We start from the raw sequence: 58,510 nt of genomic DNA on the forward strand, positions 1-58,510 counted from the left end.
AGTTCTCATTACCCTACTCTGCTTTGATTGGCAATAAGTTAAATTTATTTCCCCAAGTCAAGTCTGTTTGGCCCATGACAGTAGTTGGTGACTGATCTCTCCCTGTCCTTACCTCGACCCACGAGCTTCCTGTTACATTTTCTCGCCCCTGCCCAGCTGAGGAGGCGAGTGACAGGGCGGCTTTGGTGGGCACCTGGTGTCCAGCCAGGTCAGCCCACCACGGCTACCATTCCCTTCTCAGACTAAATATTTTGTGAAAAAGCTGTTTCACACTAAGTAACTAAGATCTTGTGTGCATCCTTATTGACAGTTTTGGAAAACTCCATATATTTGATTTCTCTACTCTAAAATAGCCTCACCAAACCCACTCTCTAAAGAGCAGGAAATAGCGTCATAATTTAGAAGGAGTACAGAGAAGATCTTAAATCAAAATAAGACGAAAGTAGTCCCTCTCAACAAAGCATTTGATCTAACTCTAGGATCACGAGAGTAATGTGTTTTGATAGCACAAATTGAACTCCAATTGTCAAGCTGACATTTTCAAGAATAAATACATTCCTAATAGAGGCAGCTGATGCGGCCGTACCTCTGGCAGAAAGCAATCAATCCATCTGGTACTTGGCTTCCTGCCTGATCATAACAACTTATTATAAAGCACAGAATCCATTTACAGAGTTTCTGAGTCAATAGGGCTTGGCCCTGGGATTTCTCCCATAAGCTGCAAAAAATTGGGATGATTTACTATTAGGTTTAATGTTTTCCATATGGCAGAAGGAGCCTTTTACAATCTTTTTCCACCTAAGAAACACAGAAGTTTACTACAATCAGTTTGCTACTGTTTCTAAAAATATGACACCGTTTAGCAGAAAAATACATAACAATCTGAAATCCACTACCTATGTCACCTAATCTATTAGCTACTTAGAAAAAAATTTTCAAAAAGAAGATACATAATTTAGAGGATCAAATGCATTTGTTGGGGCAAATAAGGTCCTTGACTGATGAGGATAAATTAAAATGAATGTTCTGCTTTAAAAAAAATTCAACTATAATTTAAGAATAAATCATAAATAAGAATTTATGTTCTTTGAACAATTTCTAATTTTTCAAAGAAGAAATATTTCAAGACATGAAGAAAGGAATAAGCTGTGAGTTCAGGCAATAACTTAAAATGTACGTAAAAATTTATATTGGGCACTCAGGACATTCTTGTAGCTTCCAGAATATCTTTTTTCTTTTTTTTTTTAGCTTCCTCAGAAAAATTAAAATTTTATATTCTGGGAATATAGAAATGTTTCTTTATGGTGAATGTATTCAAAATATTATAGAAAACACAATCATTATTTTGGGAAGAAAAATTTGAAGGGACTGTTAAGTCCTTGACCAAGAAAAAAAGACCAAACATCATGCTCATACTATTCATGCTAGAACAACAGCAGTTATCGAACCGTTCCCTTGAGGGTATTTTTTTCTTGTTTGGGTTTTTTTTTCTTCATTAGTATTTTCAAAAGTGGAAGAAATGGAAGGAAAACAGTAAATGGTCTTTCTATAACAAAAAAGACAGGCTTTATCTCTAAGTCTTTGAATCATCTGAGAAAAAAAGCACTGTACAAATCAAAACTGAGTTTTGATTATTTATTATTTAAGGATCATGAGTTCATTATCTCAATTACGAGATGCTTTAAAACAACTCCGCTATCAGAAAGCACCTAAAACCAGTTGCTTTAAGGAACCTCAGAGAATCCCAAACCTGAAGCACTTGGAATAATTTCTCAACTTCTGAAAATTATGCCCCTTGTATTTGACATTTTTTCAGACACGGGTTTATCTAGCTAGCCCAAGTCTGGGACGGATTTCAAGGACAATGTGTGTTGATCCTGATACCTCTGACTGTAAGTTTACTGAATTTTTCATGCTTGCTAACTTAATGACTGAATGATTACTCATATTTTATATGTCATCCTAACAGCTGTTGGTCCCAAGCAATTACTGAGAATGCACCTCCAGAGGTGAAGAGCAGACATCCATCCCCAAGACACATGAGACGGGCCCAACAGGATAGGGTGATATTCACCTACACATAAAAATAGAATCAGTTTATTTAATTGCCATCTACCTTTTTTGGTATAAAGTCCAGGTGTTAATTGAGGTTAGAATACTTCTACCCTGCAGAAGGTTATAAATGAGCTCTACATTGTCCAACTCTCATTAGAGTTGTTCCAAAGCCTTTACCATATCAGCATAAATTTAACCAAATCCTTTTCTGAATCATGGAATTTAATTTGATATGAAATAACTTAAAGTGCACTATAACAAAATACTGTAAGGATCATGCAATCTTGCTCTTTTTCTACCTGTTAGCAAAATTACGTGCTAGATCTAAAGAAATCTTTTAAACACTGTCCCAGCAAGATAAAATTAAGTACATAGTACTCTCAAAATCAGCCTTTTGTGCTTGGATGATTTTTTCTGGAGTTTAGCCAGTATCTCTTAAAAAAAAAAAATCACACATTTTTTATGTGAGTCACGATCTAACCAGCAAAAGGCAACATGAGAATGAAGAAAATGTTTCATGAAGTTATTTTTTAATGCAACTTTCTCCTCTAGATTTTTAATTCAATTTTTCAAAGTTTAAATGCTTTTTAAGTGACTTATCAGCTAGACATTTCTAAGTATTCTCTGACCAATATAAGTAGCTTCCAAATGACTGTTTTAACAAAACTTTCTGATCTTTCCATTAAAAAAATTAAAAATTACAAAACCTTAGCTGACTTCTGATTATTTTTACATTAGACCTACTGCCATCTTTAGCTTTTATAACTGTACAGTGAAATAGGAATTATTCTGAAATTATTTTAACATATAATAGCCTCCCACATATTCTATTTAAGTACCTATTAATGAATTCCTTTAATGTGCCAAATATTGAATTAATATTTTTGGGTTCTCTCATTTAAATAGCATAGATACAAGTTTTTCAATGACAGTAACACCATGCCTCAAGGAACTGGTATAATACAATTAATTCATGTATGTCAAAAAGAAATGGGGAAAATATAATCTTTCACATTACTTACACCATTGTAACTGACCTGTTATTTAAAGAAAACCTTTCCTGAAGTGTCATTTCACTACTGTTCTTGACGATTTGTGAGCTTATTACGTTTCATACTTCCGTCCAAAGCTCACAATATTTGACATTTAGACAGGAGGACTAGATACGTTTCCCTAGAACTGTCAGACAACTCTCACTGTTGGAATATGCCCTGAATAGTGATTCACCCGCAAATGAAAGCTCACAATTCAATATAACACCATCTGAGACATGGATTAATTCTTATAAGATCACATAATAAGAAAGGCAATCAGAAATTCACTTCATGTCATTACAATGAGAATTCATCATGCTTTTCAATTCAAAACCATCACAGGCCTCATAAATTTGTTGGAGTTTAAATCTGGTGCCAAAATTCCAGTGCATGAACAGTATTTTCCCTTCACTGGAAGAATCTGACTCCAGGAAATCTCTTCTCTCTCCCTCTCCACCCTGTTCTCCCCTACTTCGTTGAATTATTCAGCTAGTTAAATTTAGCTATGTCAGATAAGAGAATGGACAAAAAAAAGACGATGTCATTTGGACGTCATATTTGGATGCCCCAAATGACATAGTTATGTCAGTAAACACCAGTAAACATCCTAATGGAGATGCAGCTCAAATCCGTTTTCTTGTTACTGTAGCATATTTCGTTTGGGGAACTTGTACAAATTAAATGAGAAAAACAATGTTTCTGATTGGTGTAAGGTGCATCTCTCCCTAGGAAAACATATGACTAAAGCCAACCCAACAAATGCTTTTCTCCATAAATGAGGTCTTAATTTTTTTCATTTCCCTAACAAGAAACCAGAATTATAGCCCTCCTTGATCAACAGCTTGCTTTCTTGCAACACGTTATGGATATTTTTCCTTACCATTAGGCAGACAGGAGCACAAACAATGGAGAACCCCATTCTCCATTGAGCCCAGCCCCCCTCTGCCTTTTCCTAGTCAACCAATAAGTATAGACCGAAAGGCTCAGAAAAAATTCCTATCTCCATGAATATTCAGAGAAAACTAAGAACCAATCCTTCTCATCCAAGTGTTTTATCATTGCAGTATTTTAACTTTTAAATCCCATCTTTCTTTGCATTTCTTCTTTTCTTAAGAATTTCACTGATTGAGCCAAGATGTTCCAATATAGTCTCTGGATCAGTTATAATACACTTATCCTTTTAGATTCTGGACAAAAATATGCCATTCATATTGCTTATCATCTAAATAACCCACTGAAAACAGCTTATGTAAATCTTCATTCCCCTGATCAAGCATGACAGACACTTTTTCTTTTACAAATGACATTACGAAAATTCCTTGTAAAGACACTGTCTCCTTTCTCAGCTCAGAGTTTAAACTGAATTCATTGTTGTTTTTCTATTCCACCTGGCATTCTAGCATTTTCTTTCTTCATTCTCTTTAACTGCAACAAGGTTTACAAAGCAATGAGAAGCACTAATAAATCAGAAGTTGTTTTTAAACAGTAAAAATACAAACCAAGATCACAGCACATTTAATTGTAATCTCAGGAAGATAGATCCTGGAAGATCTGTGAAGCCATGGTGAGATAGAATTACACTTTCAAAACTACATCATCAAAAACAAATAGAAGACTATTTTCTATTGACTATCATATATCAGATGCACCATAAACCCACAGAGAAAGAAATAATGAAAAAATCAAGACTCATCTGCCACAGTATCACAAATAGTTATGATGATAGGATGGATGGGCAGAAGTTGAGATCTATTTTAAACCTCAGTAATTACAAACTATTTTTTAAACATACTGAAAGGAAAGGATCAGCTTTTTTTTTGCAGAAAATTTGCAAGACAAAAATAAATCTTCTAGATTAGTGAGAAGAGTATGGTCTGTTTTCTCACAGTCTGCCTCTTTATACTCAAAATCCCTCCCAAATAACCTATTCCAACCTATTCTAAATGGCTAGCTAGTGGACCAGAGATATTTAATAGGGAGATATTAATGCTGAATATCCACTAAAAGTGGAAAATTGAAAAGTTCATTATGGGTAACTGCAAAAGATTACGCCACCCGAGCAGCATTAAAGAATACAACTGTAGCTGAGGACGTAAGGAAAGCAGAATTTGGAATCTTGCACCTGCAAATCACAAGTTCAAATATAAATTGCATTGAAAGATGGCGAGAGATAAATTGTTTGTCTCAGTTTCAGTCCTAGTGGAAAATGGGCATTTATTAAAAATGTGTATCACTGACTGACAATCTTATTTGAAGCCTCAGGAAGAAGACCTGTGATTGAAAAGGTCTGCGAGAAGAGGAATTAATCTTTAAAAATTATTCCTGTAGAGACAGAGTACAACGGCAGGATAATGCACTGAACCGTACAAGTTTTGTGGGCAATACTAAAAATAATTTAAGAACAACTGCAGCAGAACTGACTTTCCATTATGTATATTTTGATGCTAATCTTATGTAATGCATTTGGTGCTGATCAGCATTACAAAGATCAGTGCTCTAAAAATATCTGTACGTGACAGATAGATGCTCCTCAGCTTGTATCTCCATCCATTACATTCACTATAAATAGAATATTAAATTACAGAAGGGGTTGGTTGCACTGGTACCCAAAAAGGAGTCAGCTGAGTTTTCTCAAAGAAATATCTGGCTACCTGAAGAAAATGTTGAACTCCTGAAAAAAGTTAATATCCAAGATTTTTCTTGCCCCCATCCGGCAGTATTTGGAGTCGCCAACTAGCCACAAATCCAGAGACAGCTGTGTTCTTTTAAAGGACTAAAATTCTGGTAGAAGCACCAAATGTTATTTGAAAATAAGTGAAGTATGGCTGACAAGCATTACAGACAGAAAAACATGTTTAGGAAAGCATATCTTTTGAAGCTCTGGCAATCTAAGACAATCTGAAGACCAAAAGCAATGTTACTATAGAAGAAATCATCATCTAACTTTTGCCTTATTTATTTACATCAGAAGTAAGAAAGTATGAATTCCAGATGCAAGAAAAAAATTACCCCAATCTGTCAGCATTTTAAGCTTCCTCTTGAACAGATTTTGCATGTCGCTCTCGTTCAGTCTCATTCACATATTGGCTACACCCACAGCGGTAAATTAAACAGTGCCAGGAAAGGCTCCTGGATCTGGCACATGATCATCTGTACCGCTAAACTGTGAGGATAGTCATCAGCAAGTTTTTGGCCTGGGCCAACAATTACTCTCCCAAATAACCTCCAGCCACGGCTCAGGAGAGGCAATATTGCAGAGACTATCCCCAAAAGGGCGCGCAGGCAGCCACGTACTGTGGGGAAGAGCAGCCCTTACCAGCCACGAGGCAGGCTGTCCTGCGCCGGCTGGCCGCCGTGCCCAGGAACGTTCCCAGGCACCTTTGGCTGACTACTATAGACGTTACGTTACGTCCCATGTCGGAAACGGAGAGAGTCTGCAGCTAGGGTAGCAAATTACGTCCTGGGTGTCAGTCATAAACGTTTACTGACCTTGTACGCTCAACTGAGAGAGGCAGACATTAACATCAGGGTGACAGTGTGGAGCAATTTAATACACAGCCTTTCTGCACCAAACACAGACACATTTTGCTGATCCTTGAAGTGAGGCCAACGCTAATCAGAAAGAGCCTCATGACATGAATTTGCCTTCAAACAGATGAGACCAAGCTCATTTACTTACTTACATTTACTGTTCTGAGGATAGTTATATGGTTTTGTTTCCACACCCATATTCTGTTTCAAAAGCAACTCCAGACCATTTGGGGACAAGCAGTGAGTGATCAGGATATATATCAGCATTTGACTCTGAAGGGGAGGAGGTACAATGAATTGTTATGTTTTTCTACTTCTTATGCTCTTTTTTGGTATTTATTTTCTTAAACAATAATGCACTAAAAACATCTGTCATCAAGTACATGTTACTCATCATTATGACAGTTAATAATGCTTTCCAATAACGCAGTCCCAGTTACACTATTTAGTACCAGTTAATTGAAAAGTAAATCTCAGTAAACCCTCAGAATAAATAAAGTTTAGAAATAATGTATATTAGTTTTAGACATAAAATTTTTATGTCGGAGTCACTTTACATATAAAAATTAATCCAATTAAATATTCAGAGTTGTTTTACAACATCTGAAATCCAGTTTCACTGTTGCGTTAAAAATCAGTATCAAAGGCTAAATCAAAGCTTCCCAGTTACTTCCCAAGAACTTTTATGTACTTGGCTGAGTACCCACATATTACTGCTCACATTACTGCTCTAGTAGTACTCTGCGACTGGTGCACGTTCTAAAACCATGTGTAACATTACATAACTCAGATATTTACTTAAGTAAATGTAAGTAAGTCTCAATATACTACTGCGATCCAGGATAGTGAGAAAGAGGCTGCCTACTCTCTATCAGAGATATCAGCTGATGCTGACTTTTCCCTCAAAACAACTCAGAATCCAAAAACCTCTTTCACCAAAGAAAATCCATACAAATTTCTTTGTGTCCCAAGCATAAAGTGGTCCATTGCTTTTGGGATCAGAATCATAGAATCATAGAATAGTTTGGGTTGGAAGGGACCTTTAAAGGTCATCTAGTCCAACCCCCACTGCAATGAGCAGGTACATCTTCTAGTAGATCAGGTGTCAAGTTCTCTCTCATTTTGCCTTTTGGCATGTCCGGTACCAGAGGTCTTTAATAATATGTGAATCAATGTCCTGCCCTTTGAGGTTATGGGAAAACTATTTGAACCTTGGTGTGGGGACGTTAATTTTTGAGGCACTTACATCTTCTCTTTAATCTTTAATCTCAAAATTCACTTCTATTACTGGGTCTTCATCATTTTCACTCTGAAATATATAAAATATACCAAGCGTCACCTTATATTTTCTTAAGAGGGTCAGGGAAGAATTCCTCAAAACGCCAGGAAGGACTGTACTCTCTGTACAGCACTTAGAACTTTCCAAGTGGCTTATACTATCAAGTAAACCTGATAATCAGAAATTCCCACAACCATTGCCTAGGGTAAAATCCTGATGAGAAGCCAAGCCTCTACGATGAGCTGTGGGCAAACGATAGATAGTAGCTCTCCCAGAGCACTGCCCACAGCCTGTATTTTGGGCCTCCACCTCATTCATCAACTTTTGTAAGATGTATGATACAAGTCCAACCACATTTACTTAAGGGAATAAAAAAATGGTTCGAATTCTCTATTTCCTTCCTCCTTCATTACACCCACTCTCCTTCTCCATCTTCTGAGTGCCTCCTCTTTATGATTGCTTACAAGTCTGACAGTGGGAAAGATCTCCATTATATCATCTGCCTGCAGCCTCTTCTCTGTTGGAAAGATCCTTTTTTTAGACAAACTTTTCTGAAACGTATTACTCCATAAAATACAATATTCCATATTTAGGAACCTTCTCCAATTACAGGCAATCACAGCTCCCACTGATTTTAGCCTTATCTATCCTAACCTTAGGATAAATCCGCCTGGAGTAATATGGTCATGCAGATTCTTGCTTTGCCTGTACTGGAAGCAGACATGAGCTTGCTCTGCTCGTGCTCCAGGCTGAATGAGAGACGTTGTGCTCAACAAGGTGCCAAACCTGAGCTGGTCACCCTGGCCTGGAGTGGAACTAAAATGTGCCTTGCCATCTGGAAGCACAGCAGAATAAGTTTGTGCTTGCCTAAGTCATGCAATCATACCATTACATACCCACATTTTTAAGATAGTTTGATCTACCAGAAGTTGCCAGCACAATCACCCCCACCTGCTCTGAAAAGCAAGTAGGCAACCTGATTTTTACAATCCTGCCTCTGCAAATTACTCTTTACTTGTTTATTTGCCAAAAGATACAAGGCCACTTTGACAGTAAAGCCTTATGCTGGGAGGAGGCAGCAAGACATAGCCTCCACAAGACAAGACAGGAGGGATTGCTGTGGGACTCTGACTGCAATTAATAAAGATAGTCTGACAGGACGACTGTAACTCTAGGGAGAAAACTAGTAGAGGTCTCCAGGTTCAAAAAGTAGGAGAATATCATCTTCTCTAAACAACTGCATTTTCATGTTCACAGCACAGCACATTTATCTATGTGCACTTGGTGAGTGTGTTAGTGTATTTCAACCCACCCACATGCCAAGCTGAACAGAAATAGCACAAAAGTAAGAGAACATACAGTACTTACATTTCTACTGACAATATATGAGGTAACTGAAATCATCACTTTAAAAGCAGAAAGAATGCAACAAAACCCCAAACAATAAATATTGTTTGAAATAGTCCTGCTCTGAGAAGGGTATAGACTAGATGACCAAAGAGGGCCCTTTCATATTCAATCTCTATAAGGACAATGGATCTTGCAATTTATTTTTCTGCTTGTTGGCAAAACTACACATTTTGCAAACTTTCAGAGCTTTTAACCCTCAGTGTTTCATGACTTCTCTCCACAAGACATCCAGTTCCAAGCACCAGTAAGGGAAATAGTTCTATCAACAGGCAAACCAAAACATAGTGATTGCAAAGTTTCACCAAAGAGATTTTTAATTATGAGAGAAATCACAACATTTCAAGCACATTTAAAATTCAGGTCGGTAAATGACAAAATTACAGCTAATGAATTTTGTCTCACTTCCAATCAACAGGTGGCTTTCATTTTCATTTTTATATACATAAATGGGAAATCTGATTTAAAGTAACATAGGAACAAAAATCAAACATGAATTTAAAATACTTCTGCAATCAGTCGGGCATCTTTTCCAAAAATGGACAGCCAAAATCAGTTCACTTATTATTATCGAAGATTACTGTAGAGTATTACCCTAGAGCAGTGGTGTTCAAAGTGGGGTGCATGCACCACAGGTGTTATGCAAGACAATCCATTGGGGTGCAAGAAGAAAATATCAGAAGTTCTATAGTATATGTATATAATTTATAAATAAATAAATATACGTATAGCAGGGGTGCATGCTCAAAAAAGTTTTTACTGATAGGGATGCACAACCAAAAAACTTCAGAGACCACTGCCCTACAAGATCCTGCCATGCAATTACTGTGGGCACGTCAAAAGCATCTAATGAAGATGTTGTGAGATATAAACTCTCTTTTACAACTCTTTTCAATTATCAGTTATACAAGTGGATGAAAATTTCTCTAGGAGGCAGGTTTGTGAGCTCCTATCTTTTGTTAGGCAGCATGGATTCTCAAAAAAACCCCAAATTACTCAACTTTTTCTTTTTTTTCAGGAAATGCAACTTACTGGTTTCTCATGAATCTCTTCCCTCCACTGTACTTACTGTCAGCATTTGATGAAAAATCTACTTTTCCTTATGTGGCTAGTTAAACAAGAGCGTAACATATTATATGTGTCAATCAAGATGGGTACCTTAAGGTATTTGCAAATGGGAATGCATGACCCCTCTGAAAAACTCTTAAATCAAGGAGATAAGTTAAGTGTTCTTTTTTATCTGGGCTACTGTGTGAAAAAGTGGCTAGTGAACAAAATCTGTCTCGGTAAGCAGCTGTTAGGTTACAAAGTAAGCAACAGATTACAATGTGCAAATGCAGAAGAGGAAAATTTTGCTCTTATCCAAAACATGGTGATGAGATTTGTTAATCTCTCTTCCAGTCTGGAATGAGAAGAATGTAGAAATGGTAACTAAATGGAAATCTCACAGTGTCTGTAATCATTATGAAGATGTTTGAGCTGCGTGATTAGGGAGAATGTGAATAAGAAGAGACGAACTAAAAACGGCACAGAGAAAATATACGAAGCAGTCTTCCACAGCATCACCTGACAAAACACAGGATGGGTGGTGAAGTTGAAAGGTAATACTCTTAAATTAACAGAAATATTTTTTTAAATTTAGTGCAATGTATAATTATCCCTTCAGACTCTGTATAGTAAGAACATCTGCAATTACACTGAGTGAAATTAGGACAATAATTCTGAATGCTGCATGGCATACACCAACCACATGAAGCATCAGCAAGGGGTTAGCTAAGGATTCATCCAACAGCAGATGCTCACAGAGAGTTGTTTATATCTTCTCTGAAATCATTTGAACTGGTTAATAAAAGAAGACGTCTCGGGCACAGCAACAGCTAGTTCTTGGTGTGGAGAAAGCTGAAAACCAAAAGCCAGCAGTGTACGAAGTCACAAATAACACAGAGGTTTTGGATTCACAGGAAGAGGCCATTTTTTCCTACTTTTTTTTTTTGCTTTAGTACTGTATGTACAGATTGCTAGATGCTGCTTTTACTCAAAGGTAAAATGTTTGAATTTTGAATAACATTTTTCTTGTTATGTGTACTATCTAAAGCTAACTGGAGAAACAGTAATGAAATCTTAGAGTTGCAATTAGTTTTTTTGTGAAATTGAATAAATACAAACCCTGACATCAGAATGTCTCAACATTTTTAGGACTGCACATTTCAGTTTTTCACCATTCAAATGTACCTGCAATATTACAACAGCATTAAAAAAAAATAATTTCTAATGACTCTTAAAAGCCCCCCTCCATCTTCCTTCACTGAGAATTCAGAGATTCTTTTGTTTACTTTTAATTTGGAAGAGAACTCAATTGTGAATTCCTCCAGGGAATTACATTTCCATCTTTAGCACTGCTCTCCTATAGCTATCAGAAATGAAGCATCTGAGCGGAAATGTTACATGGTCACCCTTCTCAGCTTTAGAAAGCTATCGCTGGAGGCTGGATTGCAAGACTGAATTAAGATTGCATTCTTGGCTACACCACTAAACATAATGAAACAGTGCTGCCTGACATAGTTCCTCTTCTACACATGGTACACATTTCAGGCTTAATCTGTCTGCCCAAAAATAGGTACAAAAAAAAGTTAAGATGTCCTAGATTATATCCACAGGGCTGGCGAGCATAGCACAGGGCGAGCGGGAGAGCCATGCCCGTCTGGAGAGGCAGCAGGGCGCCGGGCATGGTATTTTAGCACTTCAGAGGTGGCACGATACACCTGGGCCTTGGCAACGGTGTTGAGTCCTTCCAGTTTTTAACTTTGTAACATGTGTATCAGTAAGGAAAGGAAAAAAAAAGTAAAAATGTAGCTGTGCGATACATAGTTGACAGTTTTACAATTTGCACGTATATTCTTGAAGGACATTCACGTTCATTCTGGCAGTTTGACTAATGTTATCACTTTTTCAAAGTTTTAGGTTTTATTTTCAGTTGTCCAATTCAAGAATTTCAAGGGCTCAGACTCCCTCTTTACTCTTACATTCTTTTAGTTTAAGGTCAGCTAATACAAAGCCACAAATCATATACTTGTCAGTTTATTTCTACATATCCTTTCTTTCAGGGTTTCTTAAGAGTTTTCCAGCTGGTTGATCAAAAAAAAGTACGCTTTTGAACAAGCCACTGGCCAGATTCAAATTCTAACAGAGATGATGAGCACAACAGAGCCTGGTGCTTTCACAGTTAGCGTTGATAGGTCTTTCCCCTCCAGACGAGTGCCATGATTTAACACTTCGCTCCATGACAAATAGAGACACACATGTAATGTTTTGTACTCATGATCACTCTCGCAACCTGTTAAACATCCTGACTTCTTCCATAAGCAAATTTCACTCTGAAATTATGAAGCCATGATTCGGTGTCTTTAAAGGAAGACCCAACTTAAAAACTATGCTCTAAATATGCCACAAAATAATGCAAACACATATTTTTATTTAAAAATTTTATATATTCTTTATGGCCTTCATGACTGCTTCCCCTACGTCCCTCTTCCATACACTAGTCTGCAAACTTCCAATACAATTCATCCAACAGACAGGGTAAACAAGGTATATGTTACTGAATTTCTATTTTTTTAAAGCTATTCAGAGACAGCAGGTGTATAAAAGGTAAACAGAATCCATACTAAGGTAATTGCTGCAATGTTTTGTAGCCAATTGTTACAAAACATTGTTAGCAAGTATCTATCTTTAAATGAACCATAGTCTGAGTTTGCTTTCAGAATTAGTGTTGTTTAAGAGAAAATCTTGTTTACAAATACAAGCAATTAGTCATTTCCTGAGGGTCTACATATCGCAAAAATTGATTTTCATCTCTTCATAAGAAAAGCATTAAAATTTCAGCAACAGACTTCACAAGAAAATTGTGGATCTTAAAAATTATTTTTTCATATGATGAAAATGACATTCACAGTACTATCCATTGGCTTTTTGGGGATCCCTAACCAAAGGATAAGGCTCTGGGGATCCTTCCTCTATTCACTTTAACACTAGATAACAGTGTGTGGCAAATGACTGGATGCATTTGATGAACGCAAACAAATCAAGGGTCAGTTAAATATATGACAAATAATAAATATACAGAAAAAATGTCCACATTTTCTTGCAAATAGTGAAAAATTATATTTGAATTGTCCAGACCTTACTACCATAAAGACAATGTAACATGTTAACTGATGGAATATCAAATGTTGGCAAATATTAAACTGAATTGAATTGTCTTAATTTTACTTAAAAACAACTACAATTTTGATTTTTTTAAAATTAATAGGGCAAATTCAATTTTGAGTTATACAGACACATTTTACAGCTATCAATAGACTGTGTTTATCTGAAGGCAGAATTTAACTGAAAATGTTTCAAAATACAATGGAAAACCAATTCAAAGATTTTGTCTATCTAGATTGCTTTACCATTAAATTTTAAATCAACAGAAACCAGAACATTATAAATAGAAAAACATAAGGGTTTAGAAATTTAAAATTACTTACAAGCTGCTCAGACTTGACACCGTAGAGCTGAACGGTCTTTGCCACGTTTTTTGCCACAGCTAAACTCAGGTCTGGATCAACAGCAGCCACATTTAGCTCACTGGAAGCAAAGGTTACAAATCTTAATGAACAACTAAACAGTACTGTATGTATATAGACTACTGGACTAGACAACCTTTAAAGGTCCCTTCCAACCCGAACTATTCTATGATTCTAACTGATAAAGAATTAAGTATAAATACGTAGTAACATGGCACGTCAATTTTGAGAGTCACACATACAACCAAGCCTTTCTAAGCACTGTAATTCAGTTTACAATTTAACAAGTCATTTGGGAATTTTATGTGCAGTGCTCCTAGTCTAGTAAAAATGAGCAAAGTTTAGGAATGACACTTCAGTATGAGATCACTATTAGTAAGCCATTCAAAAATATTGACTGCAATTAACTACATTCAAGCTTTGGCAGCAGCCTTCAAACATTACAGGTGAATACACAGTCATTCAACTCTGGAATTACATGAGCTGTGCAGAAATACCCAGGGGACGCCTCAGCTTGACACAACTAATAAGCTGTGTTTCAGGCAATCCTTTATAGTAATAGACGCCCTAAAGGAATGACAGGGAACAAACGGAAGAAGGGAAAGACTTCTGAATCACTTCCAGTATTTCTTGTTCATGGAACCCACCAAGATCTCCATCAGCTGGGGCTGCATTCATAAATGCTCTACTGAAAACAGACAAGCAAAGGACCATCATGCTGCTAGTGATGAGATTAACCTCTCCCAAGAACTGGAGAGACACTAGGCACCCTGACAGAGGAATAACCTTCTCTGAGAACTCTGCAGGGCCCCAAACATCATTAGCTAAAAGTCACTCTGGAAAAATCAGCTGAAATTTCATAATTTTCATCTTGTTTTCCCTTCTCCTCTGCAAGCAAAATAACATTAATAACGACACCAATAGGCATGTTCTGAGCATCTGTAACTCTCAGTCACAAGTACAGTGTCAGTATTTAATATTACACACACACACACTCACATACACATACTATAAATACTGCCCATCATTTTCAGACTGTATTAAACAGAGCAGTCCTTACCAAAAACCCTACAAGGGAAAATACACCACTGGTAATTTCAGCAACTCATTTTACAAATTCTAGCTGGAATAATTGTCTTTATCCATTATCTTGCTGTTTCACTCTAACAGTGTATTTACATCAGGTATTATCACTTGCAGCCAAGCAACTATCATCTTCTCTTTGACACAGTCAGAATAATGAAGATATCAGACATTTACAATATGTGTAAGTTTTTCTTCCTGATGATTTACAAGCTTAAAAAGTAAAACTTAAATTAAAATTTCAGTTATTCCAGAAAAAAGAAAATACAGAAAATAAATAATAAATAATATTTATAATAAATTATAAATAAAGAGGTGATTATCCCACTGTATTCAGCGTTGGTGTGGCCTCACCTTGAGCACTGTGTGCAGTTCTGGGCCCCACCATTTAAGGAGGATGTGAAGGTCCTTGGATGCATCCAGAGGAGGGCTACAAAGCTGGTGACAGGGCTGGAAGGAGTGTCCTATGAGGAACAGCTAAGGGCTTTGGGCTTGTCTAGTTTGGAGAAACGGAGGCTGAGGGGCAACCTCATTGCTCTCTACAGCTGCCTGAGGAGGGGAAGGAGGGAGGGAGTTGTTGCTCTCCCCTCCTTGTTATCCAGTGATAGTATGTATGGGAATGGTTCAAAACTGCATCAGGGGAGGTTTAGACTGGACGTTAGGAAGCATTTCTTTACTGAGAGGGTGGTCAAAAACTGGAACACGTTTCCTAGAGAGGTGGTCGATGTCCCAAGCCCGTCAGTGTTTAAGAGGCATTTGGACAATGCCCTTAATAACATGCTTTAACTTTTGGTCAGTCCTGCAGTGGTCAGGCAGTTGGACTACATGATGTTGTAGGTCCCTTCCAACTGAAATATTTTATTCTGTTCTGTTTTGTTCCATTCCATTCCATTCCATTCCATTCCATTCCATTCCATTCCATTCCATTCCATTCCATTCCATTCCAAATCCTGACTTAATTTTTACACTAAACAGTTTTACAACTAAAGAGTAATCAACCTTTTACTGCTAAGGAAGTCTCATTTCTAGAATTATAACTTATGAGAAAAAACATGGTGAAGATTATGTTTTGCAATGTATTATAGGTGCATACCTGGCTATAGTTTTAATGATGCTGTCGAGTTCGTCAGAAGAAGGAGGATTCCGACCTCCAGGAGGGAAGACAAGATTGATGGGGTCAAAGAGTCGAGATAAGGATTTTGACAAATAAGCTGCTTCATATTGTTGCAGTGAATCTTTCAAGGCCTTTTCTGGACTGTGAGTATAAGACAAAATTACTACGTTTTAAATCAAAATACACAATAGCATTGAACCTTCCCAGACGATACAAACTTCACGGTATTGAACCTGTTTTTCCTTTCTGCTCTTTAGACATACGCACTTGGAAAGATTTTAATAGTGTATAACACCTTGCTTTTCACTTGAACCATGTAACTAGTCAGTGAGCCATTCTCTGTAGTTCAATACAGCTCTTAGCACTTTCTGAAGACCTATGTGGAATCCCTAATTCAAGATGTTCTTGACACAAACGGTGCTAAAAACATCTGCAAAATATCGGCAAGATATCCAGAACTACAATGAAAGACCTTTATTTCATTAGCAGATAGCTTGTACTCAATGATACATTTAAAAAAAAAAGTATCTCCTGATATATGTATGCATATAAAAAGCTTCAAATAGAAAGACTCTTCTTAAATTTACCTTTAATAAGCGTCAGTCCTCAGTATTTGTGAAAATGAGTAAGCAGTAGCTCTCTCAAACATTTTATGTCATTGTTAGGAGTTTGGTGAACTTTTTACTTTGCTTCCATTGAAGTCAATGATAAGTCTTCTACTGACTGCTCCAGAACATATTTAAGCCAATACAAATCTCTACATAAACTATTCATTTTCTCTTACATAAGTCTAGAAATCCTAACAGACTTAATGAGCCTGTTTCAGTTTGATCTTTCTGATATCTACCACCCAGATCATGTTTATTCTACGATGTATAAACATAAAAACTGTGAATCATAACAAACTGAGCATTTGTCACACTCCAATGACTGCAGTATCATTAAGAGAAAGCTACTGCTGTAATCGCAACACACATAAAACTGAATTTTCATCAATCTGCGTTTTTTTTCACCTAAAGAGAGAAAAAAGTAAAACTAGTTCCAAAGTTAGGGACTTTGTGAAAGACAAGACAATCCAATACTGTTAATTATATAACCTAATGAAAATCTTACAGCTCTAACATAGTATTAAAGCAATAACCACAAGAGGAAAAAAAAAGCCTTTAAAATTTTCCCACTCTGACAATCTGAGTAACTTTAAGTTCTTAACAATATCCTGTTTTCTTGCAGGTTGCAAAGCTTTACACTTTATTGCCTTAGAGTTCACAATACATACTCATAATCTTGGTTTTTTTGCATGAATATGTCCTGTGTATCTTCTTCCATTTGTTGTAGTTCAGCGAAGAGATCCGTAGCTCCACTTGTGTTAAAATTCCTCTGAATATTTTGACTGTATTGTTGCAGGCGCTTCCACAAGTCATTATAAAGCCTCAGTAGTTTAGGGTATTCTCCTTCAAAAGCTTGTTTCAAAAACATAGAGGCTGCAAAATAAAGCAGTAAGCAATACGCATTGCTAAGTTCAAACTAATTTTTTTATTCATATAAACAACCTGTATCCGTGCATTTATATCAATGAATGATAAACAATGTTATCGTATCTTTAATGTTAATAATGTAATATCTTTAATTAATTTCAAAGTGCCATGAGCTATCACATTAAATGCAGTTGACAAAGGTACGTATCTAAAGCACCAGCATAAAATCCAGATTTGGAAGACTGGACATGGAAAACTTATTTTGTACAATAAAGGTACTAATCATGGTCATTAAACATTTGGTATCAAACTTAGTTATTAGTATTATCATTCATTCAAAGTGCGATTAGAACTCTCTAAATCTAGAGATTTTCTAACAATAGCTTGATGAGAGAAATGTGTGGGGATGTGCAACTTTGAAGATATCCACTTGAAACAAAGGTAGCTTCTATGAGCCAAACTCTTAAGAAATCAGATGAGGGAAGTATATGCTCTTACACACACTTCTTAAAACAAGGCACCTAAAATGCAATCCCTAAACTTGTCAAATAAAGAATGACAAAGCCAGCAGAAAAATCAGCATTGTTTTCAGCCTTTAAAAGCTTGCCACAAGTAACAGGAAATGAAACAAAGGTACAACTGTTTTAGCAACTGATGTTTATCTTGATCTAACATCACTAATACTTTATGGATTTCCCATTACATTAGGAGATTAACACTGCTCCATTCATTCATAGGTTTTTCAGGTTCCAGACATCTGCCCCATTTCACCCAGCCTATCCTTTCAACTCAAATATATTCTAATTTCAAATACTGGAGGATTCACATTATCAAACACAGAGTTATTTTAGGTCACAAAGCTAAGTTTATAAAGATTGTCCCAACCTCACAAAAGCAGATCATGACCTATTACCAAACTCTGTAAACTGCCACGAATTCCTATTTTTACACTATTTGTCTGATATTGTCTAGTTTTCTTCTGATCTATATGATCCAGAGGTCTGTGACTGATGTCAGTGGATTCAATGACTTAGAATTTATGTTAAAAAATGAACACTCATACAGATACGTCACTTAAAAAATTAAAAACTCTACTCGCTGTAAGCATTGTTTTCGCAAAACTCAGCTGTAGCAAAGCAAAAACATCATTCACAGTCCAAAATCCAACTGCTCCCTCTAAACATTTATATACAAAACATGATTAAAAATCATAAGTAATAAGATATTTTTAATAGCTGTCAGACAAAGTACTGCTAATGAAATCTAAGAGTTCCCTTACTTCTGAAATGTTGATTGATCTGATTAACTGATGTCACAATTTTACAATTTTAAAACTGAGTGATGAAAACAGGTAGCACATGTTCAGTTTTAAGATACGAGATCCCAAGTATGTCCATACTGCTGTTAAAGTAATGCTTAAGGCAAACAGTAAAATTAATATGTTTTAACGCAAGATTAATACATTTTCTTTTGGGATCATCTAGTTACTTAGCAACCGCTGAACATGAATCAACCAGCTAGTTCATCATAATTATACTGCTGCTATAAAGCCTGGAAGGACCAAATTTTGAAGGGCCAATGCAATAGCTGAGATCACAAAGATAAATGCAAATCTTATGCACTTTATCAGTATGTGTAAAAGATTAACTTTATACACCATACACAAACATGAAAGATGTATTTATGAAAGCATCAAATTCATCTGGGTTTATGATCCAATTCCATGCTGCATTAACATGTACTAGCAATAGTAATGTCTTATGTTTATACATTATTTTTATTTAATATTCCTTGATTGTATCTGCTATTTACTTATAACATATGTACAGAATATTGAGTATAGTCAGAACACCAGCCTTTTATCTATATTTAGACAACAATAATTTTGAAGTAACTCAACATCTATTTATAAAGGTATCAAAAAATGACTAAAATTGGATTTTTACAACTGATCAGCGCTTAACAAGAAAAGACTGTTAAGAACTGCTCTTTAAAATCAAATTACTATTTTTGAATTTGGCAAACCCATTCACTTTCAAAAGCATAACATATCATTCCAAACATTTTTACCTCCACATACATTGCAAAAATACATTTTTGTTATTAGATAATGATGACTTAAGCAGAAAATATTTCTTTTTGAAAATACAACCACAGTTTAGGAGGATCACCCTGTTTGGTTACAAACCTAAGAAGTTTTAAATTCACAAACCCCGCATTGAGTGAACAACTGCTATAGTTCTAGTAGAGGAGATAATGAGCAAAGGGCTTATTGAAATGAGAGATTCAAAATAGCTATAGAACACATTACAAATCATTTATACTGAATACTTACAGTCTGTTGCCGACTGAAACTGAGAGGAAAGTGTCTGAGTTACTGCAGTCCAAAATTTGTACAAAATATCAGACTGGCCATCCTGATAGCAAGGGACAAAAGAAACACAAGTTTCAAAACGTACTCTTTTCAAAGAATCTTAAACAATGCAAAAGCTCCCAGTCAAAGCTGTTCTACTGAGCATCACTGAGAATAAAAAACTAAGTAAATGAAGTCTGAGAAGTTTTCCTGAAGTTTAAAGCTAGAAAAAGTACTGAAGAAAACGAAAATAAAACCTTTGGTCTTCTCTCAAATGGCATGTTTTCCTTCAAGTCAGAGAGAAATGCTCCCAGCTCTCTAGGGGCATGAATGTAGACCAAAGCAGTACACCTCAGGGGCTGTGTTAGAAAATCTCTTGCGTTGCAGTGACCTTCTCACTCCGCGGGGCTTCTCGTGCTGGCTACATCACAGCAATTACTGTTACTGCCATTGCGACACGCTTGCCAACACCCACCAGGGACCAAAACCAGCGCATGCTGCCCCGCTTCACACAGAACAGTTTCCTGTTTCTAAAAACATAAAACACATGAAAATACAGTGAACCTCGCAGTTGACTCTTCACCACCGTGGGTCAGCAGGGCTTGCTGTCAGCAGTGGACACAAGGTAGCATACTCTTGCCAAACCCGCATACAGGAAATAGCAGGCTGTTTCCTTACTCCCCCCAACATCTTGCACTTAGGGTCAAGTGTTAAAAGCATGATTTTGTTTTCTCTCTTTTGCTTTCTTCCTGTCTGTGTGTTTGAGGTAGAAAAAATTACGAGATGATGATGGGTATCCTGTCCCGCCCGCTAGTCAGACACTTGGAAGGCTGTCAGCGTTTTCTTGGGAAGGGGAAGCTCGCTCTGGACAGAATGGTTTTCTTCATTGCATGGTATACATGTCACGTACTGACCCTACTGTATGAATTAACCAGTTTGACCAAATCACTATATTAAGGATAATCAGGAAAAAGTGCTCAGAATGAAAAAACTGAAAGAGCCAGCAGTGGTGACAAACGCTGGAAATTCTAAGAATCTTATGCTGGCACCTGGCTGTTTCTGTCTTGACTCACTCTGAAACATCCAAGGGTTTAAATCAAAGCACAACATTCACAGCTAAAGATGGGTTTAAGCAAAGGGCGCAACACTGAAATAGCTGTCAGAGGGATGCATTTTCTCAGCTTTCCTTTCTGCACTGCCAGTGACTTGACTATGAGAAAAATGAAAAAAAGAAACAAAACCCAACCCAAACAACCCCAGTTCTTGTTAGTAACAGAAGTCCTTTTAAAGTATTGATAAAGTATCAATTTAGTAAAGTAACTTTTGCACTACCCCCCCGCGCCACAAAAAGATCAGCTATCAAATATAAAAGTCCAGCTACTTCAAATTGAATTATTTAAGATGACAAAGGAAGAAGGAATGCACTCTATTCACTTGCATTTGCAATAACATGCAAAGCAATGAAGGTGTTTAGAACGTTATCCATTAACAGGGTATCGTTGTGTCCCGCTTGAAGATCTGGTCATTGAAAGACTGCAAGTTCAAGCTCCAGTTTCAGTTCCAAAACTTTCATCTTAAAGAATTTATATCAAACCTGAAAAGCAGTCAAAGGTACACTGAGACATCTAAAAATTAAAAAAAAAAAAAAAAAAAAAAAAAAAGTTTCTTGGATAGAATGTTATGCTAAATTCTGAGATTAGACGAGGAATTCATCCAACCCTACCCCCTATCTCTAAAGATATTCAAAGAAAGATAAAATTTATGGGTCATGTGTTAAGAATTGAGAGAGAACATCTTTTATGCTGTTGGACTCAGACTTGTAAAATGTATGAGAATTAACACAGAAAACTAAAATGAACTGGGTTTGTGGAATCTCATTTTTGACTGCTTGAGGACGCTGATGGATTTAGAAACTGAAGCAACTTATTTTATAGCTATGACTGTATATCCTGTAAAATTGTACATGATTTTCATAAATGGGCAAAGTAAAATTATAATATTAGACAATGATTCAGAAGGTGCACTGCATAAAATATCTTTGGATTTTTTTATAAATTTATTACTATACCATAAATATGAAATAACCCAGTTCTTCATCTCACAGTTTCACATGGAAAACATGAAAAGTACTACAAAACAAATGGCCTTTTACATCAACTATAGAGTATATTAATTAGTTTTTATATTCTCTATCCCAACCTGGAACAATGTTTGCCTATTCAGCATGGTAACTCAATTCAATTTCTAAATAATCTAATGGAGGTGGAAAAATACTTACAGAGCACATTCAAACAACTTTTTTTTCATTACTGTAATCACCATCTACACTTCTGTTAAAGTCGCAGCAGAAAACGCAATGATTAAAGTCTTGAAAACAAACTTGGATGTAGTCCCTCCACATCCACATTTCTATCTTAATTGTCAGATGCAACATGGTGACAACAGTAACATACATGTGATGACATTTAATGTTTTTGTGAAAATATGTAACTTTTCTATGTACCTATATATACATATATAATATAAAGTCAGACGTATATACATATGTACTCATGTAAACATTTGCATAATAGCCACAGCTGTAACAGTTAAGCCTCTGCCCGTTAGCTTTTGTCTTCTGACCTGGGCAAATGGTGTTCATTAACTGTATCAGAATGTTGTAGTGAAGGAGGCCCTCACGTCTCAGCTAACCAACTGTATTATGTTTGAGGAGAAACAGAGAGGAAAAGCTATGTGGAAAATTCAAACAATATTTCATACTGATTGACTAATCAGTCAAAAATGTTTGGGGGAAAAAATGATTAATGCCCCAGTTTTGGACCAACTGAAAACACTGTCTACAGGGTCATTACTGGTTGCTTCTATAATATAAGATATGATATTTCACTTTGTCCAGTGTTGAGATGCAGTCACTCTAGAGGTGAAATACAGTTGCTGATTAATAGCACACAAAACACCATGTAAGAGTCTGTGGCAGGAACTAGAGAATACTGTTGCCTACGCGTACACCAGGGGGTATTTAAGTGGGTGGACTGTAGCTACCGAAATTGGAATATAGCAAGGCGTTAGCATTAGATACTCCTGCTGGAGTAAAAAGTGCCATATGCAACCATGAGCATCCAGAAATGATTTATTTATTTTGTTTAAACCTGTAATTTCTTTTGCTTACCCATTAACTCAATATATTATTTTCTTAAGTACTTTTAGGTATATCACTGCTTTTTTTTTTAAATAATGTATTCTAATAGAAATTACATCTGTGCCTGTAGATCACAATGGAAATTATAATTTAACTATTTAAATATAATGTGCAATTCCATTTGACAATACTCAATACTAGAAAACAACATAAAAGAGGGTAGCAAAAGGAGTGTTTTTCTCTAGCTTCACAGGAAATGAAAGGATTTTCCCTCTCCTTGTACTGGGCAACTTCTTCAAGGACTTAAGAAGATAGGCAGGTGGAAGAGGAAAGGGCAGTACTGCTTGCTTGGAATGTACACAGCAAATCTACTGGCTCATCTTATTGTAATGGAAATTTCATAAGCCTTCCCCTATGCTTCACATAGCACCATGAGCAACATCCCACAGTATCAGAAAGTAACTGCTCTTTTGGGCCTTTCACTTTCAGAAAATGTCATCTAGCTAAAATTGCATTCTTGTCATCTTCCCATCTGTAGAGTGTAAGTAATGAATTTGGTCCTCCTCTACACTTCCACCAAATATACTCACTGGTAGACAACGTACGGGAGCATTGGATACATCCACATTAGTGATTCAATGTGTAGAAAGGACTCTTTTTGGTGCAAATCTGTCTTGTGCCTATACTTGTTGTCTTGCATTACACACTGAAGTGTCTTAGCAGACTAATTTCCACTATTCAAGGAATACACAACCTCATGATTAGCTTAAAAAGAACAACTTCTGCAATTAAGTAGCTTTTTGCAGCTTTATCATCATATTTTTGTAACAGAACTCACAAGGATGTACTAATATTTTTATCAATTAATATTCAGAGATTTTAAATTGGGAATTTTCCATTTCTCTTGCTTTTGAAAACGAAACAAAATTGAAAGATGTTAAATTACTTACACCCCCTCCAAAATAAAAATGCTTGCTTTGAAATCTAGTCACAAGCAGATTAACATCTTGTGATACAATCCCTTGTAGCAGGAGCAGCTGACAAGATGAGTAATGAACTGCATCCGATTATCTTTTCAGCTCTGTGGAAATAATTTTCCAACAGCTTCCTATTCCATAACCAACAACACCGGAAAAAGGTCACCAATCTGTCATATTTCCCCCCCATCAGTGTATGTGTTTAATAACGCAGAGAACACATAAACCTTTGGAAGTTAAGAGGTCTGGCTGCATTACTGTTATCTGGAGCAAAACTGTTTCAGGTGCATATTGCGTACACAGAAATCCTACATAAAACATCCATACATCATTTAAAGTCTCTCAGAAGGAAATTATTATGCTTTAGCATATAACAGAATGCTGTTTCCTCTTTTCATGCAATATGTTCTTTCTTCGACAAAAATAATCTTAACTGTAATTGGTGGTATCTAAAACTCAGGGCAGGCAAGATTCTGGTTGACATATACATATTTTTCCCATTATAAAATACAACTGAAATAAATCTATGAATGTTAATTGCAAGCAACAAGGACTATAATGGCCAAACAGGAATTTCCCCCAAAAGTGGATGCATTTAACTCAGCATTTTTGAAGTGATGGCACTATCTGTTCGCAGCTTTATTTTGACCTCACAGCAGAGAGAATTTGCACATAAATCATACTTTGCATCAATACAAAATGGTTGGGAGGTTAAGATCAGACAGAGAACTGGCTATTTCTTCATAAAAATCTGCTGTGAAAATGCTCCTAGACTTAAACTACACTTACATAAACTAATAATCTACCAAGCCAAACTGGGAATTAAAAATATTGTCGCTGCTGTTCCTGCACCCAGTGACCACTTTATTCCCCAGAACGGATAGAGCTGAGCAGGCATTCAGAGGATTTAGTAGCCCCTGTGCAACTCCTTGGGCAGTGCAAGACAGGTCTGACTTCCTCTTGTCCATTCTTTGCTGTCAGAAATGAACTGAACATCTTCCCAGTAAAATAAACTAGGGCAACCCTCTGCCGTTCTGACCTGCTGGACTGTACACAGCCGGCCAGAACCGGGGGAAGAGAAAGATGTTTTTGAAACACATATGGACTATAAGCACTTAGCTACTTTTGAAAATGTTATTCCTAAGGAATCCACTTGCATCTGTGTAGAGCAAAATAGAAAAACACAACAATCAGATTCCAGTCTGGCCCATCCATTATAATTTTACCCTTTTTCATACTGTTTAAAAATTCGGTACTCAGTCACACATACTATTCACATAGGAATTACTTGCTCATGGAAATTATACACATAAATCAGTCAAAATATGTCCAGCAGGCTAGATCACAAATGGAAATTAATTTTCTCAATAGTAGGGCTCACTTTATTGTGTACATGAACTGAAGAAAGAGCTAAGTCATAATTCAACAAAGTTTACCCGTATTAGAATAATAGATGCAGGCGGTCTGTTTGACTTCCATGGTATACCTTTATTTATGTGAAATTAAGAATGTGCTTAAGTGCTCTGCTGAATCAGGGCCATAATCAACAACTAGCAAAAAAAGTGTTCATCTCGTACAACTATTTAGTTTCAGCTATTACTATAAAGCTACTATTGTCAATACTCTGTACAGACAGTAATATTGTGCAACTTCCCCACAATAGAGGAGGTTTTAGATAAAACAATCAAGAATGCATGATAATACTGCATAATGACAGTGCCAGGAGACATTTGGACAGTGCTACTTCATCCAGATCTCTGACCCAGCTGAAGAAAGCAAAGTCAAACATAGGCTTGTGCATTCTAGGTGAACATAGACTAGCAAACTGTATTTTAAGATACGGGTCTCTTAAGTAAATCCTTCTGTTGTGAACTAAGAAAATTGAGTCTTTCCCCAATAATACAAGCATAGTAAGTGTGAAAACTCAATATTCTAATGGAAAAAGTTTAACACTAGGACAGAAAAGTCTGCCTTTTAGCAGATGCCAAATTCAAAGCAGCTGACCGGCCTTTTAGGCAGAGATTATAAACTGCAAGTCAACAGAATCATGAACAGCTGAGGTTGGAAAAGACCTCTGGAGGTCATCTGGTCCATCCCCCCTGCCTAAGCAAGGCTACCTAGACCAGGTTGCCCAGGACTGTGTCCAGGTGGGTTCTCCATACCTCCAAGTACAGAGACTCCACAACTTCCCTGAGCAACCAGTGCCAGTGCTCGGTCACCCTCACAATGAAAAAGTGTTTCCCCATGTTCAGAGGGAACCTCCTGTGTTTCAGCTTGTGCCTGTTGCCTCTGCTCCTGTCACTGGGGACTACTGGGGCAAGCCTGGCTCCAGCTTCTTTGCACCCTCCCTTCAGGTATTTATACACATTGACAAGCCCCCCTGAGCCTTCTCTTCTCCAGGCTGAACTGCCCCAGCTCTCTCAGCCTTTCCTCAGAGGAAAGATGCTCCAGTCCATTCATCTTTGTAGCCCTTTGTTGAACTCTCTCCAGTGTGCCCACATCTTTCTTGTACTGGGGAGCCCAGAACCCAGCACAGTACTCAGTATTCACAGTACTGGCCTCACCAGTGGTGAATAAAGGGAAGGATCACCTCCTCAATCTGCTGGCAATACTCTGCCTAATGCAGCCCAGGAGCTTCTCTGGCTTATGTTCAACTTGGTGGCCACCAGGACCCCCAGGTCCTTTTCTGCCAAGCTGCTTTCCAGCTGGGTGGCCCCCAGCATCTACTGGTGCCTGGTGTTGCTCCTCCCCAGGTGCAGGTCTTTGCACTTCTCCTTTTTGAACTTCATGAGGTTCTTATCAGCCCATTTCTCCAGCCTGTTGAGGTCCCTCTGGATGGCAGCACAACCCTCTGGGGCATCAGGCATTCCTCCCAGTTTTGTGCCATCAGCAAACTTGCTGAAGGTACACTCTGCCCCATCATCCAGATCATTAATGAAGGTGTTACACAGGACTGGACCCCACATTGTCCCCTGGGGGTACACCACTAGTTATTGGCCCTCAGTTAGACTTTTTGCCACTGATCATCACCTCCTCTGGGCCTGGCCATTCAGCTGGGCCATTCATGAGCAACCCTATGTTCATAAAAAGCTGAGTTGCAGAACTTCAGAAAAAGGGCTGTTACTACAGAGGGCAACTGAGAGAGACTCCAGATTCAACCATCTATGCAATGACTGGTGGTAAGGAAAGGATTCAGATCAGTATTATTTTATTTATGGAATGAAAAGGCAGAAAAAACCCACTTATACTTGCATATTAAAAACTCTTTTTTCAGTAGTCTTTATATCTTTAGTGCATTTTATTACAGCATGTATGAAGACTTGTTAATAGTGTGAAGTGACATTATTACTCAGCTGTATAGATTGGAAATTTAGATTCACGTTGCCTATTTACAAGACTACAAGATTATCTTTGATGGAGAAAACTACAGACTGACAGAATCCACGTGCTAAAACCCTTCCCATTTACTCACATGAAAGTGACTTGATTTCACAGTTCAAAAAGTATAACCCATTTTCACTAACAGCTACTAGTAAGTTAATAAACCACTGAACAATAGTGGGCTGAGTACCAGTACCATAAAAGCAAACACATTTGAAGATTTGTATTCACTGTGACTCTACAATAATATTAATGCTTCATCCTGAGAAACTGATTGAAAGTCTCCTTTAAACATAAAAAACAGAACAGCTTACCTCATTTTAAAAAACATACCAAACTACTAATTAACTTTGCTATTACCGAAATGAAATCTCTTGAGCTCTGTTCTTAATATAACTATTTAGTATCTGACATTACATCTAAATTCAAGGAATGAGAATGAAAGTACCCCCCTTATTCAGTACTAGACAAGAATGCAAGAAGATGCTGAAAAGACATATATTTATTTTTACAAATATCTCTATTTCCTCTACACTGTAAATTTAGAACTTAATAAGTATAATTTCCCATCTGTGAATTATCATATTTGTGTGTGTCTAAAATAGCTATTCTAACATTCAAATAATAAATCTGACCCACTGATTCTAAACTGGCTCCCATTTCATGACAATCACTTCCAACTTATTTTTCCCTGTAGAAATTTTGATACTTTGAGTAGAATGTGAAAAACATCTTTATTGTGAAGCCTCTTTGAAATGTAAAACAATATAGTGAATATTACCATGCAGCTAGTTGCTGCGGGCTCCTGAAATCAGGCTTTGCATACTAATACATACAGTGTTTTTCATCTGTAATCAAAGGCTCCACCATAAAGAAATACAGGACTTGAGAATATTGATCTAAAAACAGAAGACATTTAAAGGACAGCCTATATTTTTTTTCCACCAGTAAAGCAACAATGCAAATGATTTAACAATTTTGTATGGCAAGATCTATTGGGACAGAAATAAGGAAACCTATTTGTACTATTTCTATAGCAACATAATTGCCAAATGTTAGACTGTGAACAAAAAGTCATCATCCTCTGTAGTGCAATTAATCAGTAACGAAACAGACAAATTCTGATTTTTCAATAAACCTTTTCTATCTTCTCAAAGTAGTTGAGATTAAATTTTTTAAAAGAACAGTGCATTTAAATTTCTAATGTTGTCTACATTACACACTGCAGGTGAACAGATGTCAATAAGTGACACCATGATTTTAAAAATGACCTTGATTTTTTTGTTTTACTGCAGGGCACAGAATTTCATTACACTGGATGATCAGTTTATACCCAAGGTGTAATAGTTTCTAGACTTCCAGCAGTGGTGCAACATTTTAAAAAGGTCTCTTTATGCAGCTGACAAAAGAATCAAAACTTGTTGTTTTTTTTTTAACTACAACCTTCTTAATTAGAAAAAAAAGTTAAGATTGTGCATTTTCCCTATTAGAATATTAGAATTCTTAAGCGATTCCTCAGAAAAACTGATTTGTAAGGAACAAAAATACTTAGGTCTTAAACAGCGTCCTATATCTTCAAAACTACTTAAACCATTAATTAATCCTCCCATATTCCTGCAAGATATGCATCAACTGCAAGTAAATGAATGTGTTTCCAAAAGCCAGTAGCTACCTAAGGGACCTGACAGTTTTCTTCTATCCAGAGAACTGATTTAGTACGTCCAGCAGCAATTCCAGTTACACTTTCACCTTGGCTACTATATCCCCCACCCAAGGATGAAAGGGTGGTTCGTTACCACGTCCGCTCAGCCCGTAGTTGTTCAGCCAAGACTGACAAGAACAATGATAAAAGGCGGCACTTCTGGTGAACGCATTTCTTTTCGAATAGCAAGCTGAATGAAAACCAACTGACTCAATAATTTTCCATCATCACCAAACTGCAATTTGCACAAACCCCACCAAACCAGAAGTGAAAAAGAACAAAGGTCATTATAACCTACTAATCCATGCAATCTCCACACCATCCCCTTTATTTACAGCTGCACATTTCTGTCAGAGAACAGAATTAAAGTTCTAGAGAAAACGCAGTGTCATTAGAAAGCCACTGCACAGGGTCTGACCCTCCAATTTGAATTAGAACCAAATTACTTTTAGCATGGCTGTCTGGACACACTGATCCATCCAAAACAAGAATTAGGAACTTTAGCTGGTAAGACAGTTTTGCTTTTTTAAGACAGGCCTGAAAAATCTTGCAACTGAATTCAGTGGGACAACTTGTAGGTTTGAAATAAAGAGCATCTTCAGTATTTTGGGGATCAAAAACCTGCTCATTCACCTGTGTTTAGATCTCCACAAAGTACCTTGTTATTGCTTAAATAATAAACAGAAACCACAGTAGAAATGATGTTCAAGTAATCCAATTCTGCTTCCACAAAAAAAAAATACTGGAAAATAAATCACATACTTGTAATAATAGGTGAAAACCAGATTATTTTCTGAACTCACATATGGCAGTAATTAGATTATTTTTCAATTTTTTCCACTTGAGATTATTTTTTAATTGGGTCAACTGAATGCGAATATGTGATGTTAGATGTGAATAATTTCAAAGCAGCATCATTTTTTAACAAGTTTGGACAGGAAGGAGAAATAAGAAGGTGAAATGTAAGTACACTTCAGGCAATAAACATTTATATTTTCCATTTATTTTCTTTATCTTATGTAATGATGATGACATTTCCTTCTGCGTCGTTAACACCTCATATTGCCAGTGTTGACAACTCAGGAAAATAGCCTGCTTACTCACCAAACGTTCATCAGGAGACACAAGGATAAGAGCCCTCCACGAAGTACATAATATCACTCCCTACAACTCTCAGCTCACTTTTTTACCCGGAGACTTACGTAAATGACAGGGTTTGCAGCGTGCCTCAGCTGCTAACAAGCGGGACACCAGCAGATCAAAGGCGACCAAGGGCAGATCTGCCCTCTCACAGGGAGTACCCTTCTGCACAGCTGAGAGACCCCAGCTCACCCCTTCTACTGACCACCCCAAACCCCCCCTACAAAATGATTTGCTGCTTTTAAGGCTGCTTCTCACTTTGCAGAACTGTTCTCTGATGCCTATGTAGGAGTGAAGGACCCAAAATAGATGAGGATCAGAGATCATTTTCAACTCTTTTACAAGGGGCTTAGAGGGACTCTTATTTCTAATTAGGAAGCTGGCTGTCACAGAAAGATATATTCTGCTGCGACTTACACTGAAGTCAATTGTACTTTAGGTAGTACAACAGCTGAGGCAGGATTAGTCACTACACATTGAAAGAGAGAAGCAATAAAGCAGAATAAATGGGAGTAACCTATTAGCTCTCTGAAGGTGATTTAAGCAATTGAAAGAAGTGATATAAATAACCAGTCATTAGGTGAACAAAAATATAAATTTTACATTATTTAAAAGTTACTTGTAATTTTAATTTTTACCCTCAACATTATGAAAACAATAACCCTACCTTTTAAAAAGTGTACAAAATTAAATTTCTATTCATTTTCCCCAAAACTAGAAATCAGAATGTAATGAATTCTGAATTCTTTTAGCCTTGCTCCTCAACTAAAATCTAGTCAATAAAGGTCTTTTTTCTTAGATAAAACCACAAAAATGTCCAGTCTTAAAAGAAATATATTTCTCCTTTAAATATCTTGTAGATCTTTTTTGGAAATTAAAGCTGTAATTTTAAGACTTACAGTTTAATAATGAATCTACAGTTCAGCCAGTATGAAACGTAACAGTTTTTACAATGTCCGATGAGTGCATGACTTCTTTTCAAAATTGCATTCATTTCATATTGTGGCAAAGGAAAAATACCAAAATCTAGATCAGCAAAGGGAAGGAGTGGAAAAAAGTGGAGTGTAGATTTAATCTCCAGATTCTTCCATGATACTCATGTAAGCCTGGTTATGTCACTTAACTCTTGGCCGCATCTAATGGTGGAAAAATTTGGAAGTCAATTTTGTAAGAGGAAACCGTAGTGTAAGAAAGATGCGGGAGTTGCCACTGCCCTGCTGCTGAACTCCAGTATTTATAAATTTTACAAGTTCTGCGCCTCAGTTTCTCCATCTGTCAGATTTTTGTTTTGTTTCCTTTTTTCTTTAACAGAGTTTTTGCGAATCCTTTAATTAATTACTTACTGATTTTAAAACTGCATTTTTGGATACAACATGATACAACACTACTAAATATTATTGTGTTAACAGGTAATTAGAAGGCCAGAAAGCACAGGTTTGAGATCATAATACAAAATCAGAAAAAATGCAGGCTGTGCTATCTGTGAAGAGAAAGACACAAAAAATCCCCAACAGAAAAAAAAGAGAATGATTAAAAAAAAAAAAGGCAAGTAGCTTCCTTGCTATTAAAGGACTTGTGCTTTAAAAAGGCTGGGTCCCCTCCTCTCTTATGCTTCCTAGGATGATACTTGCACTGCAGTAATCAAAACAAGGAAGCAGATGGACAGGCAAAGTGGTACTGCAGCTGCTGCAGAAGATGACTATAATAATAATGTTGACATCAGTAACAGTAATTAGTGCACAGACTGTAGAGTGGATGATTCGTTTTTCTATCTTCTGGTGTGGGCATGCTGCCCTAGTGAATGGGTATGTTAGTACCTTTAGTTTGTTTTGTTAATTTGCTCAGTTTATTAATGAAATTGAATACAATAAGGAAAATGCAACTTTTCTCCCGCTCCAGAACACTTGCTGAGGAAAGCATGTTGTCTCAGTTTGGATTAATACAAGATGGAATCTTCATTAGTAAATGGCAAAATACCAATTTCTTTCTTATATCTATTTTCAATGTACAAAACAATTTATACTCTCCCATACAGCCATCTGTACATACACTCTTGAATTTCAACAGCATCTAGTACTTCTCTGGTTTTGTCTAAACAACAGCTTTACTGTTCAGTATGACTTCATCTATTTGCACGCCAGTACCATACTTTTTTCAAGGGACACTAGAACAAACAGTGTAAATGTGAGAAGGGCCAAGAAGAACACTGTGCTACACTGAACCATCTCATCTACGAAGAAAGTAAAGCATCAGTGCTATCTGCAGTACCGTGTCGTGCTGAAAGAGTTCTGGTAGCATCAGACAAAGATATACCACTACTCCTTAGCTGCCTCACTGAGACTGACAACTGTCCAGCTTGGTGTTACACTATGCCAAAAGACCTGCTGAAGAGCAAAATAATTGGAAAAATAGTAACTGTGGAGAAACAAATAGGTGAATTTTATTTGGGAAATACAATTTGTCACTTAAGATGCAATCCTGCAGTATGAAGTCAGGTAATCAGAGATATCATGGAACATGCTTAGCATATGACAACCCAAAAGACTTTTCTTTTATTTTCTAATGAGTTTTTCCTTACTCTGCATCTAGCGTCTATTGAGATTTATTTTTCCCTGTTCATTTATTCTCCAGGATAATAAAAGATATCCTTTGGCTTCCTTCTATTATCATCCTTGTCAACTGGAAAAACTATCCCCTTTCAAGTGCTGTTCTACAAAAGGGAAGAGTGAAAGTGAGAAGCACAGACTCAGGGTGGGAGCCACTCATGAATACTGAAAGCTCATTTACTTAAGCTCCCTTTCCTTCCAAACTCTTCCTGAGCCTTCCAGAGTTCCTCTAGAACCTCTAGTCTCTAGGTTTCTGTGTTTCTCCCTAAACATGCTGACCTACTGAAGGGCTCCACCCAGGAGATATTTTTTGCCAGATCAAACTTTTTAATGAAGAAAGTATGTTAAAAGTTTATAAAATATTTGGGGTGTTTTGTGTTTGTTTTTTTGTTGGTTTTTTTTTTCAACACAGGAAGAGAAGCTTCAAGTGCCTCATAGAAAAGTGATGTTCTGTGCAACATCTTTTGGACATGGGCTTAACCGACAAACTTAAACACTGTATTTAACTTTCATTATTTGCTTTCACTGTTGAGAAGACCAGATTTGCATATGACGAGTTTTCCCAACATATTTCAAAGATTAAATTAATGTAAATTAAAAATCCAGCCATGTTCTTAGAAAAGGTGATGTCTGCATAAACACATCTTTTGTTTTTGTTTCTTCTCATCTACTAAGGTAGATGAGATAGCTTCAGTAATTCTGTTCCTAACACTGAAGGAGACCATTAATCAAATTATTCCAAATATGAATAGAAAACAATGCAATTGAATGGAAAAGAATAGGTATTCAAAAGAACAGCCATGATTTTTTTTCAAGGAAGAAATTGCCAAGAAGTAGAGAAACAGATGGCTGAAAGTGTTAGATGAAGCCACATTTTCCTATGCAAACTAACAGACTTAATTAATTACACAAATCACATGTTATTTTATGGAATGACATTAATGATCAGTAATAAAAACTGACAGTAGTGCCTTATCAGCTCCCATTAAAGAAAACAAAATAAATTATTATAAAAAGAACATGTTTATACCCTACAGATGTAACCCACAGACCATGAATATAGCTTTCAATGTTAGTTTGACTTTCAACACTTCCCCATTAATTTAATTACAAAATTTTTATGGAACTGTAAAATTGCAAACAAGAGCATTCCCTCTTCATATTTTCCTTAACAGAATTACTAAAACACATTCAGCTAAATTAAAACTTTACCTTAACTATTTCCTCTATGAAGCAGACATGTGACACAGGATCTCTTTTCTTTGTCAATACTTTCTGCAAATGCTGCACCTGTAAGAAAGAATTTATTGAGAGGAAAAGTGACATCTAATATCTTATCCGCAAAACTGCATGACTAGACAAACAGGAATTAGCTGCTGAGTACCTGTCCGCAAGCAGCACAGATCTGATCCATGAGTTTCTCCATGTTTGTCCAGAGGGCTGCTCGAAAAGCTGCTGTGTTCCCAGGTGTTGGCATAGCAGCTCTACCAGGGCCACCTAAATGGTTTTTAAAAACACACAGGAGCACATTTCAGCTTTCACATGTGAAAATTAAAATATTAGAAATATAGACCTCTATGCACTCTGACATAAGAATTCTTTTTTTTTTAAATCAAAGCAGCCTAAAATAGCTTCAGAACAGAACTTTGTGAACGGCCTCAGTTATCTCAGCTGAGAAGTCAACTGAGACCCTGAAGTTCAGTGGGGACTTCAGTGTTCATCACTTTTACCTGCTTTACAAATTCAGACATCCACAGAAACACCAAGGTAATGCAAACGAGCACTGTTGTAAATACAATGTGTATTTACACGTATGTATATAATTTTACCTGTATGTAAATTTACCTGTATGTAAAAATACAAGTACTACCAGCTCAGGACTTGTGCATAGGCAAACTGCTAAAAAAAGTGACATTCCAGCTGAAGGGCATGCAGCTTCTAAACTACTATTTTTCTTGAGAGGGGCTGTATTTCTTTGTTATGCTAGTGATTATGGTCTTGGACCTCCAACTTGTTGCAAAAGTGGGTTTTTAAAGTTTTAAATGTTCATATTGCCAAAGTTCAAATTTGCCTGCTAGCCCAATTCCTCAGTATTCTTTAGTATCTAAGCTAACATGTGGGAACTACAGTTTAATAGAGCAACACTCCTTCACATTGAATATACTGCTTTGAAAAGATTTCCATCTGACAAAAGCATCACAATGTAGTTTCAGGCTTGTTCCATTGCTTGCAAGTCATTTCTACCTATGATCCTCCCATCAACACAAAGAAAGCAGAATTTGGATTTATCTTTCCATGACAAACTGCTAAGAAAATGCTGCAGAGTTGTCAACTAATGAGGACATTCTTCTGGGCAAATCAGGAAAAGAGGAAGGGTGGGGAATAAAGGAAAACTTCTGAGCCCAATAACAACAGACAGACACAATTTTGGTTTTGTATAAGATGATTTCTGAAACATGCCGGCTCCCATCCTCTACTAGTTAAAGCAAGCAGGGTAACGTCCCTGTAACAGGCTTGAATGTGAGAGTTTCTTCCATTTGACAACATATTGTACTTCTGTCAAAAACATCAGTTATCATTCTCTGTAAATCAAGTATCATACCTCTTGTAACAGTTTGAGATGGTTGGGTCAATACTTTGATATCCAAAGCATTTTTTATGTTCTCCTCCAGGACTGTGCAGTATCCATCCACCACATTAGCAATGGTATCCTTTAAAGTCCCAAGGTTATGGAAAACCTGAAGAGCTGTTCCCACTTGTGTAGGATTCTAGAGAAGGAATATTTTAAAAAAGAATTCTTATCTTTAACTGTACTGTAGGGTTTTTTTACCCATGATGAGGCATCATTTTACTGGGCAAGTTCATCTTTAAGTTCAGTCTGCTAATTCATTTCATGTAACATTAAATAACTGGCATCCTTACTGTATAACAGAGAACAGAGGATAAAGGAGAGGATTGATTTCCTTTGATTGCTTAGCAATGCTTTACTTAGCTTCCTTTGGCACTATCCTCTCAAGAACAGGAAAAAAGGAAGTCGAAGCACTGCTGGCAGTATCTAACCTGGGGTGGGTTACCAGTGATTGATCTGGTAATTCCGAGGTTAGTTAGAGTACAGCTATATTCAGCTATAGTGTAGCTAGTAATACTGTTTTAACATGCGGTATCTGTTACAGTGCTGTCATTTAAGTGCTAAACAGTTAATTAAATGTGATACAGGCTTTAAAAAACCCCAAAACTAACCAAGGACAAGCAAAGGCAAGCAGGTCAAGCCCCTACTACTGACTAGTGCAGAATTTAAGCTTGTATTTCTACATTTCTATTTCTAATGCTGACAATAATTTCGTTTTCCTCAGAACAGAATTAAGAGTGCAACACAGTGATCATTTCCAAAGGTTTAAAAAAAAAAAAAAAAAAGAAAGCTTAAGTGTCTCTATATTGTTCAGAGCTTTTCCAAAACACAGCAGAGTGAAAACTATCCAAAAACTGTTCAGGTCTGTTGTTTAAGAGACCTTTGATTAAGATTAAATCTGATGATAATTCCACTGAGCAACACTAAACACTGGCATGGGTGCTATTTAGGAAGAGAAAAGCCTTGAATTATTGCCTTTGGAAACTAGACACTGTCATCCATACACTGAATACTGCTTTTTTATTTAGCATTCACAGGCAATTAGTGGAGGGGGCGATCAGTTGATCATTCACACATTAGAGATGCAGTCTTTTGTAATTTTTCTTAGTGACTTCTGCCAGCAGTAAAGAACATGGTCTGGCAGAAATCCTGGCACCCAGGCTGGACAGAAGCATCTGAGACCACAGGCATGTCCCACTAGAAACCCCACTTGTCCTCTCCTCCGGCAGTAAGACCTTATACCATTGCACTCCTCCTGCTGGTGGCTGCAGCAGTAGTAGCCACTAACATTAAAAGGGTCTACTGCAAGACCAATGCAAGTCTGCTTCATCTTCCCTACGGTCACAGTTTTCTTAGCCAGACATTCCTGAGTTGAAGAAAGAAGGTGTGCTCCTCTGCCTCTCAGGTGTGCGGAACTTGCACGGATACCACAGCAGTAAAGCGACGATGCGGCTGCTGTGCTGCAGGTTCACCTGCCGGTACATCCACCTACTGCAATGGGTTTTCTGATCCATTGATGAACGGTGCATTCTCCTCAAACCTAGTGTTTCAGAGATCACAGCACTATAAATACAAGTTCATGTCACTCTTGCTAGGGTTTCTGCAAAGATCAGAACCATAGCTGAAGCAAAAAAGCCAGATCCCATCTCCTTCTCCAACTTGTGAGGAGTTTCTAGGTTTAGTGGAAAGTGAAGGAATATTAGGCATATTCTAATATCTGCAATATGGTTTGCAGACCTTATACTAACTGTACCAGTTTCTTTTTCCAAACAGTGTGGGAGTTAATGTGCATTCCCAGCATAGTATTATGGGTCTGGGACTTGTAGGTTTAGTTTTTTGACAACTGGGTATGCTGTAAAATTTCTAAGCATCCTGTGGGTGTGCTTGTGGAGGTGGGAAAGTAAGCCATAAAGACTGGAAGATTAATGGGATGTCAGAAAATGAAGAGTAGTAAAATGCAAGGAGGGAATTTGGGATAGAGTGAACAAGAGAAAGAAAATATAAATGGGAAGAGGACAGGGAATAGAATGAAAAAAAACTGGAAGGAAGAAAGAGAATAAAACTGAAAAGAAGGAAAGGAAAGACAGAAAAGACTCACCTCATTACCACCTTCCTGTTGAAATTGTTCTAATTCTTATAGAATATTTACACATTACAAAACCAGGCAAAGAGTCAGTAATATAAAACCAATATCTTACTACTATAGTAAGAGCACTCAACCAGGTTTCATTCAGACTCTAATGTTCACATACTAACTAACAAAAAAATAGAACAGCACCAAAAGGGGAGCAGGGCACCAGCCAGCCTTGAATAACCCACCATCAGATACTTACTTCCCTGGCCAACAGGCAGTTATAGGCACAAATAATTTCAGGCAAAAGATGAATCTCAGAGCCCCCGCATCATAGTTTAGCAAACTAACTCTGCAGCTACTCGTCAAGAAAGACACAAAAATGTGCTCCAACAGAGCCAGAGCTATGTTTCAAAAGAACTTGTTTTAGCCAGAAGTTGTCCATTCATTCTGAAGTTAGGAATAGTTAGGGAATAACCAAAACATATCATTATGGAAACCTGCTATACTCAAATTATCTTCTAAATCTAGTACCAAAGTTAAAATCAGAATAGAACAAAGATTATGCAGGTCGTCTGTTTCTTATTCGCTTTAAATTGTGGACATGGCTACTTGACAGAGGGCTTCTAGCTCATGTATCTTGTATAACAGGAATTAGAGAGATATTAAAACCATGACAATGTACAGTAAAATATCTTTTTTGTTTGTTTCACATATAGTATTTTTCTCTCCTCAAAAAAAACTTTGTTTTATATGCCCCAGGCAGTCTATATGAAGTCCATTGTTGGCTTATCACTAATCCTAAGAGAATTGCATTTTTTATGCACAGCTAGTTTCTAGGTTTAGACAATATGTAAAAAAAATGGAGCACCTCTTGGGACAAAAATTATTATGTGGAAAGAAAATGTTGGAAAGCAGGAAGAAAACAAACGATTGTACTTTCAGACTTGCATACACCTCTCAAAATTAGACTTTTTATCATACACACTGGACAAAAATTTGAGAACCAGTATTGCAGAATTTGCCACTACCAAGAGACAGACTTTTTAAGATCTTACCCCTAATATTTTTCTTCTATTTGAGAAAGCCTAAAGCTAAACATTTCTAAGATTCAAAACATTGCCACAATTTTTATCAAATGGAAAGCATGCATTCAAAGTTAAAAAAAACACCACCTGACTACAGAAGTGATTTACAATGGAAAATGGAATCACATCAGAGAATAACATACAGAACAGCTATCCAAGAGGAACAACAGGGAAAATAATATAACTGTTTTTGAGATGGAATTTAATGAGTTTATTAGCAGTATTTTATAATCAAGTTGTCTGCCAATGCAGGCAACTACACTTAGCAATTTGTTCTCCTTAGAATCTCTGTCCGTAAGATTCTATGTTCCTTTTTGTTTTAAGTGTCTTATTTCGTAAATGAAGACTCAGTAGTAGTAGTTTTTACCAAACACAAAGCAGGCTGGTTTTACTATGTAAAAATATATGGGCAGTTAGAGCAATGGCAAGATACAATTCTGCTTCTCGCAAGGTAGTGTCTTAGAAGAAAATACTTTTTAAAGAATAAAGTAGCATCCTAAAAACAACAGTATATATGCTGTAGACTTTAAGTTATGGCAATCAAGAGAATAGGGGGCAATGAAAAATAGCATTTTAGCTATTTAGTAATATATTAGCAGTACAGTATAAACTAATGTGCATAAACACAACCATACACAACTGAAATAAAACCATGATCCCACAATCTGTAGGTCTACAACACTACCTACTCAAAGATTAATTACAGTGATCTTCAGATTGCAAAAATTATAATGAAGCAGGATGCTAAGGAGAGATGGAGTTAAGTCCACCAATAATACCCTTCTCCATTCAAAGCACTCCTCCATCTGGCATGTCACAACATAATACGTTACAGATATATGGAAACTGAACTCCACAAATTTAAGAACTTAGCAAGTCTCAGTGAATCATCAGTTCAACATATGAAAAAAAAAAATCAGCTTGCTCAAAAGCAAGTTCTACCATGAAAGCAACTCTCACAAATTTTTAAAAACATCAGAGTTTCTCAGCATCCATCAGACAATACATTAATCAGCTTGGTCAGAAGGGTGATATTAGCCACCATGTGAAAAAAGGCATGGATGTTTCAATTAATGTTTTAGCAAAACATAAAGATACTAATTCAGCAGCAACTACAAAGAGATGTTTGTACCAAATATATTTGCTTATTTTCTCCATCACTGAGAACTGTTCATTTTACTCATCATTTTCGATTCATTTTATCCCATCCCATTTGGTTCTGTAGACCATCATAGACAAGAAGAAAAATAAGCGACATGCAGTCATTAAGTATGAATGTTTTTTTCACAATTATATTATGTGGTTCTTTTCAAGGGTAGGCAACTAGACGCAGTTACTCAGAAGATGCTGCCCAGTCCAGCATGACATTTACCGTCATTCTGCAGAGCAGAACCCCATTTGGTCACTTCCTTTCCCATAAAGATAATAACCCTGTGAAGACTAGATAGAAATGTCATTAGAGACTTAAATAAATACCTATCACATTTCTAATTTGAAAATATCTCCTAAGATCCTTTTCTGTCACTTTCTTCTGTCAACTGCCAACACTGCAACTATTTTATAATGTCCAACCTGGTAGTCTTTTATTTTATGATTGCCACTAGTGTTATTAGAACAATCTTCTGAAAGCATGCCTAAATAAAGAGCAATATTCTTTTTCATCATTAGAAATGTAGCTTGGATGAGCTGCGAGTGTGGTGATGACACTGAGCTAATTTGGGGACAGGAAGATTCTTAGCATAAGGCTGAACCAAAAATAAGAAACCTGGATGACAGACAAAACTAATTGGCTCAAGTGCTACAAACACAGCTTCCAAACTCACACTCTACCTTCTCAGAGTATGGGCTTCACCATGTGGACCTTTATTCTCCAGCCAGTGCTGTCTTAGGGAACTCCACATCATTATTTCTTTAATCAGTGCAAACCTGTCCATACAACCCCATGCTGCAGCATTTTCACCTGTGTGGACTATCAACTTCCCTCTCAAACAAAGATGTGTTAATTGCCCTGAATATTTATGGTCAATACTACCTGTGACAATTACAACTACTTTCATAAAGAAGTAGTTAGAAACCTAACTAATTGCTAACTGTCATGTAGTTAAATTTCACAAGTGCCCACACCACATAATCAGAACAGCTCTCCAAGGAAATGTTCTTTCACATGACAGTTCGGAAGCAGCACATACAAAGAAGTCAAACTTGGACTAGTCCCTCACTTCGAAATGATGTTCCATAGCTACTAATGTACACAAGAACGTTTCTTTTTAGCTTACTAAAATCAGAACAGTGATTCTGGTTGAAAATCTTTATTATTCTGCAGAGAACAGATGACCTTGTTCAGGAAAGGCAGAACACAACAGAAAGCTTTCACTACATATACACATATATATGTATTACTCAACAGCTGTGATTTCAGTGTGATGCCACATCCTTACCTCTTATGTGGTAAAACATTTCCCATGTCCCATGCACAAGCACTAAAAACATAACACAGGACAAAAAGAATTACATACGTTGCTTAGCTGAAAGAAGATCCGTAATCACTAATTAGTCCAGGTATCACTTCAACAGAGTGGTCTGACAATGTGGCAAGCAAGAAATACCATGAATAATATTTTGAACAAAACCACAACATTCTCTAGCCATCAAGAAATAATAAGCATTAAAATACAATAAATCTAGAACAGGAGATTTGAAGTTTGAAATAACCAAGCTTCTAAACTAACATATATTCTCTGACAGGGAATACAAAAGGTTATTGCAGTCCTTCCAGACTAAATGCAAAAGCAGTTTCCAGAATGATACTTCTGAGTATCTTTGACTTAGTATTAAAAAATTTCATTTGATAGTAGATTTACTATATTGGGAACTATTTCAGTTACTTTTCTACTTTTACTTCACACAGCTCATTTTGTTTGTATGAGAGAACAGTTGCAATTTCCAACACAGTACAGCTTTACAAGGTCAGTTAAATAATAATAATTAAAAAAAAGACCCCTTTGTTAGGCTGAAAATTCCCAGTCAGATCTTAATTTACAGTATTTACTCCTTCTCCCCTCTTGCTACCATTACAATGCACTGCCTCCTTCAAATAATTTTCCCATAAATAATGTTTACTAACCCTAATGACAAATACTACTACTTGTAGACCAAGTGACTGAGGAAGGGTTTGTAAGCACTTGCAGCTACCAATTACAAGTAGTTAGTCATCTCTCACAGACACCAAAAGTAAAAAAAGTGAGAAGTTACTCCAGGAAAAGTTACAATTCCATTTAAAGAGCTCAAGCAGGTAAGCAGTGAAGAAAACTCAGCCGCCTCAGTCACAGCCAAGGCAAAATGACCTATTGAGCAGAATTAATAATTTACTAAGATTTCTTGCCTTGCAGTATCACTTAGCTATTTTAACTGCAGGAAAAATTAACAAAAAACTAAAAGTAGAAATCAAATGCTAATGAAATTCATCTGGTCTAAAACCAGTATTTAATTTCCAAAAGTCCATGCCTTAAAAAAATTAATTGGTATATCACAACTCCTAAAAATGAACCTACTTAGAGAAGCACGTCTCTACGTTCATTATCACCCCATCTGTCTTTTACTCTGTTCATCTTTAAAATCTGAGCAATACAGGAAAAGGTCAAATTGACAATGTAAAGCCAGAGAATACAGACAGATCTCTAATGATCTTCCAGTTCTTCCTGTTTTGACCTTTCCAGTGTTGGGAGGAGTGAGAGGCTAAGATATTATAATTTTCTACAGAAGAGAATACTGACATAACACGTTGGCCAGACTCTAGAAAAGCACATTTTAAGCCTTAAGAGGCAATAATCCCAAAGCTAAACATTTAAATATGGTTAGGTTATAATATCTATCTTCTGTCAGCCCATGTTTGGAATATACAACTTCTTTTGGTAGAAAGACTTTCACAGGAAAGGAAAATAGGCATAAAGCATAGCCATAAACAGCCTAAACCTCATCATGTCCTCAAACTAGGTCAGACTTTTGTTTCTTAGAATAACAAGAAGTAAGCAACAAGAAGCATTACACTATAAAGGTTGAGAGAAAAAAAAAAAGAAAAGAAACAGCAGCAATAAAATACTAGAAAGCAAAGAAACAAGATTTTTCAACAGAGCTAAATAGCTTGCCAAAACACTTATTCCCTATAATAGTATAATCAAAGCAACAGATGGCTAAGAGCTAATGGAACAGAAAGGCATCAGGAACTGTTGTAAAGAATTATCTCATGAAACATCAAGCAATATTCCAAAGTTTACCAAGCCTTAGGCTATCAACGTGACAGCAATTTCAAAGGAAGTATCTGGCACCTCTGAGGACAGATCAGCTAGATCAACTAGCCCATAACAATTACAAATTTTATCCTACAATGCTGTATTTGAGTGTAGAAAGAGTATACGTTCAGAGTAGAAATCACACAAAATGATAAAAACTAACAGTAACAAGGAAATGGGGACACCTGAGCCAAATCAAGCTTCTTAAAATGCTTCTCCCACCTCTTACACAACTTGACCAGTCTCTAAAACCCTCATCAATTATGAACCAGTTGTCCAGTTAATCTAAAGATGTGGATTTGTTGTTAAAAACACAGCTATCACTTTCTGATGAAGGTCAAAGAGTAGAGGGCAAGGTTGTAGCATCTCTCTTGTCCTTGTGCAACCTCGACTTGCACCTGCTGACTCAAGTCCCTTTACTGAAGCACAAAAGTATAAGGACACAAAATCTCATTACTAATTCTGATCTTTGGACGGCAGCTTGTGACCAGATGTTTTCTCCCACCTCACAATATCATTATGTACGTGCTCACTCTGTTAACAGGTTGAACAAAGAAAGTACAAAACAGAAATGTCAGGTTTTACTTTTAACTCAGTCTTAGCAAATAAGAATAGGAATTAGCTACTAAAGGGTTACAATATTTTTCCTCTGTTTACAAAAAAAATACAATTTCAGACAAAATATCCTTTAAACGGTATGCTCCGAATGATATGAATATCTACCAAAAGCCATGTGGGTTTTCCTGTTCTCTTGCTAGTCTTTGCAACAAGATAATAATTACCTATGCAAGTAACAATATCCCATTTCTGGCATCTATGCACATATTGTCAACAGCTCTGAAGTGCCCTCAAGTGCCCTCCATCAATGCCAGATACACTGTTGGATCACATTTCAAAACATTTTTTTTCTTCTTAATACAAAGTTCAAATTCCTTGTATTAATTCACCCACCTACAGGAGACTTCAGGTCTGTGGAGAATCACAGAATCACAACAAAGTTGGCAGGGACTGCTGGAGATCACCTAATTTACCTCACTGCTGAAAGGAAGGTCTGCCTGACCAGGCTGCTCAGGGTCTTGCAAGCCAGAGACAGGCTAGTTCAAATGAGCCAGAACCATCCTTCCGCTCCATTTTCTCTTCCTAGTTCTGCTTACAGTTCCAGGAAAATGTAACAATGGACTCTTGCAGTCATTTTCATTGAGTTTCACTGAGGCCAGCTTGAAAGAGAGCAAGTGTCTTCTTCAGTGTTGGCAGGGTTACCCAGTCCCTGATAGTAGTATCAGTCTTCCAAACCCTCTCATAAATTTGTCCACTGGGAGAAGCATGCCAAGACTAACCTCTTTCTGTTACAGATGCTACATTTAAAGAAATACATTTTATATTTCCAATATTTTTAAAAACAAATGGTAGTCTCTTTAAAAATAAATGGGCAAAGCTATATTATACAAAAACTTTATTATGAAGAAAAAAAACTGAAGTCTTCTAAAGAAAAAGAAATACTGTGCCAAGTTTTGCCTACAGCTAGCACAAGAATTTGGGATCCAGTTCTGCTACCAAAAAAGGTCAGTCCCTACCTCTCACTTCAGTTATCTGCCAGTAACGCATTTTGAAACCTTCACACAAGTAGGAACTTATTGGGGGCAATACCTGCAGAAGGAAAGAAGGGAGATAAAAGAAGAAAAGAATAAGCAGTTAAGTGCATAACTTGTTCCACATAAAGGATATTATTCATCATCTAGGAACTGCAGCATTTTGATGCAAGATTTCTCCTTTCTAATGCAACATACTGTTCAGTTCTGTATGCCATTTCAAGCTAACCCAAAGCTTTAAACCTTTTGTTACCATAAGAACACCTCCAAGTGTATGATAATGAAGAATTTCATGTGGCATTGAGTAGCAAATCACGAACATGATGAAACACCCGTTTTTCAGAGAAGATTAAGACAAAGAGCAGATTTTTAACCTGAGAAAAAGGCAAAATGAATTATATTATCTTATTTAGATGAGTATCATGGCTAGTCGATCATATTTTTCACTCTGCTCTATGCAGATGTGGCTTATTAATGCTTCATATGTTTTTCTTGGATCACCTAATTGAATTATTTCAGAACCTGTTAACAATCAACAGTCAACAGTAAAAACCACAAATAGAATTACAGTCTGGGAGAGGCATTTAACAATAACATACTATCTTATCTGGAGAGAAAGAACCTCAGTGTAGCCTTAATTTTGAAGAGACACAGATACACGAAAGTACCAATTAAAAAGACCGGGATGGATTATACAGAGACCCAGCAAAAGCCAGGGTTAGTCTCTGCTCAGTTGCATCCCTGGAATCCTAGAAGAACTTCCTACATGCTGTTTACCTTTGAGTATTTAAACTAAATCAGAAATTATTTTAATCAATTTGGTATAAAACACTTGAATGGACAAGGACTTTGGAAGAAGGCTACCTTATTTCAGTTTTGATTAAGCTCATTCTAGAAAGACTAGATCCACGTAATTAAAGCACTGCAATGTCTGATAAACAAAAACCTCTATGGTTCTCATTCCAATTGTACCTCAACTATTTTCACCAAGATATAATCTTAGCCTGCCTTTCTTGATCTGTAGCAAGGCAAACACCACTTCATTATTTCACAGCTCCACATTATCCATCTCTCATTCCATCCTCCAGCCCCTCTGTAGTCTTGTTCTCATAACAGCTCCTTGCATTCATATCTTTCTTTTTGGAGCTAACTTCAGCTCCTAAACTTAGCTTCCAGTTTCCCCATGGACACATACTGTCCTCAGTCTCCCCCTTCCCCCTACAGCACATTTTATTTACAAAGCCTTTCACAGTTGAGCTGTTCATAGCAGTGGCCCATGCCTCTCTGCATATAAGCGGATGAATCAATTATCATATTGCATTAATTATCTTAAAAGCATTAGAATCAGATACCTTCTTGCCCTTATAGGTATTACCTAGTCTTAGTGCAGTTTCAGTTTTGTAATGTGGTCAGAGCTGTCCAAGACATTGTGGTTGACATGTTTCCAGTCCAGAAAAACCACCTAAACAGATGGAGAACCAGAACACAGAAGCAGACTATGCAGCAGCCTCTAATTTAAAATCATTTCTGTCCGCAAAGAAAGCTGAACTCAATGTTATTAAACATTCCTGTGTTTTCATGATGGATATTCTATGAGGAATAATTCTTAGTGACCACAAATAACATTTACTAATTGGTATGAAACCGAACTAAATGTTTCATATTTCAAAACAACTAGTCTCAGTGGGAAGATGTAACACACAAGGTGGTTTCTGATAGCTTTCTAAGGTGTTCTGACCTTTTTTTCCCCCTAACACACACCATACATAGCTGCTAATTCCTTAGAATTTAATATCTACAATTTTTGGACCAGTAAAGCTCTCTGTATTCTTCAAAAAGCGTTATCAAGCTCTAACTTAATATGTATTTAAAACATCATCTATAATGGAAGATTAAGTTTTAATGTTTTCTTGGCAACTGGCCAAATTAATCAAGATGAATCTTCAAAGAAACGGTCCAGGAGTGAATTTAAAAATTATCCAGCTGATTCTCATATAAAATTGTCACTAAACAGAATACAAAGATTTTGGCAAACACTAAGTGATGATTCATAGCAGAGTGACAGGATATAAAACATTAATGACTTCTCAATTTTCACCTATTACTTTACCATAAAAGACAGTTATAGAAAAATATTGTTCAGATCACATGTATTTTCAGGAATACCCATTTATAGAAACTATTTATAAACCACTTTCCTGCACTATCATGAAAACAGGAACAGAAATGATGGGATTAGTAGGGCCACAGTATAATAAATCCTTACAAATAAACACCGGAAAGTGCAGGCTATTTGTTGTGCTGCACTGAAAAGTGCAGTAAAGTACTTGCAAATACTCCATTATCCAGTCACAGATTTTTGGTCTAATTCTGCATTTGTGAGTCACAAACACCTACAGGAAAAAAAAATTTAAAGAAAAAACCCGGACACATAGATTGACAGATTAGTCAATCCACTTTGATTAACCATTTACAGCAGTGAAGAATTTTACTTTTACAAAAATACTGTGTCACAGTTCGACATCAATTGCATTAAGCTTCCTAAATTACCTCTATATAGGGCAAGTGCACAATGGCAAAGTGTATAAAGCTTTCTGTATCACAGCTGAAAGCAGACAAAGTCTGCACAATCCCATAATCTGTTTCTAATTCAGTATATATATTTTAATAAATGCATGCAGACCCACTAAACTCTGAAAGATGAGGATCTCACAGGACAAAAGAGACTATTGCCATGCCTACTATTTTCAAGGCTTTATAACTCAGCAGTAAAAAATTTAAGTCAAAATGTGAAAATAAAACCTCTGTTAATTTTAAAAGAAAGCCTCTATTTTCCTACAGTTACACAGTATAAAAGATTAATCTACTAGTTTAGAATGACTTCTCCACCAATAATCCTCGAAGAGAAGCTATATTTTTAAAGTAAGAAAAACCAAACCTCCTTTACGTATTCTCTATTTACTATATATTGCTTTTCAATACTTCTAGTAGCAACGAACATGACAAAGAAACATTACAAAATAAGCCTTTAGTGACCACCAGGATATGAAATACTTCGGTATTTGAATTCACTGTATATTTTCAGAATATCCCCAGTTAGTGCCATTGGACACTGTATTTTCGTGATTAATCACTGGCACTCCAAACATTTATTTTAATTAAAAAACATTCACGATCATATATATATGTAGATGTATCTACACTATTATGCATTGGCATAGTGCTGAAACAACCAGCAACTTTTTAAAGGCACTGTGAATGTAACAGGAGACAACATGAATCTATCAATCATAACATTACTAGCAGTATCACATTTATATAATTTTTTATCTTCTGCGTACTTTACTAATAACAACAAAATGCATTTGATGGTGTGTCCTCTAGCAAGGGCACAGAGAACAAATATCAAGCAACTTAGACTCTAATACACATTCACATCATGATTTGCATTTTCCGTCTGGAAAATGTGGACAATCATCCACAACTGAAGTGTATGCTAAAGGTATATTTATTTAATTATTGCTGCATGCACCACCAGTAACTTCTTTTCAGCTTTGTGAATAATTCTTTCCAAGAAGGGAAACATCTGCCCGTGTTTTCTTTAAAAAAACACAGTTGGAAACACAAGCGAGATTTTATAGCAAATGTGTCTAATCAACTACAAAGGACAATATTGCTAGGACAGCATTATAACACATTAAATAATTAGGCAATTTTAGGTCCCAGATAGTAAGAACATTGCAAGATATATACTGCAAGGCTGAGCCCAGAAATGTGTTTCCCCCAGTAAAAAGCAAGAATATGTATTTTCTCCTCAACACCTTTCTATACACTTCCTTCCTCTCCAACTCTGCCTCTAGAGGAGACACTAGGATCTGACAAATACTTTGACTTTTTAAACAGCTGAAGATTCGTTTTCATTTGAAACTGTTGTCGTGACAGGTTTCCATAGTACTTCCCTGCAGCAATCACTGCTTCTGCCTTCTCTATTTCTATTTTGAAAAATAACTTTGAGTAGCAAAAAAAAGGGTAGATAAAAAAGGAAAGGGGAAAAAAAAAAGCCCAACTAAACTGCCTCTGCATTACAGGCAGAGCAGCAACAGAAAGGAAGCAATACTGGAAGATGCTGTTTGCTGTCCCTTCCCCCTTTGCAGGTTTAAGTCACCAGCAAGCTTATTTTTAAAATCAATGTCAACCATGGGAATACTTGAGTAAGAAGTAATAGCAGCGCAGTTAATGAATAGTCTGTGAAACAGCAGTTCTTTCAATGGTTTAAGCCAGCTTTTAACTTTTAGGGAGAAAAAAACAATCCGTTGACTAGAGTTTAGACTCAGCAGTTTAAGATGTGATTTTCAGCAAGTTACTGGGGCCTAAATTTAAAAAATGAGCCAAACCCAGAAATTCCCAAATACACTGTCCACACTGGACTACAGTTATTCTTCCCTTTGACCCACGAATATCACACCCCTTGGGTCTATACCATCTTTATGAAGTAGATCCAACCTCCAAGCACAAATGAGTTGTCTTGTCTGCACGAGTAAATGAGAAGCTTGTAAAAGATCATCTAGTGACACGCCTTAGTGCCAAAGCCCTTCAGCAGCCACAGCAGTGTGCGACCACCCCAACCCTGTCTGGTGCCTGAGGGCAACTCACTCTCTCACAAATGAGACAGAGGTCAAAGCCCTTCAAGCTTAGCATGACCCTCGTCTTTGCTCCCGCTTCGTTTTTTTCATCACTTGCGTAGTTAAACAAGCAGTCACACATGCCTAGAAGGAAGCCCCAGGTATTTATGCTCAGGAAAGGTAGCGGCTGGTGAATCCCAGCAAAACCACCCATAGAAGAGTAGAAGAGCTGCAAATGTGTGTTGAGGTTCAGTTTTCATATATCAACACTCTCTGCTGCAAATCTCCTTATTAGGTACTTAACTGGCTGAGTGCAGAACCTAGATGACGAAAATGGCATTGCAAAACACACTTTAGTAGCCCCACACCACATTACCTACTGTCACAACCTTTACTGTGCATGGTAAGAGCTAGAAGCATTATAAATCTGGTCCATGATCTCTCTCTCTCTGCGCCTCTGCTCTTCACCTGCAAACAACAGATGTTGGTACTTCACCTCTGTCACAAAAGTGCTGTAGGGATAACAGCCACCCGAACTGTAAGGCATTCTGGTGATGCAGATTATAGAGTTATCTAATGTAGAGGGACAGATCAAACTCAGGTAAACTTTTACTGGAAACACCAATCCCTCAGCTCAAAACAGAAAATACAGAATAACAGAGAATAGCAACAACGTTTTTGCTATGCACACCTGGAAAGAATGTGCAGTAAAAATGAAACTTGGCACAGGGAATTTCTGGAAGGTGCATACAGGTTTCTCAGTCTTGGCAGTTTCTTTCCCTCTGCTTGAAACTTCTGTAACATATATGATCAAAAGAGATGTTTATTGATTTATCATGAACACAAAGAACTAATTTGATTAAACGTTGCAACTTAGTACTATCTCTGAATGAAGTGATGCATTAAAAGACATGCACACATTTATAACAGCTCGCACAAGCTCTAAACAATACATGACAGTTCAACACGTCAGCTAAAAATTCTATTTTTCTAGTTATATTCCAGTAAGTAAAGCCACATGGACTGACAAAAAGTAAAGACATTAAAGGATACATACAGCTATGCACAAGGTCTTTTTTAGACACTAGATCAGTTAATAAGACTTCGTTTGATGTTAGATGCTCACTTTTTGAGAAAATGAAATTAATATTTTATCTTTTACATGATACATGCATAATTTAGTACCTCTAATTACCAAGATAACTGCAAAAGAGTAGTCTTAGTTTTCTGGTCAGCCAGACATCCTGAACAGAGATCAAAATGTCATTTAAATCCTGGACTGTTGCCAAAATGTCTGATTGCTGACATCCACCAATGTTTTTTTTTTTAAATAGAAGTCTAGAGGAATTCCCAGAAACAGATCTTCAGTGTGTAATACTGTCCTTTATCTGTGTTCAAGTGGATCACTACTATGTCACACACATTTTTAATAATGATGTCACATGTTAAACAAGTTAAGATCAAAACCATACAATTCCAGTTTCAACATAATGGCACTATTGCCAGTGGGGAAAAGGTACAGCTGATAGAAGGGAGAGATTTGGGGAACTGACAACTGTAGGAAATTGCCTACTGTCCCCCTCAGCTTATTAATATAGTATGATACCATGCTACAGCAAGTGTTAAGTTCTGCAGTGCACAGACTATGCACTATGTGTAACTTTACATTGTGCCTTACTGCTAAAGTTCTGCAGCTCCACTCAACCTACAGGAGTCCTGTGTCCACCTTCACTGATTTCCAGTATTACTCATATTTTCAAGAAACAATCTTCAATGTACAAATTGAAAACCTATTAGGTTATATGTGTTAACTACCTTCCAGAAAAATGATCTATCCATAATGTGTGTTTAAATTCCTAAAATGTGAGCTATAGTCTACCCATTCTTTACATGACTCTTATTTCTCCATCTGCACGCAATCTTTTCAACAGAATCTTATATTAAGCAAGTGAGTAGGTGTGGTGAGTAGAGCACAAATATTCTGAGAGAAATTTCTGACTGGATCCCTTCAAATTATTTGTACTATCTTAGAAGAACATTATCCCTCAAAAGGCTAATGGAGTTTCTCTTTGATTATTCCTAATAATGTGTGCAGACCATGCCTTAGACACGCACGGAGTCCCAGCAAACCACAAACATATGCACTGTATATCAGTCTCATACTCTAATTTAAAAGCTTTAGTAAATGCCAACTCACAGTTTAAACATACAGATTTACACGTTTCTGAAGGACAAGCATTATTGAAATATACACTTTTACTTGGGAAAATAAATTATTCAAGTTTGGATCTCTACAGCATTCATCAATGAAGTGTCCTTTTTTTAGACATCATTCTGTTTCCAAGAGCATAAATTCTTCCCTGCTGTACTTTAAAAATGCTCTACATAATATCCATTTTATTAGTCCAACCAGCAATTATTTTAACATTTTTGTTTTCTTAATTTAAAACCTGACATGTTTTTTCTTCAGCAAATTTTCATCTATTAGTTCTTGCAAAAAAAATTTTTCATCTTCTATCCTACACAGGTGTTGTCTTGATTTCTCTTGTGCTTTGCTTATCAGAACCAGCCACTGACGACCTTGCAGGTTAAGAGGTTACAATAACAGTTATCTAACTGTTACTCCAGGTAACAGTTATCTAAAAAAGTCATCATTCAGATTTTCAGCATTACGACAAACCACAATGATTCTCTCCTTTTTTTTCCACCTTCAAAGTATGCTGCTGACCTACATACATGAGAGAGCAAACTGCTGGTATTGAATGTCCTTGCACAGACATCAAGCAGTGTGCCAACAGATTCACAAACTTATCAGTGTGTGAAATACAGTATTGAATTGTATAATAATTGTATAATGTAAATCAACAAGGTGATTTACTTTGTTTACAGTAGCAAGTATTTTCCATTAGTGAAACTTCAAATCCATTAAAAATGAGAGTGTCATGTCAACTGTAAATTGTAAAGCAACTGCAGGGATGCCCAGCCTTTCTGGCTGGGTGGGCCACTTGCCTTTGTGCAGGTGCAGGAGAGGGCCATAGGTCATGTTTGCTACTCTATGAGAAGACCACAGCACACATGCTTTAGTGCTGCATGTGTCAGAGACATGACACTTGCTGGACAGTTGGTCCTCACATACATTCACGTGAGCTAACTCCTATGTGTGCATCCACCGCAATCAGGGTGCTGGATGATCTGTTCAGGTATCAGTTCCAGGACACCAATGTCATCTGACTTTTCCAAAAAGCTACTAAATTTACCACACAGATTGGAAAGATCTTAAGATGTGGTTCAAGTTTACTCTCCTTCTCTAAAACAACTGTATAGCTAAAAATACAAACTTCTAGCAGAAATTTATCCAACTGTTACTCGTAAGTCTAGTTTTCATTGCTCCCCACTTGACTATCTCTGAAGTTAGTCCACATCCTTCTTGACATGTTGAATTCACTACTAGAACCCAGAGGGCTCAGCAGAGCACAGGGATTACTCCACGATTAACAACCTATACTTTTGTTTACACCTCCCAGTACAGTATTTTACTCCTTTATATTTGCTTGACAGTGTTAATATTCGGCTTGTAATCAACTACAACCTCAAAATCCCCTTCTGCAGGTCTACTATCCACACAGCTGTTTCTACCACATACCCACGCTTCTCTTCCCTTTTTTTCTTCACGCAGTACCTTACACTTGTTCCTTTTCAATAGCAACCTATTTTTCAAATCAATTTCTCAAGATCATTCTGAATTTTAACTCCATCCTTGTAAGACCTCTTAATCCTTCTTAGACATGTACAGTCTGTAAATTTAATAAGCATATTCTGTATTCCATCACCCAGATCATTAATGCAAGCACTGCATAGTGCTTGCCCTGGGCCAAATCCCTGCAGAAACTCAGTTAATACATGCTTCCATTTTGGAAGGGAATCAACACTGTGTACGGCCTTCCAAACTGTTCTGCGTTGATCTTGTAGCAGTTTCATCCAGATTATCCTTCCTCAGTTTGAATTTGAAAATGCCACAGGTAAAAGTATTACAGACAAAATATATGATGCCACTTTTACACCTCTGTCCACTAAATTCATCACCCTTCAACAGAAGGAAACTAAACTGGTTTGACATGACTCACTCTTGAGAAAGCTGTGCTGATCATGAAGTAGACTCAGCACACACACGGTTATCAGGCATGGCTGGGACACCAAGAAAGCGTGTGAGTGCGTGTCTGTGTTTATGCATGCAACATAATTTAAAAGCCTGTGCATAGCATTGGGGAAGCACCAGAGACCATCATGAAAGACACTAGCCATAGGAAGCAGCTACCATCACCGGATGGCCTGGCACGCAGTGAGTTCTCAGAAGCAGATACCAGGTTGGGTCAATTGTTCTGAGGGGCTACACGGGGCTCACAGACTAAAGGCTGACTGCCGCTACAGTACATTATCCTTAGCACATATATGAGCTGCTTAAAATGTGTAACCTAAAGAACTACATTGAAGTGGAATATTCTGTGGAAGGAGAACATTCTCTTCTGATCACCTCATGAAATTATCAGAGAAGTATTTCCCTTTTCCAGGAGAGAATAGGTTTACATATCCTCTTCCAGCACCTCATCCCTTCTTTGAAATCCAAACTAGATAGCCTCTAAAATTTGTCGTTTTAAAGATTAAATGTGATACCTGAAAAGTTCTAGAAACAAAGGTTAAATCTTTGAACTACCAGTCAGTACCCTAGTCTTTTTCTTGTATTAGCTATTCCTGTGACACGTTACCATTTTTAAATGGTATCTAAAGTATTTTAACAAAGCTGTTAGAAGGAAAAGTAAAATTCAGTCAATACATTTAGGGGGATGAAAGATTTATGTTACCTCAGAAAGGTATTTGATTTCAGAAATATAAAATACTAACATAGCAACGTGACTGGGAATGCTAAGAGAAATATTTAAAAGATTTGTTATCCTCCAAGATATCTTCCAAAATTAAGGGTGCTGCACTAACTCCTGATTGTCCTACCATCTAATTACTGACACGCCCCAGAAACATGATTGTGTAGTGGGCAAAGGAAAAGTCCACTACCCGTTCCATCGATATGTTTAGTTTTGGACTTCTGTCACTCATCATCTAATACCCCATATTGCTGTTAATCATTATAAAAAACCCCAGTTTTCAGTTTTTCATTGCTGACTGCTTTAATTGATCTCAATTATGCTGAGGAAGATGATTTACAGGGTAAAATGTAGAAGAATGCAAGAATGCCCACAGTAATAAATGAAAATTGGGCAATCAATCTCATGCAGGAAGCAGCTGAGCTCGCTCTTTCAGTGTCATAGTCTGGTCAGAAAAGTTAGCTGCTTGAAAGCCAATACCTCCTCCAGCTGACAATCCTGAAAACCCTGCCGCTGGATGTCCATCCTCCACAACACAGGTATTGTCCCTGTGTATCTGAAGTCCACACACACATCTGCACCCTGTTACATTGACTGTAACACAGAAAGCTGCTTTGCTATCTGTCAAAATACTAGCGTTGCATTATTCAGGAGTACATCCTCAATGGATAGTGCACACGCCTATATTACAACGAGCTTCCATTACTCATGGCAAGGAACAAAAGATGAACATTTTCTGCCTTAAAAAAACCAACCACCTAACAGAAAAATTAATGGACAGGTTAGTTAATTTTTTTTCTTTTTTTTTCTTTTTAACTCTTTAAATCAAATTGCATTTCCTCTACAAAAATGTCCTTTAGCTCTTGGAGATTATATGCACATTTGCAAGAATTCTTAAAGCCATACATGTCATACTCCTCCTTCACCTAAAAATCTATAGTAACTCACAATTCACAGTCTTTCTTAAACAATACTGATTTATAGCCACATATATTTTCACTAATAAGGGTGGAGACAACCTTAATCTGAAGGACTTTATTACTTCCAGATAATTTATTTCAGTAATTCTTTACAATGTCCATACCTGATCTTGGATATAGTATAGGAATCTAAATAGGTTTTTGTTCCCCATTTGCCTTTTAAAAAAATTTTGTCCAAACATTTTCTAATAAAACCATACAGCATTTAAAAATACAATTAAAATAAAACACCCTGTACAATATAGTATTTAAATGTCTTTAAATTCAACAGAATTTGTCCTCCACAGATACAAACTAGTTCCTATCAAACTCGTTACAGCTGATGTTAAGAAACTTCCTCCTCTGGTAAAATGCAAAAAGAAAAACCACACATTTCTCAGAATTTTGTGGGGTTTTGTGCCCTCTTCTCTACACAGCAAGTGTTTCAAACACTTTGCCTTCCCAACGTGATTAGAGAAAGGAAACCCAGGGCATGGTCATGTGTTTCTGTGCCTCTGATAGCTTATCTCAGATTCAGATGAATCAGAAATAAGCTAAAAATATTGGTTATCATGTAAAAAAATACATAATACAGTCTTTCATGTTTTAGCATTTCAGAGTAAGAGCCAGAAATAGTATTCCACCCACACTCAAAAAATTGAAGATATGCAAAAATTCCCACGTGCAACTTTATTATCTATTATTGAAGTGGGAAAATGACAACATTGGCAAAATTTTGCCATTTTTGGTAATAAAGTAAGAAAGCAAATGAATTGGCTTCAGTCCTGAATCTTTTAGTGAACAGCTGGGAAGGAGGAGGCAAACAGCAGCATCCCAAAAGCCAAACTGAAAAGATGAGCCACAGATTGAGAAAGGTAAAAAGAGTGCCCAACCCTCTTTGGCTTGATACAAAAAGGGCAAAACAAAGAAAAAAAATAAATATAATTTATGTACTAATCGTGATGACACGTTGCTGCTTGTTACGAGGCTGGATTAAGACAAGTAACATAAAGTCTTATCACAAAATTAAATAAAAGCTATCTGCTTTCATCTTTGGAAATCAAAATTGACCTTTTTTTCACTGAAAAGCCTACCATAACCATTCACTATAACCATAGACTATATTCAGCTACACCTTCAGCTACTTTTGACACCTTCCTTGCCTTCTCTCTCTTCTAGTTTATTTTTATTAATAGTCACAACAGGACAAAACAACTTGTAATTATTCCAGAGAAAATTAAAAGTATGTGAAAATACAAGATATCTTTTTTAACTCTTGTCCTGGCTTCAGCCAGGATAGAGTTAATTTTCTTCACAGAAATTAGTGTGAGGCTATGGTTTGGATTTGGGATGAGAAAATGTTGATAACATACTGATGTTTTGGGTTGTTGCTAAGTAGTCAAGGACAGTCCAGCTTCTCGTGCTGGGCTGCCAGCGAGCAGGCTGGGGGTGCACGGGGAGTTGGGAGGGGACACAGCCAGGACAGCTGACCCAGGCTGGCCACAGGGATATTCCATACCATATGACGTCATGCCCAGTATATAAAGCTGGGACAAAGAAGAAGCAAGGGGTGGAGGGACGTTCAGAGTTATGGCGTCTGTCTTCCCAAGAAACCACTACGCATGATGGAGCCCTGCTTCCCTGGAGATGGCTGAACACCTGCCCATCCATGGAGAATAGTGAATGAATTCCTTGTTTTGCTTTGCGGCTTTTCCTTTCCCTATTAAACTGTCTTTTTCTCAAACCATGAATTATCTCACTTTTACCCTTCCAATTCTCTCCCCCATCCCACCGTAGCGGAGTGAGCGAGCAGCTGCGCGGTGCTCAGTTGCTGGCTGGGGCTACACCACGACAATTCTCTAGTCTTTCTTTACTTACCAAGGAACATTTCTTCAAAAAGTAATGGATTTTAAGGAGAGTGCACTATGAAATACTTTTGAAGGACATGTAAAAAACATGTTTCCTAAGGAAGTTTACAGCAGTAGTGAATAACAGGTGGGAAGGACCAAAATGTGAAAAAGAATAATATGGTTTTAGTGGATCTTTTTAGCCTTCATGGATGTATATTTTTGAAGTTATGTATTCCACAAATCTTATCTTGCAGCTTTTGAGACAATAAGCAGCTCTGCTTTGCTTTCTACATCCTCATACCACATGCAGGTCTGTGGTAGAGCAATAATTAAATCAGTTCTCAACTTAGGATCCTCTGCCTACAGCAGATCAGAAACAATACTTTTCTCCAACGTACAAGTGACTTCATAGATTCTTCCCAAACATCAGATAGATGCTAAGGGAAAAGGATCAGATATCTCTTCAAGCCATACAGAATGCTCTAATGGCTAGCAGACTATTCCCTTGACAGGAATATTTCTCAAAGATAAACAGCGTTAAGCTTTGTAGGATTTCACCTTACTCTTCCTCCAGACTACTTGCAAGGGCATATTTCACCCTGTCAGTTCCCTGACATAAAGGTATCTGGATCGTGGTCCTGATAGTGGCACATCTCATGAGGATAAAATGCTCTAGCTGAAGTAAAGTCAAGTTGCAGAGGTCAGATAAAGTGATTTAATGGTCTCTCCTGACCTGGATCTATTTCACTGTCATATAATAAACTGATCCATTTGAATTTTTCTATTAATACTGATTATTGGAAGTTCAGTGGAAAACAAACAATCTTGGTCAGGAAGAAACAATCTCAAACATGACCTAAGAGTATTTTTCTGAAGTTGGTTATAGCCAAATAATAAGCATATAGTAATCAGAGTATTTTCAAGTTGTCTCACACTATTATTTTTTGGCAGAATTCTAGAGGAGAAGCTTTACACAAAAATCATCAGTGGTTGAACCAACTTAAAACAGCCCATTTAACAGCATGGTTAACCACAGCCCATTAAAAGGTTTCCTACAGAATGATGCTTTTGCAGACTTAGCTCTTTGGATTTTTGGGAGGTGGAAATATGTGGGATACTCACAAACCTCTAACAATTAAAAGAAATAATATACAGAATCACAGAATCACTAAGGTTGGAAAGGACCTTCAAGATCATCAAGTCCAACCACTAACTCAATGCCACCATGTCCCCTAAACCATGTCCTGAAGTGTCACATCCACACATTTTTTGAACGCTTCCAGAGACGGTGACTCTACCCCCTCCCTGGGCAGCCTGTTCCAATGCCTGACCACTCTCTCTGTGAAGAAATTTTTCCTAATATCCAATCTAAACCTCCCTTGGCGCTACTTGAGGCCATTTCCTCTCGTCCTATCGCTGGTTACTTGGGAGAAGAGGCCAACACCCACCTCACCACAACCCACTTTCAGGTAGTTGTAGAGAGCAATGAGGTCTCCCCTCAGCCTCCTCTTCTCCAGACTAAACAACCCCAGTTCCCTCAGCTGCTCCTCATAAGACTTGTGCTCCAGACCCCTCACCAGCTTCGTTGCCCTTCTCTGGACACGCTCCAGCACCTCAACATCCTTCTTGTAGTGAGGGGCCCAAAACTAACACGGGACTCCAGCTGCGGCCTCACCAGTGCCAAGTACACGG

At 37.0% G+C, this 58,510-nt stretch overlaps 1 protein-coding gene across 1 annotated transcript; it reads right to left on the reverse strand.

Annotated features, from left to right (window-relative positions):
* Positions 1 to 6,405: 6,405 nt before the first annotated feature.
* On the reverse strand, positions 6,406 to 36,803 carry LOC104622954 (conserved oligomeric Golgi complex subunit 5-like; the record flags this gene model as incomplete). Its single annotated transcript, XM_010289891.1, has 9 exons — positions 36,684 to 36,803; positions 35,447 to 35,612; positions 34,229 to 34,341; positions 34,057 to 34,134; positions 19,882 to 19,963; positions 17,348 to 17,552; positions 16,051 to 16,212; positions 13,836 to 13,935; positions 6,406 to 6,529 (listed from the first exon to the last, which is right to left on the reverse strand). Coding segments are annotated over exons 1-9 (1,150 nt in total), but the record flags the coding sequence as incomplete, so codon positions are not given.
* Between the last annotated feature and the right edge of the window lie 21,707 nt (positions 36,804 to 58,510).

Source organism: Phaethon lepturus, unplaced genomic scaffold (assembly GCF_000687285.1).
Source record: "Phaethon lepturus isolate BGI_N335 unplaced genomic scaffold, ASM68728v1 scaffold4626, whole genome shotgun sequence".
Taxonomy (NCBI): Eukaryota; Metazoa; Chordata; class Aves; order Phaethontiformes; family Phaethontidae; genus Phaethon; species Phaethon lepturus.